The sequence below is a fragment of the Triticum aestivum genome, chromosome 3A (genome assembly GCF_018294505.1).
Source record: "Triticum aestivum cultivar Chinese Spring chromosome 3A, IWGSC CS RefSeq v2.1, whole genome shotgun sequence".
NCBI classification, from domain to species: Eukaryota; Viridiplantae; Streptophyta; class Magnoliopsida; order Poales; family Poaceae; genus Triticum; species Triticum aestivum.
The window spans coordinates 280,057,411-280,129,499 of record NC_057800.1 but is presented as its reverse complement, the minus strand read 5'-3'; positions in this window follow the sequence as shown (position 1 = coordinate 280,129,499).

The window sequence follows — 72,089 nt, the reverse complement described above, 5'->3', positions numbered from 1 at the left end:
GTGAACGTTATTTGTTCCCTTGTTTGGCACCGGCATCGACCCGTGGGAACCCGGTATCTGGAATCACCCCACCATCTCTAGCTTGTTCCGCACATCCGCACACTTGTTCCTTTGCACCGATATCTCAATGAGTTGTAGGATCATTGGAATGTTGCCATGGCACCATTTTCATTGTCGTTTTCGTGGTACCCCTCTCGTTCCTCCATGGTGACTAAAATACTTCATAATATGCTCATGCCAACTTTCCTAAAATTTGCATAAAACTTGCATATATCATCCGCATCATGATAACAACAATTAAATGTTTAAAATTGTTGTTTGCATTAAATTGCTAAAAAACATGTGGGGATTTACAAGAATTGTTGTTTGTTAAGTTCCAGCCTCATTTAAACTTGCCTAAATAGTTAAATTACATATGCTTCACCTCTTGCCATGTTTAACAACATTTAATATTGTTGGGTACATAAAGAAGAACGAACTAAATAATTAAATGTGGTGTTTTGTTAATCTGGTTGCATATTGAGCTCCACTTAATTTGTAGTATTGTTTATTGCACTTTTCCATGTCATGATTATTAAACCGAACATGCACCATACATGATTGTGCATCATGCCATGTTTATGTGATGGTTGTTTACCATGATGTTTGCATCTTTTCGGTTGCGCTTCTCCTTGATAGTTCCGGTAACGTTGCGATTGTGAGGATCCATTCGACTACATTGGTTCGTCTACTTCATGGATTCGGTCTTCTTCCTAGTGGGATGTCAGGCATGATGACTGTCACCCTGGATCTCACTACTATATTTGCTATGCTAGTTGTGTCGATGCTATCGCTATGTCGCGCTACCTACCAGTTGTTTGTCAAGCCTCCAAAATTGCCATGGCAGCCTCTCACCTTTTTCACCTTCCCAACAAACCATTGTTTGGCTACGTTATCGTTTTGCTCAGCCCCTCTTATAGCGTTGCTAGTTGCAGGTGCAGTTATAGTTTGTTCCATGTTGGTACATGGGTGTCATGGGATATCACAATATCTCTTATTTAATTAATGCATCTATATACTTGGTAAAGAGTGGAAGGCTCGACCTTTTGCCTAGTGTTTTGTTCCACTTTTGCCGCCCTAGTTTCCGTCATACCGATGTTATATTCCCTAATTTTGCATCCCTAACACGATGAGGGTTTATGGGCCCCTCTTGACAGTTCGCTTTGAATAAAACTCTTCCAGCAAGGCCCAACATTGGTTTTACCATTTGCTCAACATAATAACTAGACATGATAATAAATTTGACGCATACGGAGTTAGCGCTACCTGAGGTTCGTTAACCTAATACAGGGGGCAGTGCTGATGGTGTTGGTCCCAAACGGGCAGCCTGCGGGGCCACCTCGGGGAAACTTGACGGCTGGTTTTAATCATAGCTTGTCCCATTCGGTGTACCCTGAGAACGAGATCGCGCAACTCCTATCAGGCTAGGTCGATGCATCGGGAGCTCTTGCTAGATTTGTTTTACCATTGTCAAAACGTGTTGTGCACCGGGATTCCGAGTCTGATCGGAGGGTCCCACGATGGAGGATTGTCTCTGCAGATCGTGAGCTTGTCATGGGCTAAGTTGGGACACCCCTGCAGGGTTTAAACTTTCGAGAGCCGTGCCCTGGTTATGTGGCAGATGGGAATTTGTTGATATCCGGTTGTAGAGGACTTGAAGTAAACTCAATTAAAATACACCAACCGCGTGCGTAACTGTGACGGTCTCTTTTCAAGTGAGTTCGAGAAGAGAACACAGTGGGGTTATGTTTGAACATAAGTAGTTCAGGATCACTTACTGATCATTACTAGTTTGCGACCGTTGCATAGTTTCTCATCTTATTCTTGTACTCGTAAGTTAGCCACCATACAATGCTTAGTCGCTTGCTGCAGCCTCACCACTTATCCATTTCCATACCCTTTAAGCTTTGCTAGTCTTGATACCCATGGTAATAGGATTGCTGATGCCCAACATTCTCTGTGGGTACAATTTGTAGGTTTATCAGGGGTGCTATGGATCTGACATATTTGGTCCAGAATTTTGTTTAGGCTGGGCAATTCGTCTCTGTTGCCTTTGGACGGCGGCTTCAGCTGCCCTGGCCGAGAGCTTGTAAATCCGGCGTTTACCGCCGTGCTCTTCGGGCTGTCTTCTTTATTCCGGCGCTTATTCTTGCTGCGTCGTGATTTCCTTTTTCCATCCCTGACTTCGGATGTACTTGGGTCGCTGGTGCTGCATCGGGCTAACCAGCTGTCCTCGCTCACGCAAAAACGGGTCTTGAGGCTTGTTAATGCTGCCATTGTTCTCGGCTTTTCTTGACCGAGGTGTCTGGCAAGCCATTCGTCTCGAACGCTATGCTTGAAGGCTGCTAAGGCTTCGGCGTCTGGACAGTCAACTATTTGGTTCTTTTTAGTGAGGAACCTGTTCCAAAGTTTTCGGGCTGACTCACCGCGCTGTTGAGTTATATGACTTAAATCGTCTGCATCCGGTGGTCGGACATATGTCCCTTGAAAATTTGCCCGAAAGGCGTCTTCGAGCTCTTACCAGCTTTCGATAGAGTTTTCGGGGAGGCTTTTAAGCCAGTGCCGAGCTGGCCCTTTGAGCTTGAGGGGTAAGTACTTGATGGCGTGGAGATCATCTCCTCGAGCCATATGGATATGGAGGATGTAGTCCTCAATCCAGACCCCAGGGTCTGTTGTTCCGTCGTACTCCTCAATGTTTACGGGTTTGAATCCCTCTGGAAATTCATGATCCAGCACCTCGTCGGTGAAACATAGAGGGTGTGTGGCACCCATGTATTTGGGTGTACCGTGGTGTTCGGATGTTTGTTGTGTTGCATTGTATGTTGGAGCACGCCTGCATGGTCCATAGATGGATCTGGTTGCGCCGTCCTTCTGATGCGAGCCCATACGCGGATCGCGTACTGGTTTATATGCGGCGTCGATTGCCGCTTTATGTTGGCTATGAGGTCGTCTATCCGACCGGATGGCCATTTTATTTTTTAATTGTGGAGGATCTAAGGCCTCCTCATCAAATTTAGGTAGCAACTTTTGCTTCGGATAGCTCTTGGTGTGGCGATTACTGTCGTATTTCGCTGCAGTATTGAGTACTTCACTCCATTTGATTTTGAGTGTGTCTTGTGCAACCTTGAGCCTTTGCTTCTGTTTTTTCGGACTCCTCACCGTGGCAACAAGCCTTTGGTGGGCATTATGTTGCTCCTGGCGCCTGTCCGGTGTGATGTCGTCCGGACTGTTATCTTCGACGCGGTTGGGTTGTTCGGCTTGATTTTCCGTGTTGCTGTGGTCGGGCGATGGTTCACCGTGCTCTAACGCTGGGTCTATGTGATCGTTATTTCTGTCGAGGCGGGATTTGGAGCGGTGTTTACGCCGCCGCTTTGACTGCTGCTCGAGGGAACCACCCTTCGCTGTGTCCTTCCGTTCCTCGTCGTTATTTTCTTTGGGTGTGTCCACCATATATATGTCATGTGATGAAGAGGCCGTCCAGTGCCCTATGGGCAGTGGTTCCTCTTCGCCTCCCGCATCGTTGTCCATACCGTCGATGTCTTCAGAGTCAAAGTCGAGCATGTCGGTTAAGTCATGGACATTGGCTACTAAGTGGGTGGTGGGTGGGCGGCGAATTTTTTCGTCATCCGCATCCCAATCCTGCCGGGCGTAGTTCGGCCAGGACTCTCCTGACAAGGAGACAGACCTTAATGAGTCCAGTATGTCGCCAAAAGGCGAGTGCTTAAAAATATCCGCGGAGGTAAACTCCATGATCGACGCCCAATCGGATTCGACAGGAACGGGCGCAGGCGGTTCGGAGTCCGTGGCCGGAGAAGGATCTGGCAGTTTGGCAACACGGCTCTCATGAAGGGTAAGGTCGATATTCGGCTCGATCACCGCTGAGGATACGGCCTCCGTTATGGGGTCTATCCACCCGTCCATGGATGGCGCAACTGGCTCCAAATTGAGGCTCGGAGCGGCTGCCGGTGCTATCTCCTGAATATGGTCCGATGGTAGAGCTAAATCGTACTCATCGTGACCGCGCGACGCACAAGGCAGGGGCTCGAATCCGTCGAAGATCAAGTCTCCGCGGATATGGGCTGTGCAGTTTAAGCTTCCAAACCTGACATGGTGGCCAGGGGCGTAACTTTTGATCTGCTCCAGATGGCCAAGCGAGTTGGCCCGCAGTGCAAAGCCACCGAACACGAAGATCTATGCGGGGAGAAAAGTCTCACCCTGGACTGCATCGCTATCGATGATCGTAGGAGCCATCAAGCCTAACGGCGACGACACATAGGAACTCTCAATGAAAGCACCAATGTCGGTGTCAAAACCGGTGGATCTCGGGTAGGGGGTCCCAAACTGTGCGTCTAAGGCGGATGGTAACAGGAGGCAGGGAACACGATGTTTTACCCAGGTCCGGGCCCTCTTGATGGAGGTAAAACCCTACATCCTGGTTTATTTATTCTTGATGATATGAGTATTACAAGAGTTGATCTACCACGAGATCGGAGAGGCTAAACCCTAGAAGCTAGCCTATGGTATGATTGTATGTTGTCCTACGGACTAAAACCCTTCGGTTTATATAGACACCGGAGGGGGCTAGGGTTACACAAGGTCGGTTACAAAGGAGGAGATATACATATCCGTATTGCCTAGCTTGCCTTCCACGCCAAGTAGAGTCCTATCCAGACACGAGACGAAGTCTTCAATCTTGTATCTTCATAGTCCAATAGTCCGGCCAAAGGATATAGTCCGGCTATCCGGAGACCTCCTAATCCAGGACTCCCTCATCGTGGCTCATAGATTACTATAACAACAGTTGCAGGTACAGGTAATGCGATGATCTGACGTGAGAGTGATGCTTGATTGCTTTTGGAGTTCTTCTTCTTCGATCAAGGGATAGGTTCTAGGTTGGGGGAGCCTAGGCTAGCAGGGTGAATGTCCTTCTTCTTTTTCTTTGATTTCATCTGTAGTCGGATCCTGCTCTTCTGTATGTTGGCTGCTATGTATTGATGAACTGTTGTATTGATGTTGTATGTTGTAGCAAGTGTAAGCCTTTATCTTGTCTTCTCATCTATTCAGTATACACTACTGCAGGAGACTGCTAATGCGACATTACGATCAGAGACCCTTTGATGAAACTTTGTGCGATGCAATAATTGCAAACGGTGGTGTAAAAAACCGGTCAAAAAGGTGCAAAACATTTACGATGATGTATGCATCAAACACGGTTCAGGTTTTAGTTGCGTGTGCGATGAAGGGCATACGGTTAATCCATTAAAACTGTCTGCCATGAGGCAGAACAACAGAAACGGGCAACCATAACAATGTGTGTGCGATGCAGGACACACGGTTATTCCATTCGAACTGTTTGCAATGAGGTAGAACAACAGAAACAGGCAGCCATATCAATGTGTGCGATATACGGCATATGGTTAACTCGAACAAACTGTTTTCGATTAGGGAGCACAACAGAAATGGTTCAACTTAACAAGATGTGTGTGATATGCAGCATACAGTTCACATGGATAAACTATTTGCGATGAGCCAAAAGAACACAAATGAGTCGTGTAAACAAGATGTGTGTGATACATGGCAAACAGCCGACTCGGATGAACTGTTTGCGATGAGAAATTACAACACAGACGGTCAATACAGTTACTTTGTGTGTGATTTTGTGTGTAGAAAAAACTTTGAAAAATGCAAACTAGTTGCTTGCGGTGGCTAGGAGTATCACAGACGATGCGTTTGCGAGTACTCGTGTGCGATGATTATTATGTTACACATACGTTTCCTTATGTGAACATGTGTGTGAATTTGCAATATGGACAGTTAATATGCAAATGCCTTCTAGACATCGGGCACACGCTTAAACTCAATGAACTGTGTACGATACTAATACTTTTCATGAAAATTTATGAACTTGGGTAACAACATCTGAGTAACATATATATAGTGGTTACACTATTCGACAAAAGAAGGATCTTCGTAACACGGTTTTGACAACCATATGGTCCATATCTACATACTTAACATAGTAACAACTATCACATTTTAAGAGGCTAAGGGCCAACAACCATATGGTCCATATCTACATACTTAACATATATAGTAACAGCTAGCACATTTTAAGAGGTTGAGGGCCAACAACCACAACTATCCACTGGAAGTAGCTTGATCACAACGACTCGGCATCTCGACAATGAAAAGGAAGAGCCCTCCTGTGCCTTGGTAGAGCAGGAGTAGAACAGTGTCTCCAATTTTCCAATATGGATGCATTTCCATGAGAAGCGAGAACTTGTTAATTTGAATGGTTCCATTTTTGCGGGAAATGCAGTACCTTGCAATCCCTTTGGCATTATTAGCAGGCACAAGTGTAATTCGACCACGCCCGGAAATCAATCCAGGAATGGCTACAGGGCAATTTCTGTTGACATGTAGAATAAAAAACAATTGTAACATATCGTTGAAGATATATATATAGTTTATGAGCATCAACATTAAAATAAGACTTTTTACCAGCGCTTCGTGCACACAATTGGTCTTGTTCAGTGTGTGCACCATAGGTCTAATTAATCGCATCCAAAATCCAGTGTTCATACGCTGTGCTATCTCTGTCAGATTATCAACAAAGTTTATGACATGCTTCAAGTCCTTCTACTGAAATTTGGTACGCTTAGTAACATACAGATCGTTCACTATGCATCCAACATATCCTTCTTAAAAGGTGGAAATGTATTATTTATTCAGAACATGGTAGAAGAATATATAGTGCGCATAAATTGGTAAACAAAATTTGCTACTGCCTAGGAATGGAGTCAAAATATGATATCACAATTGGTTGCTTAAATAGTGATCAATTGGTTGCTTAAATAGTAATATGAAAGCATGGAGAAAGTTGAAAGGACACTAACCTCGATCAGACTTTGATCAGCTGATGACGTTGGGGAAGTAAACATCCATGCTAATTAGATCAGGTTGTGGTGCATGCACTAGAATTTTATTGCCAGCTTTCAGTTCATAAAACTTAGACATTTTCTCCAAAGGTCCGCATTAAAATAGGAGTGACCATCTTTATCAAGTTTTACGCTAACTGTCATTGTAAACCCATGTTGCGTTGTCAATATGACATCCTAGGAGTCATTAGAAAAGTAAAGCCCAAGATTTCCTTCTACTCCTGTTCTTGCAAAGAAAGGGATGTACTTCTTGAAATGAAAATTAAGATCGTAAGTTAGATATATTGAAATAACCGAGCAAGATGCAAATATGGGAGTAACTGATAGAACATATCCATATATAGATGCAAGCAAAGTATAAAAATATAGAATTAAAAATAGATAATGTAATAAAGATTTGATGCAAATATATAGATAATGTAGCAACAGACGGTATATGTTCACAAATTTAGGGCATGCCGACCGTGGTAGGTTGAGATTGAACATACCGAGCACTCCCTGAAGTCATCCGGAATGGTGAGATAGAACTTCGTTTCCGACTGACCATGACCACAGTTGCCTGATTTGTGCTTGCAATGTGCACACATGAATGAACACCCACGAATCAGCTAGAACAAAAATGATTCCACGGTGATTTCCGCCGGTTGATTAACAGCGACAGACGGACTGCGATAATAGATGAGTGAATATTTCGCTAATTAAGTTGATTACCTTCTCCATGAGAAAAATCCCTGGCCCAATCTAGCAGAAAACCCCAGTTGACCAGAGTCTAGAATGTCAGTGCAGATAGGCGGCGGAAAGCGGTGGAGGCGATATCCTATGCCGTTTGGAGAGCGACCTACGGCCGCCGTCAACAGTCGTCGAGCTTAGGGTGCAGAGTTGCGGAGGAGTCCGCGGCGAGTGAGTGGGGACGAAGTGGGCAAGGGTTTTCTTTTCCTTTTGCATGTGTGAGTGAACACACACGGTTCACAGAGGCGACGAACATGAACCGTGTGCGATAGTAAATCACTAATATCGAATGGGAATCCAAATTTTCATTGTCTTTCATCCATGAGTTTTTTTCTATGATGAACATAAACCCTGCTAATCACCGTGTTCAAATTTGACACTTTTCCGGGTTCATTTACAATATTTAGGGGATTATGTGCATTTTGTAGGCATTAATGCACGTAATTCAAATTCAAACAATTGGTGCATGAAAGGGTGCACAAGAGCGGTCTGGAAAAACCATACTCATGGTATTTAGTAATTTCTCAAGCCTTTTACAAGGAATGGGCAGAGATTTCAATGGAGTCAACCACAAACGCATCATTTACTAGGTTATCAACTATAGAATAATGAAATATGTGCTTGAAAAGATGACGGCTGTCATGGTGCCATGGTATGGCCTCACCGTGCCCTGGTTAAAAGCTGAGAAGGTTTGATTTATGTTGTCATGCACGCCCTTCATAAATCGAACCATCATCGAAGAAGTTTAATGCTTTCGAGTGGAAATCACCAAAATTGAAGGTAAATCCCAATTTCCGTCCTAGTTTGTCTTTCAGATTTTTTCCAACGATCAACATACCGCCTCAAATGAAACGTGTTCAAATTTTACATTTTTCTGAACTCATTTACCATATTTAGGGGATCGTGTGCATTTTCTAGGCATTAATTATGCACATAATTCAAATTCGAACAATCGGTGCATGAAAAGGTGGAACACCCACGATGCGGCTATATCTCCCATGTGTCTAGGCATGACTTAGAGGCATAAACACATGGTGGTTTTGTCACAAGTGGGGTAATCTTCACACAATCCCATGTACTGAATAAGAAAGGGATACAGAGTTGGCTTACAATCACCACTTCACATAAATAACAAATTAAACATACATTATCCAGAGTACAATCAAGATCTGACTACAGAACCAAAATAAAAGAAGACAACCCCAAATGCTAGATCCCCGATCGTCCCAACTGGGCTCCACTACTAATCAACCGGCAAAGACACATAACAACGATCAAGATCTTCATCCAGCTCTCACTTGAGCTCGGTTGTGTCACCTGCACTGGTATCATCGACATCTGCAACTATTTGGAAGTATCTGTGAGTCACGAGGACTCAGCAATCTCACACCCGCGAGATAAAGACTATTTAAGCTTATGGGTAGGATAAGGTAATGAGGTGGAGATGCAGCAAGTGCTAAGCATATATAGTGGCTAACATACGCAAATGAGAGCGAGAAGAGAAGCAATGCAATGGTCGTGAAGCTAGAAGTGATCAAGAAGTGACCCTGAAACTACTTACATCCATACATAACCCAAAGCCGTGTTCACTTCCCGGACTCCGCCGAAAAGAGACCATCACGGCTACACACGTGGTTGATTCATTTTAATTAAGTCAAGTGTCAAGTTCTGTACAACCGGACATTAACAAATTCCCATATGCCACATAACCGCCGGCACACCGGATAGGTCAAGCTACGAGTAAAACCATCCCTTGAGTTGCCCCGAGGTGGACCCGCAGGTTGCCCGGTTCGGACCAACACTTAGAGAAGCACTGGCCGGGGGGTTAAAATAAAGATGACCTTCGGGCTCCGGAAACCCAAGGGAAAAAGGCTTAGGTTGTTAGGCAAATGTAAAACCAAGGTTGGGCCTTGCTGGAGGAGTTTTATTCAAAAGCGAACTGTCAAGGGGTTCCCATAACACCCAACCGCGTAAGGAACACAAAATCAAGGAACATAACACCGGTATGACGGAAACTAGGGCGGCAAGAGTGGAACAAAACACCAGGCATAAGGCCAAGCCTTCCGCCCTTTACCAAGTATATAGATGCATTAATTAAATAAGAGATATTGTGATATCCCAACATATCCATGTTTCAACATGGAACAAACTTCAACTTCACCTGCAACTAGCAACACTATAAGAGGGGCTGAGCAAAAGCAGTAACATAACCAAACAACGGTTTGCTAGGAAGGTGGGTTAGAGGCTTGACATGGTAATATGGGAGGCGTGATATAACAAGTGGTAGGTAGCACGACATAGCGATAGAGCGAACAACTAGCAAGCAAATATATAAGTGATTTCGAGGGTATGGTCATCTTGCCTGAGATCCCGCAAGGAAGAAGAATGATTCCATGAAGAAGACAAACAGACGTAGTCGAACGAATCCTGACAAACGCAACATTACCAGAACTAACAAGAAGATGCACAGACGGAAAGGAGCAAACAACATGGTAAACAACCATCACATAAACATGGCATGATGCACAACCAAGTATGATGCATGTCTTGTTTAATGAGGCATGACATGACAAAGCAAAGTGCAACAAACAAAACTTCAAGTTAAGTGGAGCTCAATATGCAACAAAACACCACATGACTTATTTAGTTCACTCTCGGTTATGTACACAACAATATTAAATGTTATTGAACATGGGAAGAGGTGAAGCATAATAAAACTACCTATCTAGGCAAGTTTAAATGAGGCCGGAACATCAAACAACAATTCTGGTAAATCCCCATATGCATATTTCAAAGTTGGTACTATTCTGCCCTATAAACAATTTTAGAGTTATTAAACATGCAAAGTAATGCCACCATGTTAAACTATGAATTTTTCTACCCCATTTACATATAAACATTATTTAAAATGGAGCTATGGTTATTTAGTTATGAATTAATTAATTTTAGCATGGCATTATGCAAAATAAACATAAACATCATTTTAAACATTTTTAACATGGATGAAAGTTGGATATTATGAAACTACACAAAATGCTAAGCAAGTTACATGTTTACGTCATTTTAAACCGATGCACTATTTGTGAGTTATTAGATGCATGAACAACAGAGGGCAGTCTGTAAATATGTAGTTTTCTGAACAAATAGGAAAAACGCAGCGCGCCCGAAAAAAAACATATGCGGCTGGATCTCCTGGGTGCTGGGCTTCCTCACCAAGGGCCAAGCCCAGGTTGATGGATCTAGCCGGGCCGCGGGGCTTGCGGCTGGGCCTTGGGGGCTGTTGGCCTAGGCGCGGTCCTCTGTTCGAGAAGAAGCAGAGCAGCAACGGCCTGGAGCTTGGGGCGCCGGAGGCGGGGACGGGGCCCTGCCAGCAGGATCCAGCCGGGAACAGGAAAGGGCGACGGAGGCCGACCGGATCTGGTGGTGGAGGCGAGGTTCCGACGGTAGCGCGAAGCAGCAGGGGGTCGGGCGGCCACGAGGATCTGGCCTAGGTCGCTTGCCGGTGGTGGGCGCGCACGATGGAGTTGCTGGTCCGGTGTTGCCCGATGAAGGAGGGCGATGAGGGCGAATGGAGGCACGCATGGGAAGACCTCGGGAGGGCGCCATGGGACTTGGCTGCATGCTCGAGCTCGAGCAGCGAGCTCCTATCACTCGGATGCGGGCATAGAAGATGGAGCTCAGGCTCCTAGGACTGCAGATGGAGAAAAGGAGCGGCGCTAGGCCTCCGATGGCTGCTGCTCCTTGCAGCGGCGCTCGAGACATGCCCTCGGGCACGAGCAGGAGGGAGGAGGCTACACGGGTGGAGGCCAAGAAGAATTTGGAGCGGGGGCGTGAGCTCTGGATCGAGGAGGAGCAGTGGGGAGCGATGGTTGGCTGGTGGCTGAAATCGTGGAGGAGGGGATCCTGAGGGATTGGCTGGATTTGGATCAGGCAAGATGGAGACTGGTTGGTTCGGCGCTGAAAACAAGGAGAGTGGCGGCGGCGTGGGGATGGGCGGATGGGACAAGGACCCTAAATTTTAGGATTAGACTATTATATAGGTAAGGGATTAGGGTAGGGGTTAACCCGGTCCGTCCGATCGTAATCGGGCGGTAGAGAATAAATAGGCTTAGGGAGTCCAAACAAGAAAACGGGGATGTTTTAGGGATGTTTGGGGATGATTCAGATCCATCGGTAACGACACCCCGAGTCGGATTCGGGACATCTTCCGGACACGCGCGAGGGGTTTGGGTCGATGCACTATGCAAGGAGGGGTTAGGCAAACGAGGTCAAGTGTGTGGTTGGACTGAGAAGAGAGAGGAGGAATGCAACCCGAGAAACGTTTCCGGAGACCGGAAACGTCCGATGATAGACCGGCTATAATGCCGCTATAGTTAACCATTGGGGCGTCAAACGGACTCCGAATGCGATGAAACTTGGCAGGCTACCTACTAACAACATAACAACACCGCACACCATCTTTCATCCCATTCCGAGAACATTTTCTAGCCATTTATAAAATAATATTTCGGATGTGCCGCGGGCGCGTGCAAGTGTGTCTGGGCTAAGAACGGACAACGGAGAGAACTGGGGAACCCGGACGGATGCAAGTTTTGAAAACATGCAGATGAAATACAGATGATGGCATGGCAAGATGCAACACGCAAGCGAATGACAAGGTAACTACAGCGGATAACTGGAAGAGACCTAGCGCATCGGTCTCGGGGCGTCACAACACTCCACCACTACGAGAGGATCTCGTCCCAAGATCTAGGATGGCACCAGAGAGAAACGGGAGAGGAAGAGAAGAGGTAAAACTAAGTTGCTCCTTTGACAAATGAGTGAAACCAAAGAACCTTGAGAGGTTAAATTTTTTGAGAAAAGAATACAACGGAGATGAACAAAGTTGAAAACACTCCGTTAGAAAAGAGGAACAAGGAACATTAATTGAACCTTGTAGGTTGAAAGACATAAGAAAAAGGGTTACAATGGACAAGAAGTACATGCAAGCACTTTGGTTAAAACGGGATGTAAAAGGAACGATAAAGATCAATTACAACAACACTCCGGTTGGAAATGGAAGGCATAGAATATGAACTTGGCAAAAATGAAAGCACTTGGATGAGACTCCGGTTAGAAGAGAAATGATAGACACAACACTCCGGTTAGAACATGATAGAGAATGAATACAAATGATATAATTTGGACAGCACTCCGACTGGAAATGGAAGGAATTGAACATGATCTTGACAAAACAAGATGATGGGTCGAAGAGAGCAACATCACAATGCCTCCGGAACAAATGTAAGAATGGAATCAAAAGAATGGAGGAGAAAACAACATCTTCTACCTCAAATGGGCTTGAAAATCATCTTTAGGAGAAGGGTCGAACGGAGTTGTTGGAAAACCAACAACGCAAAGAGTAAGCTTGTTGTGGGCTTACGGAAAACATCTTGAAATCTTGAGGTGAAATTCTGCCACTAACGAAAACAATAGATTGGATTGATATGAACAAGGAGACGAGAAAATCATTTCACGGGAGGATAAATGAAGAATTTAGGTCATTTATGAGCACCATAAATAGCAATAATCCCTAGGGAAAGCTTTAGGTGAAATATAACCCAATATAACTCCAATAAAGAGATTGATGGGTTGCAAAGGATCTCCTGAACAAAGAGAAAATGATGGGTTTAATTATCTCATTCTTAACCACTTGCGAATCATGAAACATGAAAGAAATTATCAAGAATGACATAACACCACCTCAAAAGATAGGGTAGAAAGAATTGCACTTTGGAATGCAAGATTAAGAATGCTTGAACTCCTCAAAATAAGACATGTGTTGAACATCATGTTTATTTTAGAGTATAGCTTGGCGGATCTTAACTCCGAGAGAAATCTGGAATAACAATTGAAGAATGAAAGGATTCCTGATGAACCACCATGTTGAGCCTTCTGGAGAACTCCAGTAACATAAGAATGATCAAACGAAAGGAAAGAGAAGTGGAAAACACGAGGTGAATCCTTGCAATGATTTAGATGAATCTTCGTGGTGATATAATTGAGAGATCTTGGAACTCCCGGAAAAGTATGAAGCACTTGAACTGAGAATTTACTCATCATGAACAAACTCTGGAAGATGAATCCATCACTTGGATGAAGCAAGAATAAGAATTATGTTATGCGTATCCTTCACCAATTTAAATTGATGACCAGCAATGGATTTGGCATACTACTTATTCTCATAGAAAGGATTAAGATAGATATTGCGCAAACTTGGGAAGGTATTCAACGAACCACCGGTAGGATTGAAACAACGAATAAATTAATATGAGAACAAAGGAAGAGGAATCTTAAACAAACCACAGTAAGGATTGAAAACGAATGAAGCAAAGGGAACGAATCATCGGTAAGAATTAGAAAGTGAACGAAGATACTTTAGGGAATTCAGATATGAGAGAACACAGAGATCATGATCTGATTAGAGGATATTTGAATAATGCACTGATAAGATTTGGAGAATATGATCTGAAAGCTGAGAATGAATAAACCTGAAATGATGGCCTTCGGAGAATCAAACTGAAAAGACTCCCGAATTGCTTCAGATGGGTGAAAAGAATATCTCACAATCGAAAATAATTGTGAGGATGGCGCGAAGCTCGAGCCATGAATCTTCAACAGAATGGATAGATTTGTAGGAAACTCTTCTTCGGACTTCAAAAATCTGAGAATGACGATGAGATACGCCACCATGAATTATTGAGGCACTCCGGAATGAAGAATAGAAAGGTTGAACCAATGATGAAAAGAATTTGGAAGCGATCATGGGGAAGTCATATGACTCATTGAATCTATTCTTGTGTCATACTTTAGAAGATTTGAGAATAGCTCCGAAAAAATAGAAGAGTCGGGTAAGATCCTGGGAAAGACATGTGGGTTAGGGCCCACTCAAAAGAAACACCGTCGAACGATTTGAAAGAGGGATTGCGCCGATTGGATTAAATGGCTTGAATGAGATGACATCCTCGAAAGAGATTGAACGAATGCAGAGTGGAAACACGAATCTTCGAGATATCTTCAGCACTCCGGAACAATTGAATAGCAAGAAGTGGATGATTAATAGGTGCACCGACATGAGAAAACATTTGAAACGAGGAAAAGATATGATCGATAAAGCTTGAATTTAATAAACCGGAGGAGAAAAATGAAGAATGATGAACTTGAAGCTCTGTTAGTATCTTCCTGAGAATCACCGGATAAGAACATTGACGGAAAAGGATGGAGAGACTTCCCATCAATAAAAGAGTACTCGATTAAGAAATCTGAGTCCTGGAATAAAAAGGGTGGGAGGGTGGGAAAACATAGGCAGCTTGGGATGGATGAAATAAATAGCGTTGAGAAGACTTTGAGTTGATCTTGCAGATGTTGAAAATGATCAGATCCACTTGAGGAGAAACATGCCGGTTGAAAAGGATTGACATGACAATCTCGATTATCATGAAGGATTAGTATTCACATAGAAATATGAGAACACCGCTTAGGAAAGGTATGGAATCAACACTTGACATTGAAGCAACTCGAATACCACAACTGAAAACAAAACAAAGATTGGCTTTCAAAATAAGCCGAAAACAAACATATGATATATCCCATATCGTATCATGTGTCCGTTGGAAAGATATCCTACGATATACTTGAATTCCCACTTATAAACTCCCGAGACTTTCTGGTTATGCAATCAGGTGTTGGGGATACCAGGGAAGCATAATATCTCACCCAAACTAACAATCCCTACATCCAGCTGTATCCATCCCTCAAAACCTAACCAAGAAAACTTCGGAAATCATGTACCTCAACCTTCGAAAAGCATCCGTTATACGAGCTATGTCAATACTCCCGAACTCCCGCCCCAGTACTGGGTGGCATCGAGGTTATCTCACCAACAACATCATAAAAGAGATTTTCGATGTCGGGGAACTCATGTATTCCAGAACTGCAACGATAAAATTGTGACGACAACACCTTGGAGCTCAACTCCCCGGGACACTGCCACAAGCCCTAAATGTCAGGAGGCATCAAACAACAATTTCGGTAAATCCCCATATGCATATTTCAAAGTTGGTACTGTTTTGCCCAATAAACAGTTTTTGAGTTATTAAACATGCAAAGTAATGCCACCATGTTAAACTATGCATTTTTCTACCCATTTACATATAAAGATTATTTAAAATGGAGCTACGATTATTTAGTTATGAATTAATTCATTTTTGCATGGAATTATGCAAAATAAACACAAACAACATTTTAAACATTTTTAACATGGATGAAAGTTGGATATTATGAAACTACACAAATTTCTAAGGGAGTTACATGTTTAGATCATTTTAAACCGATGCACTATTTGTGAGTTATTAGATGCATGAACAACAGGGGGCAATACGTAAATATGTAGTTTTCTGAATAAATAGGAAAATCGTAGCGCGCACGAAAAAACATATGTGGCTGGATCTGTTGGGTGCTGGGCTTCCTCACCACGGGCCAAGCCCAGGTCGATGGATCCAGCTGGGCCGCGGGGCTTGTGGCTGGGCCTTGGAGGCTGCTGGCCTACGCGCGGTCAACACTAGAGGTCAACGCACGACTGGAACGAGCGGCGAGGCAGAGGGTTGCGGGTGCGGTCCTCTGCTCGAGAAGAAGCAGAGCAGCAGCAGCCTGGAGCTTAGGGCGCCGAAGGCGGGGACGGGGCCCTGCTAGCGGGATCCGGCCGGGAACAGGAAAGGGCGGCGAAGGCCAGCCGGATGTGGTGGTGGAAGTGATGTTTCGACGGGAGCGCGAAGCAGCAGGGGGTCGGGTGGCCACGAGGATCTGGCCTGGGTCTCTTGCCGGCTGCGGGCACGCGCGATGGAGTTGTTGGTCCGGTGCTGCCCCCATGAAGAAAGAGGGCGACGAGGACAAATGGAGGCACGCACGGGAAGACCTCAGGAGGGCGCCATGGGACTTGGCTGCATGCTCGAGCTCGAGCAGCGAGCTCCTCTCACTCGGACGCGGGCGTAGAAGATGGAGCTCGAGCTCCTAGGACTGCGGACGAAGAAAAGGAGTAGCGCTGGGCCTCCGATGGCTGCTGCTGCTTGCGGCGGCGCTCGAGACATGCCCTCGGGCATGAGCAGGAGGGAGGAGGCTGCAGGGGTGGAGGCCGAGAAGAATTTGGATCGGGGGCGCGAGATTTGGATCGAGGAGGAGCTATGGAGAGCGATGGTTGGCTTGTGGCTGAAATCAAGGAGGAGGGGATCCTGAGGGATAGGCTGGATTTGGATCAGGCAAGCTGGAGACTGGTTGGTTCGGCGCTGAAAACAAGGAGAGTGGCGGCGGCGTGGGGATGGGACGGATGGGACAAGGTCCCTAGATTTTAGGGTTAGACTGTTATATAGGTAGGGGATTAGGGTAGAGGTTAACCCGGCCCGTCTGATCATAATCGGGCGGTCGAGAATGTTTTAGGGATGTTTGGGGATGATTCGGATCAATCGGTAACGACACCCAGGTCGGATTCGGGACAGCTTTCGGACGCGCGCGAGAGGTTTGGGTCGATGCACTATGCGAGGAGGGGTTTGGCGAACGAGGTCAAGTGTGTGGTTGCTCTGAGAAGAGAGAGGAGGAATGCAACCCGGCAACCGTTTCCGGAGACCGGAAATGTCCGACGATAGATCGACTATAATGCCGCTATAGTTAACTGTTGGGGCGGCAAACGGACTCCGAATGCGATGAAACTTGGCAGGCGACCTACTAACAACATAACAACACTGCACACGAACTTTCATCCCATTCCGAGAACATTTTCTGTCCACTTATAAAATAATATTTCGGACGTGCCGCGGGCGCGTGCAAGTTTGTCTGGGCTCAGAACGGACAACGGAGAGAACTGGGGAACCCGGACGGATGCAAGTTTTGAAAACATGCAGATGCAATGCATATGATGACATGGCAAGATGCAACACACAAGCAAATGACAAGGCAACAACAGCGAATAACTTGAAGACACCTGGCGCATCGGTCTCGGGGCGTCACAAAAGGTGCACAAGAACGGTCTAGAAAACCATGCTCGTTGTGGGAGTCCTGGATTAGGGGGTCTCCGGACAGCCGGACTATCTCCATTGGCTGGACTGTTAGACTATGAAGATACAAGATTGAAGACTTCGTCTCGTGTCCGGATGGGACTCTACTTGGCGTGGAAGGCAAGCTAGGCAATACATATATGGATATCTCCTCCTTTGTAACCGACCTTGTGTAACCCTAACCCTCTCCGGTGTCTCTATAAACCGACGGGTTTTAGTCCGTAGGACAACAATCACAATATACAATCATACCATAGGCTAGCTTCTAGGGTTTAGCCTCTCTGATCTCATGGTAGATCTACTCTTGTAACACCCATATCATCAATATCAATCAAGCAGGATGTAGGGTTTTACCTCCATCAAGAGGGCCCGAACCTGGGTAAAACTTCGTGTCCCTTGCCTCCTGTTACCATCCGGCCTAGACGCACAGTTCGGGACCCCCTACCCGAGATCCGCCGGTTTTGACACCGACATTGGTGCTTTCATTGAGAGTTCCTCGGTGTCATCACTGTTAGGCTTGATGGCTCCTACTATCATCGATAGCGATGCCGTCCAGGGTTAGACTTTTCTCCTCGGACAAATCTTCGTATTCGGCGGCTTTGCACCGCGGGCTAATTCGCTTGGCCATCTGGAGCAGATTGAAAGCTACGCCCCTGGCCATCAGGTCAGATTTGGAAGTTTGAACTACACGGCCGACATCCGCGGAGACTTGATCTTCGACGGATTTGAGCCACAGCCGGGCGCACCGCACTGTCTCGAGGGGCATGACCTAGCTCTGCTATCGGATGGTACTCCAGAGGCCGTGCCCACACCAGCTCCGACACTTAGCTCGGAGCCAACTGCACCAATCGAGGACGAGTGGCTAGACACCGCCTCAGGGGCTGCAGTCTCGACGGCGATCGAGCCAAACACCGGCATAATCCTCCGCGCAACCCATGACTCCAAGATGCCGGACTCTCTTCCGGACCCCGAACCATCCGCGCCCCTGCCAATCGAATCCGAGTGGGCGCCGATCAGGGAATTCACTGCCGCAGATACCTTTCAGCACTCGCCCTTTGGCGACATTCTGAATTCACTAAGGTCTATCTCTTTGTCTGGAGAGCCATGGCCGGATTGTGGCCAACAGGATTGGGATGCGGACGACGAAGAAATTCGACGCCCACCCACCACCCACTTTGTAGCCACTGTCGATGATTTAACCGACATGCTCGACTTCGACTCCGCAGACATCGACGGTATGGACAATGATGCGGGAGGCGAAGATGATCCACCGCCCATAGGGCGCTGGACGTCCACTTCATCATATGACGTATACATGGTGGACACACCAAAAGACGACGACGAGGAACGAAAGGACGCACCGAAGGCTTGTTCCCTCGAGAAGCAGTCAAAGCGGCAGCGCAAGCGTCGCCCCAAATCCCGCCTCGCCAGAAGTAACGATCACACAGACCCAGCGTTGGAGCAGGGCGAACCACTGCCGGACCATGGCAATACGGAGAATCAAACCGAACAAACCAATTATGTCAAAGATAATAGTCCGGATGACACAACACCGGACAGGCACCCGGAGCAGCAGAATGCCCGTCAAAGGCTTGTTGCCACCGCGAGGAGTCTAAAAAAAGCAGAAGCAAAGGCTCAAGGCTGCACAGGACACACTCCAAATCAGATGGAGTAAAGTACGCAACACAGCAGCGAAGTACGGCGACAATCACCCCACCAAGAGATACCCAAAGCGGAAGTTGCTACCTGAATTCGATGAGGAGGCCTCAGACCCCTCACAACCAAAAATCAAAACGGCCACCTGGCCGGATAGACGACCTCACGGCCAACATCAAGCGGCAAACAACGCCACTCACAAGCCAATACGCGATCCACGTGAGGGCTCGCATCAAAAGGACGGCACAACCAGATCCATCTACGGACCACGCAAGCGCGCCCCAGCTTACAATGTACCACAACAAACATGCGAACAACAGGGCACACCCAGATACAGGGGTGCAGCACACCCCCTATGTTTCATCGATGAGGTGATGGACCATGAATTTCCAGAGGGATTCAAACCCGTAAACATAGAGGCATACGACAGAACAACAGACCCTGGGGTCTGGATCGAGGATTATATCCTCCATATCCATATGGCTCGAGGAGATGACCTCCACGCCATCAAGTACTTACCCCTCAAGCTCAAAGGGCCAGCCCGCCACTGGCTTAAAGGCCTCCCTGAAAACTCCATTGGAAGTTGGGAAGAGCTTGAAGACGCTTTTTGGGCAGATTTTCAAGGAACTTATGTCCGACCTCCGGACGCGGATGATTTGAGCCATATAACTCAACAGCCCGGAGAGTCAGCCCGAAAACTTTGGAACATGTTCCTTACTAAAAAGAACCAAATTGTCGACTGTCCGGACGCCGAAGCCTTGGCAGCGTTTAAACATAGCGTCCGTGATGAATGGCTCGCTAGACACCTCGGCCAAGAAAAGCCGAGAACAATGGCAGCATTAACAAGCCTCATGACCCTCTTTTGCACGGGTGAGGATAGCTGGCTACCAGATGCAGCACCAGCGACCCCAGTACATCCAAAGTTAGAGATGGAAAAGGGAAATCACGGCGCAACAGCAATAACAAACGCCGGAATAATGGAGACAACACGAAGAGCACGGCAGTAAACGCCAGATTCAAAAGCTCTCGGCCAGGTCAGAAGCCACCCTCTAAAGGCGGCAGAGACAAACTGTCCAGCCTGAACAAAATTCTGGACCAAATATGTCAGGTCCATAGCACCCCTGGCAAACCAGCCAATCATACCCACAGAGAATTTTGGGTCTTCAAGCAGTCCGGCAAGCTCAACGCCGTACACAAGGGGGAGGATACACCAAGTGAAGATGAGGATGAGCCTCCCAAGGGAGACGCTGGGGAACAAAAGAAATTTCCACCAGAAGTCAAAACAGTAAACGTGTTACACGTGATCAATGGGAGAAAGAAAATGACACTCCCAGAAAAATACGCCCGAAGGCCTATCACCGCGGAGTCCTACCACTGGTCGTCTCAACCAATCACTTTCGACCATCATGATTATTCAGCGTATCCGGCGTGCAAGATGAGCTGCCCTGGTATTAGATCCAATAATTGATGGATACCGCTTCGCATGAGTCCTGATGGACGGTGGCAGCAGTCTAAATCTGATTTACCAGGATACAATCCGCGAAATGGGGATAGACCCAACAAAAATTCGCCATAGCAATATTACCTTTAAAGGAGTAACGCCAGGCCCAGGGGCTCGTTGCACGGGCTCCCTTCTACTAAAAGTTATATTCGGCCTCCCAGATAACTTCCATAGTGAACATCTAACCTTCCACATCGCTTCGTTCCAAAGTGGCTATCAAGCACTACTCGGACGCGAAGCTTTCGCTCGCTTTAATGCAATACCACACTACGCTTTCCTCACACTCAAGATGCCCGGTCCACGTGGCATCATTACAGTGAACGGAAGCATTAAGCGATCTCTGCGCACCGAAGAGCGTGCGACTGCCCTGGTAGCCGCACACTAAAAATTGCCTCACTAGCTAAAGCATTTAGCAGGTCGTCACGACCTCGGACATGACTAGACGAGTCCGGTGCAGCCATATGCAATTTATACCGGATCAATGATCACACCCCTATTACAAATACAAGGGGCTCAACGTGCATAGACAAGCGGCAATTCTTACTTACCTAGAATTATAAATGATTTCTTTAAAAAACTATCTTTTTGCACGACAACTTTTTTCACCTCAGCTCCTCTCTTTTACAGATGATCATCGTGCTACACCCGTCCAGGATACGGCACAACGGAGACACAGGCGCAGACGTGCAGTAGGGACCCGCTCCAAGGATTCTTTTTAGATTAAGACCCTGCGTCAACCTTTTTTACTGTCTCTTGTTGATACATATCCACCGACTTCTCAGCGACATTGAGAAGGATGCTGACGTCTTGGCATGTGGCCACGTCAGAATAATGCACGTACCTGGACACAAGGGGCTTCTTACAAGCGGCACTATTTCGGCCCGATTTATACCATAAAGACCGAATACCTTAGGGAGTGTTCGGCGTCGCGAGTTCGGCCTTATTTGCATCAGCTCCGAATCATTGTCTTTGGTCAAATGTTGGGTTTGCCCGGCTCCTGTGTTTTGGTGCCTTACGTTCCGCTTTACCGGCTAAGGTAGCACCAGGAGAACTACTGCGATTGTGCCCTGGTTCATCCGGACGAGCGCCTTAGTAGAGAAAGCCGAAAACTGACTGTCATGATATAGCGTGAGACTGGTCAACCACTTGATGACCTATCGGAATGTTAGAATTCCTCCGCCTTAACGAAGGGCCGTTTTCTGGCCAGGAATATACGCACCCCGCGATTGGGAGAGTGCGGAGCCACCAGGGGCTATCTAATAGCCCCACTGTCAAACTCCTATGGCTAAGTGAAAGTGTTCAAGCATTATAGTCCGGTTGCCTCGCTCGCTGTGCTATCACCTCCTTATCAGGATCAACACGTTGGGTTAAGTGTGAACACGCGTTTTTTGCGAGCACCTCCGCATTATATGCGTGGGGGTTGAAGCCGACGGCTGCAATCTTTCAGGTTATACAAATGTATACATAAACGGCCGCACAGGAGGCATCATACTACTTTCAGGCAAAGGTATGAACACAGCCTTATAAAAACTTCATAAAAGCATTATGTTTACAATGAGAATACATATCACTCAAACATAATATTTTTCAAGCACTGGGCCTCTATCAAACGAGAACCCTCGAGAACTTCCTCGAAATAGTGTTCGGCAGCCACACGGCCTATGGCCGAACCCTGCGCCGCAACGGTGGTAGCGTCCATCTCCTCCCAGTATGCTTTAACACAGGCAAGGGCCATCCGCGAGCCATCTATGCACGCCGACCTCTTCATCGCATTAATGTGTGGCACCGCATCAAGGAGCTGCTGCACTAAGCTGAAATAGCTATTCGGCTTAGGCCCTTCCGGCCATAGCTGATCCACAACAGACCTCATGGCGAGTCCGGACAACCTATTCAGTTCGGCCCATTCGGCTAGCTGGTCAGTAAATGAAAGCGGATGCTCTAGAACGTATAATTGCGTCTAGAACAGCTTGTGCACTTCACGATCTGTCTAACCTTGGAAGTACTTGGCCACATCGGCAGCGCTCGCCACCAAATCCATATACGCATCTGCCGAGCTCCACAGCCGATCCAGAGGGGTATACCGTGGATCTCCGAACTTCCTCCGTAACATGAAGGGTTTTCCAGCCGCAATATCCCCGGCTTCCCGCAGCTCCTCCTTCTTCGCTCTCATAGCAGAACGAGTGTCTTTGTCTGCCGCCGCGGCCTTCTCAAGGTCCGTTGCCTTCGCTTGGTTCTCTTTCTCAAGGACCCGGCAATGGTCGGAGTGTCTTTCAATTCTACGGCCATCTTGGCCATCTTCTCATGGCTCTCGCAATGTGCGCCTTTCTCGGCTTTCAACTCTTCGGCCACCTTCAAAGCAGCCGCATTACTACTCCTCGCTTGTTCCTTGGCTCGGGAAAGTTCCGCCCGCAAGGCTTCCACGGTGGCAGCTACATCTGCAGTCACAACATATTAAAGATATTGGCATTATGCTGCTCTTACTATGTGGCATTCACCGGATAATAACACTTACACTGTGCCTCGTCAAGCCTCTTGTTAACAAGCTCGATGTCGGCGTCGGCCGCATCTAGTTGCTGTTTCAATTGGGCAAACTCCCTAGTCCGGCTAGCCACTGGAGCTTCCACCACCTGCACATAGAGGTAGTTTGGTTATTGCCTGGGAATATGATCCTCTGTTTCCCGTCGTTCTTGATGACAACCAGAGTCTCAGGGGCTACTATCTACACAGGGCACACCTAACATGTGCAGTACTATCACATATTACCTCACATACCTCAAAGCCCGTCAATAGACTCATAAAGGCTTCATGTAATCCGCTTTTAGCGGACGAGATTCTCTCCATCACTATACCCATCAACATATGGTGCTCTTCTGAGATGGCCGCTCGCCCCACCATCTCCCTCAGAACGTCCGACCGCACACCAGGCGGTGTCGGACTCTTTCGTATGCTCTCTTCGAGAGCCGGACACTGGGGACTACTGGGGTCTACGGGACTATCTTCCGGCCTCACCGGATCCGGAGAGGCCCTCCGCGACGACACTTCGGGGTCGCCCGCTTCTGGAGCGGAGGAGTCCGGGGGAGGCGTTTCGCTCTCCATCATCTCCGGAAGAAGACCCCCCGAAGACAAACTCATTTGAGAGGGGCTGAGGCCCGCACTGCAAGATATATGCGGTGGTTGTTTTCTCAGAGGAAAAAGACAGCATACTCTTACTATTAAAATATTTTGGATCACTTACGACTCGTTGGAGGGCTGATCCCCTCGCGGACTTTGTGCGGCAAAAGTACCCCCCAAGGCAGGACCCTCTGTAGGAGACTTCTTCTCCCGTTTGGAGGCTTCGGCTTACGGATCCTCGGAAGCAATCCTTTTCCTCCCCTGATCGTCCTTGTTCGTGCAGACGCTCGTTCCCTCGGTCGGAGTGGGTAGCGATGGGGGCCCGTGTTCGCCCGTATTATCCTCCTCGGTATCTTCCTTCAAGGGCTCCGGGCATGGTGCGACCTCGAGCATCTTCTCCAGTACCGGATTTTCCAAACCCTCAGGGAGGGGGGCCAAACACCGAATCATCTTCGCCTTCGTTAGCCAGTCCTGGTCAAAAGGCGAACTCTCAAAAATAACCTCGAATAAAAGACAGTGTGTTTGGCTGAAGGATTTCTTACTTGTTCGGCGGCGCGGTTACTGCTCAGGACCATGTCCTCAGTGATATCCGGACATTCCACTTGAGTTCTGAAGAATGACTTGTACATCTCCTTGTGCGTTAGGCCGAGGAAACTTTGAATGGCACGTGGTCCCTCTGGGTTGAACTCCCACAAACGCAGGGGCCGGCGTTTGCAAGGCTGGACTTGGCGAACCAGCATAACTTGTATTACCGCAACCATATTGAAATCTCCCTCGAAGAGATCTCGGATGCGGCTTTGCAGTATAGGCACGTCCTTGGATGGACCCCAGCTCAGACCCCTGCTAATCCATGACATCAGTTGTGGTGGGGGGCCCGAGCGGAAAGCGGGGGCAGCCGCCCACTTGGTACTTCTGGGAGCCGTGACGTAAAACCACTCCCATTGCCATAATTCGGGCACCTCTAGAAAGGAACCTCTCGGCCATGGAGCTCCTGCCATCTTGCCTATTGATGCACCTCCGCACGCTGCTTGTTGCCCCTCGATCATCTTCGGCTTTACTTCAAAGGTCTTGAGCCACAGGCCAAAGTGAGGGGTAACACAGAGAAAGGCCTCACACACGACAATATATGTCATGATGTGAAGAAAGGAGTCCGAGCCTAGATCGTGGAAATCTAACCGGTAATAGAACATCAAGCCCTTGACGAAAGGATCCAGAGTGAGGCCTAGACCTCGGAGGAAGTGGGAGATGAACACAACATTTTCGTTGGGTTCGGGAGTAGGGACGACCTGCCCTCTAGCAGGCAGCCGATGCGAAACCTCGGCGGTCAGATATCTGGCCTCCCTCAACTTCTTAATGTCCTCTTCCGTAACGGAAGAGGGCGTCCATCGGCCTTGAAGGCTGGATCCGGACATGGTTGAAGGTCCGGAGCACCTAACCTGAGCTTTGGGTGTTAGAACTCGAGGCGGGGGAAGGGTTTGGTTGAGCACGGGAGGGAAAAAGCGAAAACCTTGTCCCCTTATAAAGAGGGTGAATATCAAGCGTCCTCTCCATAGCCGTTTAGGACTTACCTATAATCTAGGAGTCCTAGACGCGGTTGGGTTACCCACGTACCGCATTAATGAGAATCCTGTAATAAGGGGACACGATCTCTGCTTTAACAAGACGTGTCGAAAAACTACCTCGCGTTATGTGTGGGGCTGGTTAAAAGAAATAGTTCGAATGATCACCGGGCCATGACGTAACGTCATGTTGCCAAAACAAGCTAGAGGATTAGATCTGCGAAGACATTATTCTCTCTACCGTGAAATGTGGAACTTATTTTGCAGGGTCGGACACTATCCTCGTATTCAAATTCTTCTGTGATGTATTTGGAGAAGGAACCCGCCTTGCAATGCCGAAGACAACTACGCGCCGGACTCATCGTCATTGAAGCCTGGTTCAGGGGCTACTGTGGGAGTCCTGGATTAGGGGGTCTCCGGACAGCCGGACTATCTCCATTGGCCGGACTATTAGACTATGAAGATACAAGATTGAAGACTTCATCTCGTGTCCGGATGGGACTCTACTTGGCGTGGAAGGCAAGCTAGGCAATACATATATGGATATCTCCTCCTTTGTAACCGACCTTGTGTAACCTAACCCTCTCCGGTGTCTATATAAACTGAAGGGTTTTAGTCCGTAGGACAACAATCACAATATACAATCATACCGTAGGCTAGCTTCTAGGGTTTAGCCTCTCTGATCTCGTGGTAGATCTACTCTTGTAACACCCATATCATCAATATCAATCAAGCAGGACGTAGGGCTTTACCTCCATCAAGAGGGCCCGAACCTGGGTAAAACTTTGTGTCCCTTGCCTCCTGTTACCATCCGGCCTAGACGCATAGTTCGGGACCCCCTACCCGAGATCCGCCGGTTTTGATACCGACACTCGTGCTATACAAAAATGAAACACATGGTTGGAAAACATGACGCCTGATGTGGTGCCATGGTATGGCCTCACCATGCCCCTGTTAAAAATTGGAGTATGTTTTCCTTATGTCATGATGCGCGCCTTTCATAAAATGAACCATCATCCAAGGAAGTTTCATGGTTTCGAGGGGGGAATCACCAAGATTGAAGGGGGATTCAAATTTCCTTTGTCCTTTATCCATGATTTTTTTCTATGATGATCATACAACCTGCAAACCACCGTGTTCAAATTTGGCACTTTTCAGGGTTCATTTGCCATATTTAGGGGATTATGTGCATTTCCTAGGTATTAATGCACATAATTCAAGTGCAAACAATCGATGCATGAAAGGTCCACAAGAACGGCCTAGAAAACCATGCTCGTGCCATTTAGTAAATTCTCATGCCTTTTACAAGGAACGGACAGATATTTTGATGAAATGTGTGGCAATAGTCAACCACGAATGTTTGTTTGTTGGGTTTTCAACTATAGTAAAAATGAAATAAATGCTTAAAACATGATGCTTGGCATGGTGCCATGGTATGACCTCACCATGCCCTGGTAAAATTTTGAGAAGGTTTGGCTTATGTCGTCATGCACGCCCTTCATAAATCAAACCATCACCGAGGAAGTTCCATGCTTTCTAGAGGGAAAACCCCCAAGATTGAAGGGGAATCCTAATTTCCATCCTAGGTTGTCATTCAGTTTTTTTCCAATGATCAACATACCGCCTCAAATGCAACGTGTTCAAATTTGATATTTTCCCGGGTTCATTTACAATATTTGGGGGATTATGTGCATTTTCTAGGCATTAATGGACACAATACAAATTTGAACAATCGGTGCATGAAAAGGCGCACAAGAATGGTTTGGAAAACCATGCTCGTGTTATTTTAGCACATTCTCATGCCTTTTACAAGGAATGGGCAGATATTTCAAGGAAATATGTGGCAATAGTCAACCATAAACACGTCGTTTACTCGGTTAACAACTATACAAAAAATGTAACACATGGTTGAAAAACATGACTCCTGGCTTGGTATGGCCTCACCATGCCCTGGTAAAAATTGTAGAGTGTTTTCCTTATCTCATGATGCGCCCCTTTCATAAATCGAACCATCATCGAGGAAGTTTCATGGTTTCAAGGGGGAAATCACCAAGATTGAAGGGGGGTCCAAATTTCCTTTGTCCTTTGTCCACGAGTTTTTTCTATGATGAACCTACAACCTGCAAATCACAGTGCTCAAATTTGGCACCTTTCTGGGTTCATTTGCCATATTTAGGCGATTATGTGCATTTCCTAGGCATTAATGCACATAATTCAAGTGCAAACAATCGATGCATGAAAGGTACACAAGAACGGCCTAGAAAACCATGCTCGTGCCATTTAGTAAATTCTCATGCCTTTTACAAGGAATGGACAGATATTTCGATGAAATGTGTGGCAATAGTCAGCCACAAATGTCTGTTTGTTGGGTTTTCAAGTATAAAAAATGAAATAAATGCTGAAAAAACATGACGCCTCGCATGGTGCCATGGTATGACCTCACCATGCCTAGGTAAAAATTTGAGAAGGTTTGGCTTATGTTGTCATGCACGCCCTTCATAAATCGAACAACCATCGAGGAAGTTCCATGCTTTCGAAAGGGAAATCCTCAAGATTGAAGGGGAATCCAAATTTTCTTCGTTCTTTTTCCTGGAGTTTTTTTCTACGACGAACATACACCCTGCAAATCACCGCGTTCAAATTTGGCATTTTTTGGGCTCATTTACCATATTTAGGGGATTATGTGCATTTTCTAGGAATTTAGCGCATACAAATCCAATCCAGCTATAGGTGCACAGGTGTGATGTGAGGGACGTGGATTGCCGTTTGATCACGGCGCGTCCAACGTTGCACATGCGCGATCCGCGTGGCTAGGGTTCTGGCCAATCATAACACAACACACAATAGGCTCAGCGCACACTGTTTCCGAAAGCGACGGAGATGAACCGTGTGCGATAATGAACGAGCAAAATTGTACGGGAAGCCAAATTTCTATTGTCGTTTGTGGTTGAGCTATTGAATACCACCGCACTGTATGACTGCCCGGCCCCTCCGTCCCAGAGCTCTCTCCAGGCGTCGTCCATGGCACCGTGGCGCACAGTAACCGGTAAGGAAGCGATGGCATCCCGCCGCGTTCCTCGCGGCCCGCAACCGCGCACATGGTACGGAAGCGATGGCATCTCGCCGCGCCGAGTTCATCACCGCCGGCGGCCAGACAGTTACATGGGCGAACTTTGAGGCTACCATGGCCGAATGTGTGGTGGATCTAGAGGCGGCCAAAGCTGCATAGAAGGAGCGGAAAAGGTAGAAATCAATCAAGAAAAGAGAGTCCCGCCGCCGCAATAAAAAAGAGGCCATACGCCGTGGTGAGGAGAGCTTGGCGGACATCGAAGCACGGTGGGCTGCCGCCTACAAGGCCGGGAAGGGGAATGCCGGTGTTTGGCCAGCATGCCCTGATGGCAGCATGTGAGAAGTAGTTTAAGTTTGTAGTATTAGAGCAAATTACCAGTTGTACTTTAAGTTTGTAGTATTAACGTACAATGTCGGTAAGAGCATCCTTTGAGGGCTTTGAGCTTTGATTAGCACGTGTGCCCGTGTGCCTTTTTTTGCGTTAATCATTAGAAGATCACAAAACACACAGTTTCTATGTCGTAACCGTCTGCGTTTTTTGTGTTAATGACCCATAAGTCAGTTACTTGTGCGACATTTCCTAATAAACCAGGCGTACCATTGACCGAAAAAATCAAGTACATGTGTACATTTTTTTGGAGACGGGATCTGCCAACTTTCTTTTTTCTCGCACACGAGTATTTTACGCGCTTCATCTGCGTTGTGTGTTTCCCCGCACAAGTTTCAAATTTCACAACAAAAATTTCATTAGGCGCGCGATTTCAGAATTTATTCCTCCAACCACACCCCCTTCCCCTCAGTATCCCCCCTCCCTCGCGCCTTCCCCTACCGGCATCTCAAACCGCCGCCGCCGCAACCACCGCTTCGACCACATCTACGTTCTACTCGGATCCAGTCAGGTAACCCACCGATCTCTATCACGTCCCCGACCTGATTGCTTAAATGGCGCTTGCGAAACATCCTCATGCCTCCAAATCCCCCCCGCCAGGAGCTGATGGCGGTCTATGGCGCAATGGCCACTATGTGTGTTGACCCGTAGGAATATCCCTAGAGATGCTGCCCATTTGCTATTTTTGGTGGATGCTAACCTTGTTGTACTTAACATGCTTGTCCATGTACTTACGCAGGGTCATAATGGTTGATGTTGTTGTTTGCCGTCAAGGTTAGTTGCATCCCATGTCTTACAGTATTTCACATCATTTGTGCAATTGCAGTTTAACTTCTACAATTTACTGGGTGCTTGTAGGTACACATGTCAGTGGCACTGATCCACGCTTCGACCCGGAGGAATAGCTCGGCTCTGCCGCCACTGACTTTGGGCGGGCTCTAGCGAAGATGAAGTGCCCCAGCAACTACCTCTCAGGACATACCAAGTATGTACCCACTAGTTCAATCTTACCAATACCAGTTGCAAATAATGGCTATGTTTTGTACTGTCGATGTATTAAGCATGTTGTAGTAAACATGACTAACACGATTGAGCTATTTTCCCTACCTTTTTATAGACAACTGGGCCATTATCTGCTCTGGCAGCACCTTCCCTGTGATGTTTAACTCTGCCAATTGCATTTTTATCAGTATCGGTTTCAATGGCCATTAAGCCTGTTGCAATGAACAGCTGTATCCATTTTTAAAGAGTTGTATTTCAATGTCTACAAACTTACAAAATGTGAATTAGGATGTTGTTAAGCCTATTGTAATTAACAGTTGTATGCAATTTTTAATCCATCCCTTTGCTACCATGCTAGTCTTTCGAAATGAAGATATCACTACAGATGCTACCGTTTTATTACCATTTGCTCCTTATGTAGTCTATATTGGAATCTCTAAAAAAACACTTGTACTTAGGAACATAGGTAGTTGTATTTTACATCATTTGTGCAATCTCAGTTTAGCTTCTAATATTTACTGGTTACTTGTAGGTACATATATGAGGGCTACTGATCCACGCTTCGATCCCTTTTGCGTATGGGGCAATGAGATATTCATGGACAAGCGTCAAGTGAGGAAAATAAGAAAGATTGTTAGGCGAAAGAAAAGGGTGATTGGACTTATGCTCTTTATTTACAATTCATCGAAGACAACGGTGAACTTTAGGATGGTAAGTAATGTGTTGCCTTTTCCCCCTGCCCACAACAAGTTACTCTATTAGACCTCAGTATATGATATTTTTCTATTTTCAATGGTTTCCGAAGCTATTTACTGATGATTACCTTGCAAACTACATGACCGGAGTGGAGGCAACTAAGGTTAAAGTATATAATTCATGCTACCATAATAATGCTCTAGAAGTCTTCCTGAAGGCGGTGAAGGATGGGCGGGTGATCGTCACAAGGGGTTGGACAAAAGTGGTTCGTGCCTATGGCATGCAGGAAGGCACATTATGGGCATTCTGCTTCTTCAACACTGTCGGCAGTCAAAATGATTTACACTTGTCTCTTCTCCTTTACTAGTTTTAAATATTGTGGTTCATCATAGTTAATTGCTGCCTAATACTGTAATTAGTGAACATATTGTAGTGGAAATTTCATTTATGGATGCGTTATTGAACCATTATGCTGAGAATTTGAATTGCACATTTCGTATTTCAAAATTTCCAATTAGAATAATAAATTACAGGAAAAAATAAAAATAGAACAAACGGTCATGGACCTTTGCAAATGATTCTAGCGGTAAAAGCGCTTGCGGTGGATAGCCCAATGCCACACAGTTTTCTACATCAAATCATGTGTGATGTAGTTAATCAAAGCAAATAGTTAACCAAGTGATGACCCACAAGTATAGGGAATCCATCGTAGTCCTTTTGATAAGTAAGAGTGTCGAACTCAACGAGGAGCAGAAGGAAATGATAAGCGGTTTTCAGCAAGGTATTCTCTGCAAGCACTGAAATTATAGGTAACAGATAGTTTTGTGATAAGATAATTGGTAACGATCAACAAGTAATAAAAGTAAATAAAGTGCAGCAAGGTGGCCCAATCCTTTTTGTATCAAAAGACAATCCTGGACAAACTCTTATATAGAGAAAAGTGCTCCCGAGGACACATGGGAATTATCGTGAAGCTAGGTTTCATCATGATCATATGATTCACGTTCGGTACTTTGATAATCTGATATGTGGGTGGACCGGTGCTTGGGTGCTGTCCTTACTTGGACAAGCATCCCACTTATGATTAACCTCTATTGCAAGCATCCGCAACTACAACAAAAGTATTAAGGTAAACCTAACCATAGCATGAAACATGTGGATCCAAATCAGTCCCTGACGAAGCAACGCATAAACTAGGGTTTAAGCTTCTGTCACTCTAGCAACCCATCATCTACTTATTACTTCCCAATGCCTTCCTCTAGTCCCAAATAATGGTGAAGTGTCATGTAGTCAACATTTACATAACACCACTAGAGGAGAGAGAACATACATCTCATCAAAATATCGAACGAATACCAAATTCACATGACTACTAATAGCAAGACTTCTCCCATGTCCTCAGGAACAAACGTAACTACTCACAAAGCATATTCATCTTCATAATCAGAGGAGTATTAATATGCATATAGGATCTGAACATATGATCTTCCACCAAATAAACCAACTAGCATCAACTAAAGGAGTAGTTAACACTACTAGCAACCTACAGGTACCAATCCTGGACTTAGAGACAAGAATTGGATACAAGAGATGAACTAGGGTTTGAGAGGAGAAGGTGCTGGTGAAGATGTTGATGGAGATTGACCCCCTCCCTATGAGAGGATCGTTGGTGATGACGATGGCAATGATTTCCCCCTCCCGAAGGGAAGTTTCCCCAGCAGAACAGCTCCGCCAGAGCCCTAGATTGGTTCCACCAAGGTTTTGCCTCGTGGCGGCGGAGTCTCATCCCGAAAGCTGGCTTATGATTTTTCCTCATCGAAAGACTCCATATAGCAGAAGATGGGCATCGGAGGGCCACCTGGGGGCCCACGAGGCAGGGGGTGCGTCCAGGGGGAGGGCGCGCCCCCCACCCTCATGGGGGCAGGGTGTGGCCCCCTCCGGAACTTCTTGCGCTTAGTATTTTTTAAATATTCTGAAAATGACTTCCATGAAGTTTCAGGACTTTTGGAGCTGTGCAGGATAGGTCTCTAATATTTGCTCCTTTTCGAGCCCAGAATCCCAACTGCTGGCATTCTCCCCCTTTATGTAAACCTTGTAAAATAAGAGAGAATAGGCATAAGTATTGTGACATAATGTGTAATAACAACCCATAATGCAATAAATATCGATATAAAAGCATGATGCAAAATGGATGTATCAACTCCCCAAGCTTAGATCCCGCTTGTCCTCAAGCGAAAGCCAAAATCGAAAAATATGTCCACATGTTTAGAGATAGAGGTGTCGATAAAAACAAAATACGGACATGAGGGCATCATGATCATTCTTAGAACAACAACTTATATAATTCTTGTCATATGATCTCTTATGCTAGAATAACAATTCAATCACAATTTCAAGTATGAATCATAATCTTCATTGAAAACTAACAAACTATAATCTCGGTCATTGGAGCAATTGCAATTTATAATAACATAGGAAAGAGTCAATATAAGAGCTTTTCATCAAGTCCACATACTCAACTATCATATAGTCTTTCACAATTGCTAACACTCACGCAATACTTATGGGTATGGAGTTTTAATCGGACACAGAGAAAGATAGGGGTTATAGTTTTGCCTCCAAACGTTTTACCTCAAGGGTAATGTCAACAATAATAGTTCATGAAAACTCACATCCAATTAGCCATATATACCAGGATCTTTCCAACATGTTGTGCTTGCCAAAAGATAAAATGTAAAAAGGAATGGTGAGGAACACCAAGACTCTTATGTAAGGTAGGAGATAAAAGTAAAAGATAGGCCCTTCGCAGAGGGAAGCAGAGGTTATCATGCACTTTTATGGTTGGATGCAGAAAATCTTAATACGAAAGAACGTCACTTTATATTGCCACTTGTGATATGGGCCTTTATTATGCAGTCCGTCGCTATTATTTCTTCCATATCACACAATCATATAAAGCTTATTTTCTCCCGCACTAATAAGTCATACATATTTAGAGAGCAATTTTTATTGCTTGCACCGATGAAAAATTACTTGGAGGATCTTACTCAATCCATAGGTAGGTATGGTGGACTCTCATGGCAAAACTGGTTTAAGGGTGTTTGGAAGCACAAGTAGTATCTCTACTTGGTGCAAAGAATTTTGCTAGCATGAGGGGGTGTAACATCCCAAATTTTCAATTTGGAATGTTATACATTAGATCATCTATGCATATCATATCTTATTTTGCATTTTTGGTTGATCCTAGAAATTCTACGCAACTCAAGGACCCACGGAGAGAGTTGGGGATTTCGTTATTTTCATATTTGAGTTTTCTCAAATTTTGAGAATAGGATCATTTGATTTTATTTATTTTATCATCAATTATTTATATTACAAAAATATGAGAGAGGGAATAAAATGACTTTCCCAAAATAGAGAAATATTGAGGATTTAATAATAAAATCAAATAAGATTTTATTTCGGAGTTTTTCGGTGTTTTATTTGAATTTAGGAAAAATGTGTGTTTTCCAAAATTGCATTTAGGTCCCAAATAAATGTTCACCTTGTGCGGCTTGATTTTAGAAGCCCGTGAAAATTTATTTCGGAATTTTTGGAGTCTGTTTAGTGTTTCTTTCTATTTTTCTTCTACGCATAATTAAAAAAAACGCGAACCGACCTACGGGCCGTGTCCTATCCGGACTCCGGCCCGACTCGCCCTTTATAAGCCGGCCCACCCCAGGCCGAACCCTAGCCCCGAGCCGCCCCAAGCCCCGCCCGCCGCCGCCGCCACCAGCGCCGCCGCCGCCGCCCGCCACCACCAGCGCCACCGCCGCCGCCCGCCGAGGTTCGTCGCGCCTCGAAATCCGTGTCGTCATTTTTTTAAAAACCGATCGGTTTTCGTCGGTTTTTCTGTCGGTTTTTTTAGTTTCGGTTTTTTTAAATAGATCAGTTTTTCCGGTTTATTTAAATAGCGAGCGTTCGTCCGTTCGTTCGTTCTAACGAACGTTCGTCGTTTTTCTTTTTCTCGGATTAAATCCGCGATTTTTCTGATCGCGATTCCTGATCCGATTTTCGTTTTAGTATAACTTTTCGCTCGTTTATCGGAATCAGGCGATTCAAGCGCCTAGAGTTTCGTCTTGAAACCCTCTATCCGTTTAACCAACTTAAACAAGATTTTGCTACTGTAAAATTTGCCCTAGATCCAGATTTGTAGAACGAAGTTGTTTTCTTTCGTCGTTTGACTTTCGTTGCTTCGTTCGATTTGATTCTTTTTGCCAACCGGAGTTCTTAAGTTGAACCTTCTGGTTAGATTTCTTATTTGAGTTTTACCCGTGCATTAGATGAGTACTTATTGTATGCTTGTTTGTTTGTCTGTGATATAATACCCGGAGTGCGCCGCTTGTTACTTCGAATCGCTAGGTTTTCCGGATCATCAGCAAGGCAAGTAACAACTTGATCATACCTTTTCTACTACCCAGTTTTATTGCATTAGATCAATCCTCACACATTGAATGGTTAGGATCTAATTAAATTGTGGGGTGGGAAGTAGATGAGGTAGTACCTATTACCTGTTTATTATCAAACCTTTGGGAGTTACTTCTACGTTTGCTTATTATGCCATGCTATGCTAGTAGACGTGGATTGGGTGAATGATATCCATGACAGATGTGAGTTTGGTTAATTAATGGTTTATCTAAGGTGGCAACTTAAACACACATCTGTGTGGATTGAGGCACCTGGGTATTCCAGGACTTGCCTGTTTTCTTTTGGACCGCCACCCAGGCTCAAAGGGATCATGAGACTAATCATACTAGAAACTTCTGTGTGCAGCCACAAGCTATTATGGGCTCTAGCATAGTTGACTAATTCATGCGAACTCTTACAGTGGTAGACTAGCAGATGTAGGGGATGTAGGTGGTACGGTCTACCCGATCGTAAGGTGCTAGCGCTTCTGAAAGACTATGTCTCGGTCATCTGTCTTCTCAAACACCATGTAGTGCGAGAAAACAAACGGAGGCGATCGAGTCTTGTGGGGAAAAGTGCGCAAACCTCTGCAGAGTGTAATAAACTAATCATGGTTAGCCGTGTCCCCGGTTATGGACATCTTGAGTATCTAGTACCTGGATTTTCATGTGAATCTCAACATGTTACTCTAAATTAATTTTGTTGGGTTTTGTTTAATGATGCTGCTTAATTGGGATTGAGAATGCTGTCAACCATTCTCAATGTTTAACAACTACCATGATAGTAAAATAAAATTTATTCCTTTGAAGTAGGGAAAAATTGGCTTTACGCAAAAACCGTAACCATAGAGCTTTCGACCAGCCAAATATGCATATAGTATAGCTATTTCATTCCATTGCTCTCTATGTGTTACATTGCCAGCATATTCCATGTGCTGACCCGTTTGCGGGCTGCAACGTTAATGTTGCATACTTTTCAGACGACGATTAAGGAGTTTTAGGTTATGGTTCTATACTCAGTGATGCCGTTGGAGTTCATGGACTCACTTATCTTCCAAGCCTTCCGCTGTTATAGTTATTAGATGGCCTTAAGCCATATTTATTGTAATAAGTTCTCTATGGAGACACTCGATGTAATAAGTGTGTGATTGATACTCTGTTATAAATCCTTCGAGTACTGTGTGGTGTCAGCATTACTGATCCAGGGATGACACCGGAGCACAGAGATCAGACTGTTTGAGGTCTGGTCGCTACAGAGATGGTATCAGAGCACACGCTGACTGTAGGACACGACCACTAAGCTAAAGACCTAGATCACTTTTCACTCTCTTCTCTTTTGACTTCTCATCTTTTCTACTCTTTAGGATGGCGGATGCAAGGAACAAGTTCACGCAACCAGATGAAGATACACCCTTTGGACGTCACTTGAAGGAAGTCACTAGATACCTGAACATAGGAGTACCAAGCTTCACCGGAACCTACAATGCCACTTTACCTGAAGAAGAGCGCTGGATGATTCAAGTTCAAGTTCCAGGAAGGACGTTCATGCCAGTCACTGAGCCCATAGAGTTTTCTTTTGATGCACCAACTTGGAATCTAGGAAAGAGCATGGCAGCTCACATCGCCATGGGACGCATTGGGGAAGTCTACCGCAATGATCTCAAGGATACTATCTACCAGATTTGCGGGCGCCGAGATGAGCACTGGGAGATGATCAGCACCAGGAAGGATAGATCAATCACAGCTTTTATCCAGGAGCTAAACCAGCACATTCGGCGACAGGAGAATAAGATGTGTGCCGACATGATAGATCTGAAGAAGGCTAAGACTAGAATCAAGGAACTGGAGGAAGAACTCAAGGCTACACGTGAAGATTATGAAGAGGAAATTGAAGTATTGGTGGAGAAGAAAGACGACCTGATCAAGAAGATTGGAATATTTATGGGAGGCCCTACGCCAGTAGAGGAAGACGAAGAACCCAAGGAGATTAGCCCAGAAGACTACATCATCATCGATGACACCGACCCGGATCCAGATAGTAGCAATGATGACTATGTTGATGAAGCTGGAGCAGATATCATGGAGTCTGCAACCGAAGAATATTTCTAGTAGACCACCTCATTAGTAGTAGTAGTCCACCATGTAAATATAGTAGTCCGAGCACTTTTGCGATAGATAGATCGATTGTATGCCCTTGTTTGATTGAATGAAGTGAATTGTTTGTTTTTGCCTCATGTGCATATGGGTAGTGTTTTCTCTTTAGACCCCCTCTATTCTTACATCTCATCTTTTCTAAACCCTCAGATGCCTCCGAGACGTGACCCCGGATTTGCCTTTCCACCGGAGCTCACCCAGTTGATCCAGCAGCAGAACACATTGATGCAGTTGCTAGTCCAGAATCAGAATCAGGGGAACAACAACAACAACCCACCACCACCACCACCACCTGTTGACCACTTAGCCCGTTTTCTTAGGCTGAATCCGTCGGTGTTTTCTAGTAGCAATGAGCCGATAGTAGCAGATGATTGGCTCCGCAAGACAGCTAGAGAGTTGACGATAGCAGGATGCACAGATGCGGAGAAGGTGAAGTTTGCCGCACATTAGCTTGAAGGACCCGCAGCATCATGGTGGGAGAATTTCACAGCCACTTTCCCTGTCGACACTGTCACATGGGACCAGTTTCAGCAGGCTTTTCGTACTGCACATGTTTCAGCAGGAGCTATGGCCATGAAGAAGCGTGAGTTTCGCAACTTGCGCCAAGGAGGAAGGACAGTTGGCCAATATGTGGAGGACTTTAGTAAGTTAGCACATTATGCCCCAGATGACGTCTCTACGGATGCAGCTAAGCAGGAGAAGTTTTTGGAAGGACTGAATGATGAGTTGAGCATGCAGTTGATGGTAGACACTTTCAACAACTACCAGGAGTTGGTAGATCGTGATCTTATGATTGAAGGGAAGCAGCAGCAAATTGAAATCGCAAGAGGAAGTATGGACAAGGGAAGTACAATTCAGGAGCTCAGCAGAAGCCACGTTTTACCCCTAGACCGGGAGGACATTTTCAGCATACCCATGGAGGAGGTAGCTCGCACAATCACAATGGCACCAAGAATGGTAATGGCAATGGAGGAAGCAACGGCTAGAATCGCACCAACCCATCAACCCCAGCCAAGAAGGACCTAAGCCAAGTCACTTGCTTTAAGTGTCAGAAGACCGGACATTATGCCAATGAATGTTCTGAAGGCCAAAATGGCAATGGAAGTTCTGGGAAGAAGCCGAACCCTTTCAACAGGGGACAGGTGAACCACGTTAGCATGGAGGAGGTTGAAGCTCAGCCCGATGCAGTAATAGGTAAGTTTTTGGTTAAGTCATTTACTGCACTCGTTCTTTTTGCTACTGGTGCATCGCATTCATACATCTCAAGGTGATTTGTGGATAAGTATAACCTATCAAACCAAGCCCTTAGGTCACCCATGTTAGTAACCTCGCCTGGAGCAGAGTATGTGGCTAGTCTATGGTGTGATCGGTTACCATTAAGGATTGGTAACTATGTTTTTCCCTCAGACCTAATAGTATTGGAATCCCAAGGATTGGATGTGATATTAGGCATGGATTGGTTATCAAAGTATGAAGGGAATATTGAATGTGCTAGTAAGTCAATTTTTCTTACCACCCCAGAAGGGAGAAGGATCAAGTATGTATCCCGGCATGTGCCAAAGAGGACCCAAGTAAATTGCTTAACAGGAGTTGTGCAGGAGGAAGTACCAGTGGTAAGGGATTTTCTTGAAGTATTTCCAGAGGAGTTGCCAGGCATGCCACGGATAGAGATATTGAGTTTTTGATTGAGCTATTGCCAGGCACAGGGCCAATATCAAAGAGACCGTATAGGATGCCAGCAAAGGATTTGGTGGAAATTAAGAAGCAGATTAAGGAGTTACTAGATAAAGGATATATTCGCCCAAGTTCTTCGCCTTGGGGATCGCCCGTACTACTAGTGGAGAAGAAAGATGGATCGTTAAGGATGGTTGTTGATTATCGAGGATTGAATGAAGTAACGATCAAGAACAAATACCCACTACCAATGATCAACGATCTGTTTGATCGATTGCAAGGAGCTAAGGTATTTTCCAAGATCGATCTGCGATCAGGATACCACCAGTTGAAGATTCGAGAACAGGATATTCCTAAGACAGCTTTTACCACTAGGTATGGGCTGTACGAGTATACCGTTATGTCATTTGGTCTGACTAACACACCTGCCTATTTTATGAACGTGATGAACAAAGTGTTTATGGAGTTCTTGGATAAGTTCGTCGTAGTGTTCATTGATGATATCCTGGTTTATTCGAAGAATGAAGAGGAGCATAAGGAGCATTTGCGTTTGGTACTTGGAAAGCTCAGAGAACATCAATTATATGGCAAGTTCAGCAAATGTGAGTTTTGGTTGAAGGAAGTAGGATTCCTCGGACACGTTATATCTGGAGAAGGTATAGCAGTTGACCCCACTAAAGTTGATACCGTGACCAAGTGGGAAGCCCCAACAACAGTTGGAGAGATCCGGAGTTTTCTTGGACTCGCAGGATACTACCGGAGATTTATTGAGAATTTCTCAAAGATTGCGAAGCCTATGACTGAGTTGTTAAAGAAAGATACCAAGTTCATATGGACAGAGGAATGTGAGGCTAGTTTCCAGGAGTTGAAGAAACATTTGGTTACCTCACAAGTGTTGATTTTGCCAGACCAGACCAAGGATTATGAGGTGTATTGCGACGTTTCACGTCGAGGACTTGGAGCAGTGCTTATGCAGGAAGGGAGAGTTGTTTCATATGCCTCAAGACAACTGAAACCTCATGAGTTGAATTATGCCACACATGATTTGGAGTTAGCAGCCGTAGTGCATGCATTGAAAACATGGAGACATTTCCTCATTGGAAACCATTGTGAGGTGTACACGGATCATAAGAGTTTGAAGTACATTTTCACACAGAAGGAGTTAAATCTCAGACAAAGGAGATGGTTGGAGCTCATCAAGGATTATGATATGAGATTGCATTATCACCCCGGAAAGGCTAATGTAGTAGCTAACGCATTAAGCCGTAAGAGCCATGTCAATACGTTAATGACGGGAGAAATACCAAGTGAGTTAGCAGTAAATCTTCATAAACTATGTTTGGAAATAGTTCCGAGAGGCTATGTAGCAGCATTGGAGATTCAGTCGACCTTGATGGATAGAATCAGGGAAGCTCAGAAGACCGACAAAGAGATTGCCGCTATAAAGGAGAAACTTAGCAAAGGAAAAGCTAAGGGATTTCGTGAGGATGAGCACGATACCCTATGGTTTGAAGACCGCGTTTATGTGCCCAATGACCCAGAGATCAGGAAATTGATACTGCAAGAGGCACACGACTCACCGTATTCAATTCACCCAGGAAATACCAAGATGTACTTGGATCTGAAGGATATTTTCTGGTGGACTGGAATGAAGAAGGATATTGCGGAGTATGTAGCAGTTTGTGATGTATGTCAGAGAGTAAAGGCAGAGCATCAGAAGCCAGCAGGATTGTTACAACCATTGCCGATACCCGAATGGAAGTGGGATAAGTTAGGCATGGATTTTATCATGGGATTGCCCAGGACTCGTTCAGGCTATGACTCAATTTGGGTTGTAGTTGATCGATTGACGAAAGTAGCTCATTTCATCCCAGTAAAGACCACTTACACCAGTGCTAAGTTGGCAAAGATATACATGACCAGGATCATATGTTTGCATGGAGTTCCAAGGAGTATCGTATCAGATAGAGGAACCCAGTTTACCTCAAAGTTCTGGAAGCAGTTGCACGAAACTTTGGGTACCAGGCTAGAATTCAGTACAACTTTTCATCCACAGACAGATGGATTGACCGAGAGAGTCAATCAGATTTTGGAGGATATGCTAAGAGCTTGTGCGCTAGATTACAGATCTAGTTGGGATGATAATTTGCCATATGCAGAGTTCTCTTACAACAACAGTTACCAAACCAGTTTGAAGATGGCCCCTTTCGAAGCATTGTACGGAAGGAGGTGCAGGACACCGTTATCATGGGACGAAGTTGGAGACCGCCAGTTGTTTGGACCTGACTTGATTAAAGAGTCTGAACAGAAGGTGAAGTTGATTCGCGATAGGCTCAAGGTAGCCCAGTCCAGGCAGAAGAGTTATGCAGATTCTAAATGCAAGGAGACAGTTTACGAAGTCGGAGATAGAGCTTATCTTCGAGTATCTCCACTTCGGGGAACAAAGCGTTTTGGAGTTAAAGGGAAGTTAGCGCCACGATTTGTAGGACCATATCAAGTTTTGGAGTGTATGGGAGAAGTGGCCTACAAGTTGGAATTGCCCGAAGGATTGTCAGGAGTTCATGATGTGTTCCACGTTTCTCAGTTAAAGAAATGTCACGTGGAGATGACTGACATACCTTTGAGAGACACAGTGCCATTGGAAACTATTCAGTTGGATAACGATTTGACGTACGAGGAGAAACCAATTAAGATTCTTGAGTTTGCTAGTCGAGTCACTCGCAGCAAGGTTATCAAGTTTTGAAAAGTTCAATGGAGCCACCACACGGAGGATGAAGCCACCTGGGAGCGAGAGGAAGATTTGCTCAAGGACCACCCTCACCTATTTTCTAGCCAACCCGAATCTCGAGGGCGAGATTCATCTTAAGGGGGGTAGGTTTGTAACATCCCAAATTTTCAATTTGGAATGTTATACATTAGATCATCTATGCATATCATATTTTATTTTGCATTTTTGGTTGATCCTAGAAATTCTACGCAACTTAAGGACCCACGGAGAGAGTTGGGGATTTCGTTATTTTCATATTTGAGTTTTCTCAAATTTTGAGAATAGGATCATTTGATTTTATTTATTTTATCATCAATTATTTCTATTACAAAAATATGAGAGAGGGAATAAAATGACTTTCCCAAAATAGAGAAATATTGAGGATTTAATAATAAAATCAAATAAGATTTTATTTCGGAGTTTTTCGGTGTTTTATTTGAATTTAGGAAAAATGTGCGTTTTTCAAAATTGCATTTAGGTCCTAAATAAATGTTCTCCTTGTCCGACTTGATTTTAGAACCCCGCAAAAATTTATTTCGGAATTTTTGGAGTCTGTTTATTATTTCTTTTTATTTTTCTTCTACGCGTAATTAAAAAACGTGAACCGACCTACGGGCCGTGTCCTATCCGGACTCCGACCCGACTCGCCCTTTATAAGCCGGCCCACCCCAGGCCGAACCCTAGCCCCGAGCCACCACAAGCCCCGCCCGCCGCCGCCGCCACCAGCGCCGCCGCCGCCGCCCGCCGAGGTTCGCCGCACCTCGAAATCCGTGCCGTCGGGTTTTCATCGGTTTTTCCGTCGTTTTTTTAGTTTCGGTTTTTTTAAATAGATCGGTTTTTCCGGGTTTTTTAAATAGAGAGCGTTCGTCCGTCTGTTCGTTCTAACGAACGTTCATCGTTTTTCTTTTTCTCGGATTAAATCCGCGATTTTTCTGATCTCGATTCCCGATCCGATTTTCGTTTTAGTATAACTTTTCGCTCGTTTATCGGAATCAGGCGATTCAAGCGCCTAGAGTTTCGTCTCGAAACCCTCTATCCGTTTAACCAACTTAAACAAGATTTTGCTACTGTAAAATTTTCCCTAGATCCAGATTTGTAGAACGAAGTTGTTTTCTTTCGCCGTTTGACTTTCGTTGCTTCGTTCGATTTGATTCTTTTTGCCAACTGGAGTTCTTAAGTTGAACCTTCTGGTTAGATTTCTTATTTGAGTTTTACCCGTGCATTAGATGAGTATTTATTGTATGCTTGTTTGTTTGTCTATGATAGAATACCCGGAGTGCACCGCTTGTTACTTCGAATCGCTAGGTTTCCCGGATCATCAGCAAGGCAAGTAACACTTTGATCATACCTTTTCTACTACCCAGTTTTATTGCATTAGATCAATCCTCACACATTGCATGGTTAGGATCTAATTAAATTGTGGGATGGGAAGTAGATGAGGTAGTACCTATTACCTGTTTATTATCAAACCTTTGGGAGTTACTTCTACGTTTGCTTATTATGCCATGCTATGCTAGTAGACGTGGATTGGGTGAGTGATATCCATGACAGATGTGAGTTTGGTTAATTAATGGTTTATCTAAGGTGGCAACTTAAACACACATCTGGGTGGATTGAGGCACCTGGGTATTCCAGGACTTGCCTGTTTTCTTTTGGACCACCACCCAGGCTCAAAGGGATCATGAGACTATTCATACTAGAAACTTCCGTGTGCAGCCACAAGCTATTATGGGCTCTAGCATAGTTTACTAAGTCGTGCGAACTCTTACAGTGGTAGACTAGCAGATGTGGGGGATGTAGGTGGTACGATCTACCCGATCGTGAGGTGCTAGCACTTCTGAAAGACTATGTCTCGGTCATCTGTCTTCTCAAACACCATGTAGTGCGAGAAAACAAACGGAGGCGATCGAGTCTTGTGGGGAAAAGTGCGCAAACTTCTGTAGAGTGTAATAAACTAATCATGGTTAGCCGTGTCCCCGGTTATGGACATCTTGAGTATCTAGTACCTGGATTTTCATGTGAATCTGAACCTGTTATTCTAAATTAATTTTGTTTGGTTTTGTTTAATGATGATGCTTAATTGGGATTGAGAATGCTGTCAACCATTCTCAATGTTTAACAACTACCATGATAGTAAAATAAAATTTATTCCTTTGAAGTAGGGAAAAATTGGCTTTACACAAAAACCATAACCATAGAGCTTTCCACCGGCCAAATATGCATATAGTATAGCTATTTCATTCCATTGCTCTCTATGTGTTACATTGCCAGCATATTCCATGTGCTGACCCGTTTTCGGGCTGCAACATTAATGTTGCAGACTTTTCAAATGGCGATTAAGGAGTTTTAGGTCATGGTTCTATATTGAGTGATGCCGTTGGAGTTGATGGACTCACTTATCTTCCAAGCCTTCCGATGTTATAGTTATTAGATGGCCTTAAGCCATATTTATTGTAACAAGTTCTCTATGGAGACACTCGATGTAATAAGTGTGTGATTGCTACTCTGTTATAAATCCTTCGAGTACTATGTGGTGTCAGCATTACTGATCCAGGGATGACACCGGAGCACAGAGATCAGACTGTTTGAGGTCTGGTCGCTACAGGGGGAAAGGCAAGCTCAATCATGTTGGATGATCCATGACAATATAATTTATCTCAGATGTAAGAAAACATAACCCATTACGCTGTCTTCCTTGTCCAACGTCGACTCTTTAGCATGTCATATTTTTAATGAGTGCTCACAATCATAAAAGATGTCCAAGATACTATATTTATATGTGAAGACCTCTCTTTATTTATTACTTCCTATTAATTGCAACGATGACCAAAACTATGTTTGTTAACTCTCAACAACTTTTATTCATCATACTTTTTATATGTGAGCTCATTACTCTCCATAAGATCCATATGATTTCTTTTATTTCCTTTTTATTCTTTATCTTTTCTTTTATTCCCTCAAGATCATAGCAAGATAATCAAGCCCTGGACTCAACACTAATCTTTATTATATATAGCTCACGGTCTCGATTACATAGAAGGGTCATAAAGCAAAACTCACAACTAGATCATACTAAAACATTATTCTACTAGATCAAGATATTATCAAAAGGATCGAACTAGGAAAAACGGTAAAGATAGAAGTGATGGTGATACGGTACCGGGGCACTCCCCCAAGCTTGGCAGCTGCCAAGGGGAGTGCCCATACCCATGTGATTAAATCTCTTTCTTTGTTGGTGAAGAGGGTGTTGGTTTTGTTGATGGCATAGGCTTCTTCCTTAATTTGCGCTTGAGGACAGAATTTTGATCCCATAGGTCATCGATCTCCTGCTCAAGGTTTAATATCTTCTTGTATAATTCCTGTTTGTTTTTGTGCAAGAGGTAAAAAGGGATAAACTCGATCTTAGGTTTCTTTGCTCTATCAAGGAGGCTCGACTTTTTGAACTCCAAATGCATGTCCCCAGGTTGGGGTAATGGGACTTCATCTTCATTTGAGCTCATCTCCTCCCTTCCCTTGGGTTCATAGTCCTCTTCTTCTTCCGTAGTCCAGCCACAATGCTCCACGTCCCCATAGACCTTAGGATCTACAAGATAATCAGCCACATAGCTTTCTGCTTACGAATCCTGGGATGACATATTGCTCTAATCTGTAGCAGGGACAGCTCAAAACAAAGACAGAGGATATTTGTGTGATACAGTGGTCAAAACCTTCGGAAGGTTATATAATGAAATTTTACCAACCAAAATACGTAACGTGTAAGAAAACGGAGTCCGGAGAGCACATGAGGTGCCCACGAGGTAGGGGCATGCCCAGGGGGGTAAGGCACGCCCTCCACCCTTGTGGAGCCCTCGTGTCCTTCCTGGACTGCTTCTTATTTTTCTATTTTTCTAAATATTCCAAAACGGAGGAAAATTGCCATTAGAACTGTTTTGGAGTCGGTTTACTTACCGTACCCCATACCTATTCCTTTTCGAAGTCTGAAACATTCCGGAAAGTGTCCCTTATGTATTCCTCCAGGGTTACGGTTTCAGTAACATTGGTTTCAACATTTATAGGATTCCCTGAGATATAATGTTTAATTCTTTGACTGTTCACCACCTTCGGATTTGTGCCTTCAAAGTTGTTGATTTTTATGGCACCGGAACGATAGACCTCCTCGATAACGTAAGGACCTTCCCATCTAGAGAGAAGTTTTCCTGCAAAAAAATCTTAAACGAGAGTTGTATAGCAATACATAATCACCTACATTAAACTCATGCTTTTGTATTCTTTTGTCATGCCATCTTTTAACTTTTTCTTTAAATAATTTGGCATTCTCATAGGCTTGGGTTGTCCATTCATCAAGTGAGCTAATGTCAAATAATCTCTTCTCATCGGCAAGTTTGAAATCATAATTGAGCTCTTTAATATCCCAATAAGCCTTATGTTCTAGTTCGACAGGTAAGTGACATGCTTTTCCATAAACCATTTTATACGGAGACATACCCATAGGATTTTTATATGCAGTTCTATAGGACCATAATGCATCATCATGTTTCTTGGACCAATTCTTTCTAGATCTATTAACAGTCTTTTGCAAAATTAATTTGAGTTCTCTATTGCTCAATTCTACTTGACCACTAGACTGTGGGTGATAAGGGGATGCAATTCTATGATTAACATCATATTTGGCAAGCATTTTACGGAAAGCACCATGAATAAAATGTGAACCACCATCAGTCATTAAGTATCTAGGGACTCCAAACCTCGGAAAAATAACTTCTTTAAGCATCTTAATAGAAGTGTTATGATCAGCACTACTAGTTGGAATAGCTTTTACCCAATTAGTAACGTAATCAATAGCAACTAAAATATGTGTATATCCATTGGAGGCAGGAAAAGGTCCTATATAATCAAATCCCCAAACATCAAATGGTTCAATAACAAGTGAATAATTCATAGGCATTTCTTGACGTCTACTAATATTACCAATTCTTTGACATTCATCACAAGATACAACAAACTTACGAGCATCCTTGAAGAGAGTAGGCCAATAAAACCCAGATTGTAATACCTTATGTGCAGTTCTATCTCCAACGTGGTGTCCTCCATAAGCTTTGGAGTGACACTTGCATAGGATCTGTTCCTGTTCATGCTCAGGTACACAACATCTAATAACACCATCTACTCCTTTATAAAGATGCGGGTCATCCCAAAATTAATGTCTCAAATCATAGAAAAACTTATTCTTTTGCTGGTATGTGAAAAACTAGGTGGTATAAATTTAGCAACAATATAATTAGCATAATCAGCATACCATGGAGTAGTATGAGAAGCATTTATGACATTTAATTGTTCATCAGGAAAGCTATCATCAATAGGTAGTGGGTCATCAAGAACATTCTCTAGCCTAGACAAGTTGTATGCAACGGGGTTCTCAGCTCCCTTTCTATCGATAATATGCAAATCAAATTCTTGTAGTAAGAGAACCCATCTAATGAGTCTAGGTTTAGCATCTATCTTTTCCATAGGATATTTAATAGCAGCATGATCTGTGTGAATAGTTACTTTAGAATCAACAATATAAGGTCTGAACTTATCACAAGCAAATACAACTGCTAAGAATTCTTTTTCAATAGTAGCATAATTTCTCTGAGCATCGTCTACAGTTTTACTAGCATATTGAATAACATTTAATTTCTTATCAACTCTTTGCCCTAGAGCAGCACCTACAACATAATCACTAGCATCACACATAATTTCAAAGGGTAAATTCCAATCAGGTGGCTGAACAATAGGTGCAGAGATCAATGCTTTCTTAAGTATTTCAAATGCTTCTATGCAATCATCATCAAAAACATATGGTATATCTTTTTGTAATAAATTAGTCAGAGGCCGAGAAATTTTTGAGAAGTCCTTAACGAACCTCCTATAAAAACCAGCGTGACCAAGGAAACTTCTTATACCTTTGATGTCCTTGGGACATGACATCTTTTCAATAGCATCAACCTTAGCTTTATCAACTTCAATACCTCGTTCAGAAACTTTATGCCCCAAGACAATACCTTCATTAACCATAAAGTGGCATTTCTCCCAATTCAAGACTAGGTTAGTTTCTTCACATCTGTGCAAAACTCGATCAAGGTTGCTTAAGCAATCATGAAAAGAGGATCCATAGACAGATTAATCGTCCATGAAAACCTCACAAATCTTTTCACAAAATTCAGAGAATATAGCCATCATGCATCTTTGGAAGGTAGCAGGTGCATTACATAAACCAAAAGGCATACGTCTATAAGCAAAAGTACCAAACGGACAAGTAAAAGTGGTCTTAGATTGATCATCAACTGACACAGGTATTTGAGAGAAACCAGACTAACCATCTAGAAAGCAAAAAATGTGTATGTTTGGATAATCTTTCTACCATTTGATCAATAAAAGGTAAGGGGTAATGATCTTTTTTAGTAGCCATATTTAATTTGCAGAAATCAATTACCATCCTATAACCTATAATATTTTTTTGCGGAATCAATTCATCTTTATCATTAGGAACGACAGTAATACCTCCCTTTTTAGGGACACAATGGACAAGACTTACCCACTAACTATCAGCAACGGGATAGTAACAACATCCTTTTCACAATCTATCCTAGCATTAACTGTGTTCAAGAAGGGTCTACCAAATATAATGGGACAAAAGCTATCTTGTGGGGAACCAAGAACAAGAAAATCAATAGGATATTTAGTTTTCCCACACAAGACTGGCACCCATATCACATAAGCCATGTGTCACAGCCCCAGATCAGCCCTTGTTTGACTTTGCTTGCTCATCATGCCATCATGTTTAAATTCCAAAGAAACTTGAAATGGGGATGTTGAAACCTTAGCACCAAATGAATTCAACTAGGTTCAAACTTAAAAAATATTTTCAATGACCCCAAAATGCCCTTTGAAAATGTTCATGATTTATGATAAATGTGAAAACCTCTGCCATAAATGATGAGCATATTTCTTGGCCATTTATGGATTTTTGAATTAATCCATATTGTATTTGAGTTGAGCAAATAAAAACCATAACTAATTTTATAGCTCCCAATATTTTGAAAGTAATTGTGGATCGCTGGTATATATTGCAGAGAGCTCCCACAAATAATTTCGGAATTTATATAAATGGTTTAGTTTTCAAACTAAATCAAAACAGAGAAAAATAAATAGAAAAACGGAAATAAAGGAGAGAGAGAAAGTACCTGGTCTCACCTGTGCAGTCCACTACTGTGCGGCCCACTGGCCCAGCGCCAGTCGTCGTCCTCCTGGCGCCAGTGGACAGGGCGCGTGCCCGACGCGCGCTCGCTCCCCGCGCGCCACGCCACCTACCTGCGTGGCCGCCCGAGGCCAGCACGACGCTGCGAAACACCTCGCCGCTGTCGTCTGGATCGCGCCCACCCGCTTGTCTCTTCCCCCCTGCCCCCTCCATCGCCATTCCCCACCTCACAGAACGCGCCCGCCGCTGCCGATTAGCACCACCGCGGCCTTCGCCTCCCCCTCGTCCCCTTGAGCAGTCCAGAAGATCTGCCTCATCGCCCTAGTCCTCTCCGCCGAGCCACACGGTGCCGGATGCCTCGAAGCACCGTCCCCGACCCCTTCATCCTCCTCGAGTCACCGGAGATCCGCCTCGCCGCCCCGCTCACTCCGACAGCTCCCCGGCCCCGCCGTCTGCACCGAACGACTCGCCGTGAGCCACTGAACCTCTCCCCTCTGCCTTTTTCTTTGCGCACGCCCCGTAGCCGCTGCCGCGCGAGCACCTGAAGCCGCCGTCCGCCATGGCCGGCGAGCTCCGTGCCCCCGAGCACCTCCGCTCCTACTAGTTGCTCCGGCGTGCTCCTGCTGCCCTTTAGGTGCTGCCTAGCACCTCTGTTCGCTCGCCTCGAGCTGCAGCACCCCGCCCGCGCATAGCCATGCTCCGGCCGCCACTGCTGCCTTTGCCGTCGCCGCCATAGTGCGCCCCGGCACCGACCACGACCACCACCCGACGCGCCTCGTTGCTCCGCAGCCGCAGAGCCCAAAGGCGCCTTGAACGGTGCCCTGTAGGTGAAATCCGAGGTGCCCTGCCGCGTCTGGCCTCGCCGGCGTCGAGTCACCGGCGGGTTTGACCACTGGGTTGACCTCCCGTGACGTGTGGGCCCAGGCGCCTGTTTAATTAGTGTTAAGATTAGTTAGTGTTAATTAACTTAGCTAATTAGATGAGCCACTGACGTGCGGGCACCGCCCTGCTAGTTAACCTAGGATTAGGACTAACTAAAATTAGTTAGTCTAATGACACTGACATGCGGGACCCACTAGTCAGCTTTGACCTGGACCGTCCCCGTTGACTGCTGACGTCACCCCGACAAAATGCTGACGCAGTTAATTATTTTCTCGATTTATTCTTATCCAGGAAAATTCAGAAAATAATGCTAACTTCAAAAATTCATAGAATTTAATCCATAACTCCAAATCAAACAAATTATATATGAAAAATGATCAAAAAAATTCAATCTTTCCATCTGTAATGGTTTCGTGCATGTTAGAGTAACTTAACCTTGCTGTTTAGGTCAAACATGTTAATGCACTTATATGAACCCATAACTTGAGTTTGGGATTGAATCTTTGGTTCAAAATGACCCAAACCCATTTGGTTGTAGTTGCATTAGGCCAACACACTCATATTGCCATGTCACATTCATGCATCATATTGTTGCATTGCATTGATTGTGTCCTTGCCGGTAACCGTCCCCTCTCAGTCGACGATGTTTCCGATGACGTGATCGATGACACCAATGAAGAACTATATTATCGTCAGAAGTGCCAGGCAAGCAAAACCCCCTTGTTCATTTCGATACAATCCCACTCTCTCGCTCCTGCTCTCTTTTACTGCATTAGGACAACAATGATTCAACTGTTACATGCTGCGGTAGTTGAACCACTTTCCTCTGCATGACCTGTCATTGCCACAGTAAATAGATGAAACCCACTAGCATGAGTAGGAGTTGTTTGAGCCCCGATGTGCCTACTCATTCATGCTTGTTTGTCATGCCTGCTACTGCTTAGAGTTGAGTCAGGTCTGATTCATCGGGGATGAATTGGAATGGCGATGAACATGTCCTACTATGTGTGAGCTAAGTGTGTGAACACGATTTGGTAAAGGTAGCGGTGAGAGGCCATGTAGGAGTACATGGTGGGTTGTCTCATTGAAACCGTCCTCAGGAACTGAGTTCGTGTTTGGGATCCATGAACAACTACTACCACTCATTGGGATCCTTAATTGACCCTCTAAACTTATTAACTGCCCTAGTCCTCTGTCCAGGAGTTGCAACTAGTTTCTGGTGTTTATAGGATATGTGTTGGCGGCCGTGCGTAGCACTGACCCTAGGGGTGGGCTATGATGCGGTAGATACACCATGGCACGGTGTACCGGGCGCCCGTTTGGTGTCTCAGGAACCCTGCACACATCATTTGGGGTTGTGAGCGAAACTCCGGCCAGATCTCCTCGCGGATGGAACCTGAATAGGCGATAAACCTGGACTAGAGACTTCTGTGGTTAGTCAGGTCGTGGTCGACTCCCTCTCCAGGCTTCCGCTTGAAGGTTGCCGAGATACACGACGTGTACATGGTGGTAAGTGGCGAGAGCGTGTGTGAAGAAGTACACCCCAGCAGGGTTATAAATGATCTATTCGAATAGCCATGTCCGCGGTAAAGGACTTCTGGGTTGCCTATAACAGTTCATAGACAAGTGAAAGTGGATACTCTAAAATGCGCAAGATAAGCGTGAGTGCTATGGATGGCGTTCTCGTAGGGAGACGGGAGCGGATCCATAGTGGTGTACTGATATGGTGAATATGTGGACTCGTGTGCACCACCTCAAAAGAGTTGCTTGCAGTCGTAGTTCAGGTTAGCCACTGAGTTAAAGCTGGCTTGCTGCAGTTAAACTCCACCACCCCCCTTTATTGATACAGATGCATATGTAGATAGTTTTGATGTAAGTCTTGCTGGGTACATTTGTACTCACGTTTGCCTATTTTATGTTTTGTAGAGAGACGTCAGTCTCGCTAGTAGTTCCGTGTGGACTTCGACGTTTAGCTTGATACCTCACCTACGATCTTGTGCCTCGACAGGGTCTTGTAGATAGTCAGGCTTCTCAACCTTCTTCATTTGTAGTTGACTGTACTCAGACAAGTTAAGCTTCCGCATGTGCTTGTTGCTTGTATGCTCTGTATGTTGGGTCATGAGACCCATGTTTGTAGTATCTAGCTCCTCGGAGCCTAATGAATAAATACTTTGAGTCGTAGAGTTTTGTTGTGATGCCATGTTGTATTTACACATATCGAGCATATTGTGTGTATGATTGAAATGCTTGGTATGTGTGGGATCCAACAACCTAGTTGTTTATCCTTGGTAGCTTCTCTTATGGGGAAATGTAGTCTTGTGCTTCCATGAGCCATAGTAGTCCGCTACAGCCCGGTTCACCGGAGTCCTGCTAGCCCAGCACTACTGCTCCGGAACACTTGACTGGCCGGCATGTGATTCACTTCGTTCCTATGTCTGTCCCTTCGGGGAAATGTCACGCGGTGACATCCGGAGTCCTGCCTAGCCTGCTACAGCCCGGTTCACCAGAGTCCTGTTAGCCCAGTGCTACAGCCCGGATTCGCACGCTGGTGACCGACATGCTCGATGTTGATTCATGTATGCATGTCCCCGTATGTTAGTGCCACTTTGGGTTCACGACTATTCATGTCGGCATGGGTTCTTTGTCCTATGAATGCTAGCGACACTATCATATACGTGAGCCAAAAGGTGCAAACGGTCCTGGGCCATGGTAAGGCGACACCCGTCGGAATACTGTGCGTGAGGCCGCAAAGTGATATGAGGTGTTACCGGCTAGATCGATGTGACTTGGAATCGGGGTCCTGACAGCTTTGGTATCAGAGCCTGACTGCCTGTAGGATTACCAAGCCAAACCGGTCAAAGTTGTGTCTCGAAATGCTTTAGTTATGTAAGGGAATTGATTGTGGAAGGGATCGTAAGGCTCTTTTTACTCCTTTACCCTATGCCCTTCTGATCTGAGTCATCCTCTTATCTTCTATGGGGATTAAGAACTAGGCCTTCTCATCTATCTATCAGGATGACGAGTTACTAAGATAGAGACTTATAGGATTGATGGATTCAAGCCCCAGTTCAGTTCCTACTACCTCCGTGTGATGACAGTTGATCTTAGAACCTTGATATTGTGTTATTGAGTGGTTATGCCACCATTTTGCAGGATGTCTCAAATCTTTTTGAGCATTTACAACCGTTATGCTGTTCGAGCCATCCCAGGTTACTAAATAGTCTGATGCATTTGCATGTCCTTTCTTTCCGTTCCCGATGTCCTTTTGGTCAGAATAAGCACACTAACCAGTGCGTTGAGGTACTCTATTGACTCGGTATATATCTTGGGGCTATTATTATGACCCTAGGTGTTTTAGGGAGTCACCTAGTAATCTAGCCATGTTTTGTGTTCCCGGTGTGATGATTCTAGCCGCCATTCTCGAAAGCATCTTGTGATGCCATTTAGTTAGTAGGTATTCTATTCCTGGGTTTTGAACCCGAGTTACACTCCACTCACCTCCTATTGATAGTGTTTGCTAGTTCCTTTAGGATATTAGTAACCTTTGAGATAGTCCTCGAGGTCCATGGTATTTATTTCTTCCAACTACCATGAACTATTTATGGGAGAAGTTCCTCGTTGAACCGAAAGATCACAACTAGAGTACTCCTAAGGAGTTCTCCATTCATAATTGTGATTCTGCCAGTTCTACCTTTCTACATGGGTTATCTGGAAGAAACCTGTTGAACTTGGTTCGACATATTAATCTATGCATCCACAACTCAGAAAGATATATGTCCCCTCGAGTTGTTCCTCTTCATTTGTATTTCGACCATCATCTATCAATTGATAGTCAGGAGTAATTGTGCATCCATGTTTATCAATGCTTATTATTCTTGTGGTCCGTCAAGCCATTCTATTCTAAAATGACTAGGAGAAACAAGCTCCTGTACCTCATCCATTTCTAGGATTGGGTCAAAGCAGTTGTATTCCACAGATCAAGTGCAATCAAGCATTTGATTCTATTCTACCCTGAAGTATTACCCACTTTATGTCAAGAATATTGTGGGAATTGCACCATCTCTTATGAATTCTTGATGCAGTGATACTTCGCACCATCATCATTCATTTCTCGGTCCTCGTGTTGTTGTAACCAGAATGTTGACAAGTGATTGTGATGTGTGAAATAATACTCCTAGAAACTAGTTGCTTGGTAGTAAATGGACAATATTATCATTCTTAGCGTGTTGGTTATTGAATCATCATCTCTAAGATAGATTGTGCTACCTAGTCCTTATTTCTAGAGCACTCTTCGATCAAGGAGTCAGGATTGTGCCAAATCCTTGCTTATTTGATCATATCGTCTTGCCTGAGAAGCAAGATTGTTCTCGAGCTTAGTAACATGTCGGTGGTTTGTGATTTTCTGATTATCTTCTCGAAAGTATCACCAGGTTGTCCCCTGACTATTATGTTGATCTCGTGATCAAGTTGGTTTCTTGTAAATCACCCCTTCTCCAAGAATCCGTGTTGGATACCCTGAATTGGTTGGTTAAGCTAAACAATGACTTGGAGAGTTGGAAGATGAAAGCTTGTCCGACTTAGTTCATCTCTAAGGGATATCCATTGTGTGTGTGTGTGTGTTGAAGAAATATGATATCTTCGTTGATTGATCCTCGTGATCAGTTGTCGGTGCTATTATCTTATCCAATCCTTGATTTGAGTATGGGCTATCGTCAAATCAAGCCAGAACCAATGATGTTCGTAATGTTGTCTTACTCGTGGTTGATCCCTTGAGCATACACCATTACATCTTTTGGTCTGACCAATGCTATCGCCGTGTTCACATGATGGTGGAAGTCCAGTGATATGGAAATTCCGATGAGTTGCTATTGAGTCCATCAGCAGCATCTTGTCTCCTCCTTGATTCATGTTGAACATCAAGTTAGTGTTGGAAACTTTTGTAAGCATTATCTTCATGTCCCCTTTATGAAATATACGTTTGGATGAAAGAAGTGACTTCCTCTAATTCACGTGCATTCGATGTAAGTTACCGCCGTGGATTCGAGAAAGCTTGTTTTGCTTCCTCTGGAATCATCCCAAGTCAGTCATGCATGTGCGAAGTATACTATGGCTTGAGAGATTAGCTACCTCCATCCCATCGGTATTTCCTAGCACACCAAGCCACTGATTGATTTGTTCAAGGAAAAGAAGTTCTTAAGTGCTAATCCTTAAGGACACAAAGGTACATGTGCAGGACTTCACTCTCTGCAATGGTGGTTCCCAATCGAAACTCGGTAGTGTTTTATCGTAAGACTTCTACGTGGTCATGCTTTTCTTGGACAGCGTGTTCACATGTGTGTAGCAGAACCAACTCATATTTTAGAGCTTACTACCGTAGTTCATTTCCTGAGAATCTCGCAATGTCATCTCATCGGTTTGTGTTGCAAAAATTTCTTTTCCAGGCATGCTGTCTGAAATATTCCGTTATCAACCAAATCTGATTCCACACCTTTCCTAAGCGGTGTTCTCATATTTCTATGTGGATAATAATCATTCTTGTTTATCGAGATTTCCATGTCAATTCTTTTCCAACCGATTCACTTCTCATCAAGATGATCCTATCATTTTCCCCATTCGCAAGATCACCTCTCAGTTTTCCCAACATTGTTCGTTTCATCCGTCCCCAAGTTGCCTTTGTTTTCCCGCCCTTCCACCCTTTTTCTTCAAGGACTCAGAGATATCAAATCAAATATCCATTTTATTGATGTGAAGTCTCTTCATTCTTTTCAATCAATGTTCTTAGTCAGTGATTTCTCGTGAAGTTGCTCAGGAAGCTTCAAGTTAATCATTCTTTCATTCTCATTTCTTTCCTTCGATGGATTAAATTCAAGCTTCGATGTTGATCATATCTCTTCCTCAAGTTTCACATGTTTTCCCATGTCGGAATTTCTTATCCAAGTCTCTCTTATTTATTCACCTCGCTCTATTCATATCCAGAGTGTTCAAGATATCTCTGAAGATTTGTGTTCCCACTCTACATCTATTCAATCTATTCCAAGGTTGTTACCTCATTCAAGCCATTTAATTCAACCGGTGCAATCTCTCTTTTAAAATTGTTCAACAGTGTTTTCTTTTGAGTGGGCCCTAACCCACTGGTCTTTTCCAAGGATCTTACCTGACTCTTCTAATTTATCCAAAGCGATTCCCAAATTTCTTTTCAAAAGTGTGATGTAAGAATGGATTCCATCAGCCATATGCCTTCTCCAAGATGTCTTCCAAATTCTTTCCATCGTTGGTTCAACCTTTCTATTCTTCATTTTGGAGTGCCTCAACAATTCATGGTGGTATTTCTCATCATCATTCTCACATTTTGAAGACCGAAGAAGAGTTCCTCTTAAATCCTTACCCGTTCTTCTGAAGATGTGTAGTTCAAGGTTTATGCCATCCTCTCATAATTGTTTTCGACTGTGAGAACTCTTTTCACCCATCCGACACATTTCAGGAGTGTCTTTCCATTCTCGATCATTCGAAGCCATCATTTATGAATATTACTCATTCTCAGCTTTCAGCTCTCGTTCTCCTTATCTTTCCTGTGCATCGTTCAAGTATTCTCTAACAGCGGATCACCTCTTCATTCTCTTGTATCTAAATTCACTCTAGTATCTTCGTTTGTTTTTCTTAGTTCTTCCCGGTGAATTATGCCTTTGCTACATTCATTTTCAATTCTTATGGTGGTTCACTCAAGATTCCTCTTGTCTTGTTATCATATCAATTCATTTTTTCTCTCATAATCCTACTGGTCGTCCGTGAGTTGCGCTATATCTATCTCCAATCCTTTTCAAGAAGAATAAGTACTATGCAAATCCATTGCTTCTCATCAATTTAAATTGATGAAGGATACACATAACGTAATTCTTATTCTTGTTTCATCCAAGTGTTTAATCCCTTCTTTTGGAGTTAATTCATGATATCTATTTGTCGGTGCTAAGTTGTTCATCTTTTTTTTCCGGAGTTCCAATATCTCTGAGTTAACTCGCGTCAAGCTCCATCTAAATCATTGCAAGGATTCACCTTCTGTTTTCAACCTCTCTTTCTTTCTATCATCCTTTTATTACCGGAGTTCTCATGAAGGCTCAACATGGTGGTTCGTCAAGGATTCCTTTCATCTTCAATTTTTCTTCAAGATTTCTCTTGAAGTTAAAATCCGCCAAGCTATACTCAAAAATAAACATGGTGCTCAACACATGTTTTGTTTTGAGGAGTTCAAGCATTCTTCATCTTGCATTCATAAGTGCAATTCTTTTACATTATCTTTTGAGGTGGTGTTATGTCATTTTTGACAATTTCCTTCATGTTTCATGATTCAAAAGTTGTTAGGAATGAGATATTTGAACCCATCATTTTCTTCCTTGGTGTTGTCTTGGGTTATATTTCACCTAAAGCCTTCCATAAGGACTGTTGCTATTTGTGGTGCTCATCAATGATCCAAGTTTCTCCTTCTCTTCTTAGTGAAAGAGTTCTCATCGCCATGTTGCTCTCAAGCAATCAATGGTTTTCCGTTAGTGGCCGTTTGTCACCTCATAATTTTGAGATGTTTCCATAAGCCCACTACAAGCTTATTCTTTTTGTTTTTGGTTTTCCAACGACTCCGCTCAATCCTTCTTTTAAGGTTGCTCTCTCAAATTGATTTGAGGTAGAACATGTTGTTTTCTTCTCTGTTCTTTTGATTCCATTCTTACATTTGTTCTGGAGGCATTGTGATGATACTCTCTTTGACTCATCATCTCATTTTGTAAACATCATGTTCTTTTCCATGCTTATCTGTTTAGCAGGAGTGTTGTGTCCTCTCCTTAACTTCTCTTCATCTTATCAAGTCTTGCCTCTCTTTTCAATCGGAGTGCTGCCCGAATTCTTCCTTTCTCATCTTGTCTTAACCGAAGTGCTTTCAAAATCTGTCTTGTCCCCCTAACCTCTTGGTTCTCATCATGTTCCTTGTTCCTCCTATCCAACAGACTGTTTGCAATCTTGTTCATCTCCGTTCTTTTCTTTCTTTGAGGTTTCCAAACTCTCAAGGTTCATTGGTTCCACTCGTTTGTCAATGAAGCAACTTCGTTTTACCTCTTCCTCTTCCGTTTCTCCCTGGTGCCATCCTTAGATCTCAGGTCGAAATCTCTTGTAAGTGGAGGAGAGTTGTGACGCCCCAAGACCGGTGCTTCAGATGCCTTCCATGTTTTTCGAGTTTCGTCGTGTGATTTGTTTTGGTCGTTGCATTCGTCATTGCATCATTTGCATTGCATCATGTCATCTTGCAACCCGTTTTAAAACTCAACTAAAAAATTACATAGATCTTTCGACCTATTTAAATCAAGGGAATTCACATGGTGTTTTATCTTTATAACATATACTCCCAATGGTATTAGGGAGCTATATCAAAATATTAACTTGGAATCATCTATGACACATTTCCAGCGTTCTTCATTTCTCTTATATCCAACTCAACTCCTTTTTCTTCCTTTGAGGCCTTTAGTAAAATTGAGTTGCAATTTTACTTTATCCTTGGATGTTCCAAATCTGCTCATAAATCACATCTAATGTGTGGGATCATCTCCTAAAATCTCAGCCCATTTAGAATCCATTCGAATGGGTTTCAAAATTCGAATTAAATTCAACATGTGCGAATTTATTTTCTCTAAAAATCCTCTTGCCATTTTATTTAAATTCCTCATATTTTTACGAGTCCGCGGAAATTATATCTGCATGCCCAAATTCTTTTCCAACCCTTTCCTTCTCTCATTTTATTTCTTTGCTATTTACTGTTTTGGTAAATTAAAGAGAAGTGGGAGATTAGAGAGAGAGGGAAGAGGGTCAGCCCAACCTCCCCATAGCCGAGCTGGCCACTAGGATAAGCGAGGCCAACCTATCTAATCCCCTAAGGCCCAGCCGCACTCCTCAATCCTTAACCCTAGCCCACACTCCCTACACTCGATCCCGATCCCCATCTCACCCTCTCATATTCCCGTGCCCGCCGCCGCACCCGATTCCCTCGACCCTCTCCCTCTCGTCCCGATCGGGATCATCCCCGGTCCCCTCTGCCTGCTTTGAGCTTCGCTGCCCTCGACCAGGCTCGGCCTCGATGGCCCCTTCGCCAGATACCTTCCTCCGCCTCTGCTGCGGCGATCCTCCGACCGCCTTGCCGCCATGTCGCCGCTCCATTCTTCGTCACCCTCCTCCTCGTCAACTGCCAGGAGTGCTGCCGCCTCTCTTTGTCGCCACCAACAGGAGCTTCAAGTCTTCCCGAGCTCCGTCCCGCTGTTCATCTCTTCCACTAGCGGATACAAGTCCCACGCTGGCCTCGCCGTTCGAATCTGCACCAAGGTCCATCGGCCTTCAACCTCGACGCCCGACCCGGCCATCTTCGCTGCTGCCTCGAGCAGCCCCTTCACGGCCAACACTCACGAGATCTGCACCCCTTGCTGCCCGGTTGGCCTTGTACCCCTCTTGTCGCTGCTGAGACGCGGCACCCAGGAACACCAAGGACACCAAGACCCTTCCATGGATGCGCAAGTACCCCCTGTCGCGTCTACGGAATCGCCAAGAAGGCGTATCGCGACGACCGGTTTTTTCGAAGACCGCCAAGAACGTCTTGTGCTGACATGATTTGGTTCGCCAAGTACCACCGCACCGAGTTTTTACTTTGCTACATTTTGGATTGAAGACCGAGACGAGACCGCCAAGATGCATGCTGGTTTCGCTAAGACCCTGTGTTAGGCCCTGTGAACCACTACAGAACCCGAGACCAGGATTTTTGCCAAGTCCCACGATGGCCTCCGGACGCCAAGACTGTCAAGATCGACTACATGAGCGTCCAGTACCTCGACGAAGGTGAGGTTTCGAAGACCCCAAGTACCACGACAATTGACACATAGTACCACTACTTTTGCCGTGTACATCTACCGTTGCCTGAGACCCATGTAGCACAAATGCCAAGTTCCACTACTGTCGCCCCGGAGACATCGGATGGGTCAAGTCCCTCTCCGAGATGTGTACAACTACTTCCACGACCATCGCCAAGTACCACAACTTTCCACGACGACCCATGTACATCTATGTCCCATCAAACCCGAACCGTCCCGAATGCACGCTTCGAAGTTATAATCGTCGTGATGACCGTCCGTGAACGAAAGCATATGTTGTATGAGATGCATGTTTAGATGTTATATCCGCCTGTGAACGTTAGTTGTTCCCTCGTTTGGCACCGCCGTCGACCCATGGGAACCCGATATCCGGAATCACCCCACCATCTCTAGCTTGTTACGCACATCGGAATGTTGCCGTGGCACCATTTTCGTTATCGTTTTCATGGCACCCCTCTCATTCCGCCATGGTGACCAAATAATTCATAACATGCTCATGCCAACTTTCCTAAAATTTGCATAAAACTTGCATATGTCATCCACATCATGATAACAACATTTAAATGTTTAAAATTGTTGTTTGCATTTGATTGCTAAATAACATGTGGGGATTTATCGAAATTGTTGTTTGTTAATTTCCGGCCTCAGTTAAACTTGCCTAAATAGTTAGATTTCATATGCTTCACCTCTTGCCATGTTTAACAACATTTAATATTGTTGGGTACATAAACAAGATTGAACTAAATAATTAAATGTGGCATTTTGTCAATATGCGACTCGTTGCATATGGAGCTCCACTTAATTTGTAGTATTGTTTGTTGCACTTTGCCATGCCATGATCATTAAACTGGACATGCACCATACATGATTGTGCATCATGCCATGTTTATGTGATGTTTGTTTACTATGATGTTTGCTTCTTTCCGGTTGCGCTTCTCCTTGATAGTTCCGGTAACGTTGAGATTGTGAGGATCCGTTCGACTATGTTGGTTCGTCTACTTCATGAATTCGGTCTTCTTCCTAGCAGGATCTCAGGCAAGGTGGCCGTCACCCTGGATCTCACTACTATCTTTGCTATGCTAGTTGTCTCGATGCTATCGCTATGTCGCGCAGCCTACCACTTGTTTGTCAAGCCTCCCAATTTGCCATGATAGCCTCTAACCTTTTTCGCCTTCCCAGCAAACAACTGTTCAGTTATGTTACCGATTTGCTTAGCCCCTCTTATAGCGTTGCTAGTTGCAGGTGTAGTTGTAGTTTGTTCCATGTGGAACATGGGTGTCATGGGATATCACAATATCTCTTATATTTAATTAATGCATCTATATACTTGGTGAAGGGTGGAAGGGTCGGCCTTTTGTTCCACTCTTGCCACCCTAGTTTCTGTCATACCGGTGTTATGTTCCTTGATTTTGCGTCCCTAACATGATGAGGGTTTATGAGCCCCTCTTGACAGTTCCCTTTGAATAAAACTCGTCCAGCAAGGCACAACATTGGTTTTACCATTTGCTCAAAATAATAACTAAACATGATAATAAATTTGACGCGTAGGGAGTTAGTGCTACCCGAGGTATGTTATTCAAGCTAATACAGGGGGCCAGTGCAGATGGTGTTGGTCCCCAACGGGCAGCTTGCGGGGCCACCTCGGGGAAACTTGAGGGCTGGTTTTACTAGTAGCTTTTCCCATCCGCTGTACCCTGAGAGAGAGATCGCGCAACTCCTATCATGCTAGGTCGGTGCATTAGGAGGTCTTGCTTGATTTGTTTTACCATTCTCGAAATATCTTGTGCATCGGGATTCCAAGTCTGATCAGAGGGTCCCGCGATGGTGGATTGTCTCCGCAGATCGTGAGATTATCATGGGCTAAGTTGGGACACCCCTGCAGGGTTTAATCTTTCGAGAGCCGTGCCTGTGGTTATGTGGCATATGGGAATTTGTTGATATCCGGTTGTAGAGGACTTCAAGTAAACTCCATTAAAATACACCAACCGCGTGCGTAACCTTGACGGTCTCTTTTCGGGTGAGTTCGAGAAGAGAACATGGTGGGGTTATGTTTGAACGTAGGTAGTTTAGGATCACTTATTGACAATTACTAGTTTGCGACCATTGAGTAGTTTCTCATCTTATTCTTGTACTCGTAAGTTAGCTACCATACAATGCTTAGTCGCTTGCTGAAGCCTCACCACTTATCCATTTCCCTACCTTTTAAGCTTTACTAGTCTTGATACCCATGGTAATGGGATTCCTGAGTCCTCGTGGCTCACAGATTACTACAACAACAGTTGCAGGTATAGGTAATGCAATGATCTGACGTGAGAGCAATGCGTGATTGCTTTTGGAGTTCTTCTTCTTCGATCAAGGGATAGGTTTCGGGTCGGGGGAGACTGGGCTAGCAGGGTGGATGTCCTTCTTCTTTTTGTTTGATTTCATCCGTAGTCGGATCCTGCTCTTCTGTATGTTGGCTGCTATGTATTGATGAACTGTTGTATTGATGTTGAATCTTGTGGATAGTGTAAGCCTTTATCTTGTGTTCTCATCTATTCAGTACATGGTATGTTGTAATGATATCCACCTTGCTATGCGCTCAAAATGCGGTTGTGCCCCAATCATGAGTTCATCACGTGATTGGGATAGAATCGCATCTTGGGCGCTACACTCCACTTGGCCCCTTGCACCATCTTCTAGCCCCACCTTATTTTGCCACATGTACAATCTAGCAGACTTCATGGTTGAACTTAAGCATAATGCACAAACCTCAAAACACAAGTACTTCTCCTTTATTGTAGAATCTTCAGTATCATAACTGCCCAAACTTTTTTTCTAGTTGAATTGCCATTATTTGTTTTTACTTTATGCATTAGAATGCACAATTCCATGAATCATGAAATACATTAAGGGCTTCTTTGATTCAAAGGATTTTCAAAGGAATTCTGGATGATTCTAATCCTTAGAATTTTTCCTATCTTGGTTGTTTGATTCGTGGGATTGTAAACCATAGGAATTTTTCCATAGGATTCATTTGCACTAGATTTCATAGGAAACATCCCATCCACTCAAACCTCTTTGAAAGTATCCTGCATGTTTTCTATGCACAAACAAACACTCGTACAATCCTGTAGGATTCATGACGACATTTCACTCTAATCCCATGCTTTTCCTATTCCCGCGTTTTGGAAATCCTACGAATCAAATAGACCCTAGATTTTTTTATAGAAGCTAATTGATTTTGAATGAGATGAACTATAAGAATTAAACGAGCATCTACATCAGGCATATATGACTCAAAGCTTACATGCTATAGTGTAGTATTTATTCATAATTTGGTTGCCAAATCTGATGCGTGCAATGCATGTGTACCTTACTAGTCTAAATGGTGTTTGTGTGTGTGTTGTGCGTGTTAAGCACATTGTACGTAGTATCATACATGGTTTAGATTCCAAACATCTAGCTAGATCATACATGTACTATGATTTGAATTCAACACAAAATGGATACATATATTTGAATTTGAGATCGTATGTACATGTAGTTCGTATTTATATAGGAATTTACTTCTCCTATATTCATGTCATGTGTTGTGAAGATAGTATTTAGATGGTTATATAACTAACCCGAGTACAATCCCATTAAAACAGGGAAAATGTACGCAAATTTAGTCCATATGCTAGACAACACACAAAGTTTTGTTATTGTTGAGGGAAGTGCAAATTGTTTTGGTACTCGCACGCACACGCGGGTACACGGGGGGACACATTTTTGTACGAAGATCCACCCCATGTGATAATTTGACGTGTGTAAAGTCCTTCACTTCATTGATGGTCAATTAATACAGCGCATGCAAATTGAGTGGACGTGAGGGAGGAAGAAAGACATTACTACTCCACTGCGTGCATGCGAGTAGTTAAATCATGGGTTTCTACTTCCATTGGTCTCCTTCGTTTTTTGTGCCAATTTTTGACCATATTTTTGAGTAATATAATATTTATGCATGTCATAAAAAGTGGCACAAAAAAGGGAGCCAATAAACCAGGACGCAGGCAGCATGATCAATTTTTGCCAGGGCTACTGTTGGCGACCTTTGTATTTAAATATGGAAGGACTGGAGTAGTACTATCTTTATCTTAGCCTCGTAGGGCTCTCCCAGCACCTAGGCTTGCCTCCCTGCCTCACCCACCGGATCCCGCCATGGATAATCCCTTAGATCCCAGGATCCAGCGGGCTGCCCTCTCGCTGCGGCCCGCAGCAATGCCGCCTTTGAGCGAAACCCACATGTGTTTTAGAGGGGATCCATTGCTCTGGAATCACAGATCGGTGGTGCCAGAGGACGTGCCAGGGCTGCGTTTCAGGTGGTGGGCAGCAAGGGCAAATCGTATCGAGGAAGCGTCGCATCGATTGGGAGAGATGCTAAGGGATGACTATATCTGGCAGCGTCGCATTGATTTTGAGCTAGGGCTAATGGCAGAGATCATATTCACGGAGTCGACTACGAAGGAAAGAACATGCATGCCTGCGCAATGGCATGAGCAGCCAGTGCAACTATTCAAATGGGTGATAGGAGAAGCCAAATCCCGGGAGCAGTTGCGGCGGTGCCGCTGGGCATGCATCGTAGGCGAGGTGAGTTGCCCTCCTTCCCCGCCAGCGTTGCAGTGACCTAGTCGGTTGCTGCTGCAGTGAACTTGCAACGCCATGTCGGTTTGCAACCTTGACAATCACTAAATCTATATGTATTGTACTCCTGTGAAAATACTTGGTCATTTGGAAAAATATGGTAATTGATTTATCACTTGTTTTAGAATGCTCGGTCGTGACAATCATCAGAAGCCACAATCAGAAGTCTCCATTGCGTAATAGTTTACGGTCGGTCGCACCAACAGACGATCGGTCGGACCCGCGTCTCACCAAAGGAACACACATCGGCTTGGTCTGACATGTACGACTAGTTACATCACTGACTTGTGCGACCGCATTTGAGCAGTGTAGTACTCCCTCTATCTCAGTTTACAAGTCTTGCACGTTTACCTAGGTTGTTAATTTGACCAACTTAATAAGAGGCATACATTACGAAAAATATATCATTACAAACTTCAAATATTCTATTTTTAATGATATATTTTTTATGTTAAACAATTTATTTTATATAAGTTACATTGATGACCTAGATACACGTGCAAGCCTTCTAAACTCAGATGGAGGGCGTACTTGAAATTTATGTTCCACTAAACTCATCGGGAGCCGTTTCGGGCCCCGAAACGAAAACCATCAATTAATCTTTACCTTGTTCCCATCACATTCCAAAGTACCAGTGCTACAATTAAGTGCAAGCCTGCTCACACCTACTAGTATGTACCTGACCTGAACGTGTTCCCAGTATGCAGGTTTTAGTACTAGTGCTAGTACTTAGGTTATAAAAAGGTAACTACCTAACCAAAAATTACTCTACCTTCCTCCTCATAATTCCATCTTCCTCCGTCCTTGCCATGGCCGGTGTGCAGAGCTCTAGGCCGAGAACTACTCGTAACAAGGGAGCGGCAACCAAGACTGCGGAAAAAAAGAGAGGGCTCCTGCCTTGCAGAGACCTCGAAAGATCTCTCACGGGCAAACGATGGCTCCCAGGAGCTCCCTAGCCGCGAAGGCGAACATGCCGACATGCCAGATCAGCTCAATAAGCACCTGAATAAGTAGAAGGAGTTCATCCACATCTTGGTGGAGCTGCTGAAGGAAAGCCTCGATGACATGCCCGCTGAGCTCAATGAGCAGGGGGAGTTGACCGCTGGCTTGGTGATGCTGCTGAAGAAGAGCATTGCCTCGGAGAAGAAGGCGACCGGCGAAATCCTGCAACTTCAGGAGGACAGGCGAAGCTCTAACACGAGCTCGACCTACTGAAGGAGGAGAATGCTAGCTAGAAGAAGCTGCATGAGAATAGTAGTTCCTCGATGAGGATGCTGCAGGCCCTCATCATGGAACAGAAGGAGGAGTTGGCGAAGCTCCACATCGAGCACCCGGCTACTGTCAAGGTACATGATGCGGTCGTGGAACAAATGATGATGGCTCGCATCGAGAAATCCCGCTTCATGGACATAATGAAGAAGATGGCGGAGGAGACGCGCAAGGAGATGGAGGTCGTGGAGGCGATGAAGAATCAGTTACAACTCCGCGGCTAGCAACCCATGATGTAGTAGAGAGCAGCGCCCCAGACTTGTGTGTGCGTCTTCCTTCTTTTGCTGGGGTGATAATCTTCCTTCTTCTTTTTCTCATGTGTTTCTTCTTTTGCTTCGGGTGTTTCGCCGCACGTGTCACGTTCTCTACTAGGCATGAATAGAACAATGCTAACAATGTGATGAATAGCAAATTAGATCATTTTTATCGCCATATAGCACTGGGCTGCCGTGTTTTGTGCTCCTCCATCGTACTCAAGTGGAAAACTTGAGTATATCGCATGATTCTTTGCTCCTCCTCAGGTCGTCGACACATTTATACGAGCAGTCAACTCACAACTCCCCGCCTTCTAGCAGTAATGAGCCGTCAAATCACAAAGGCCCTCGCCTCTCTTGAAATGGACCACGCTAGACTGCCCCACCCTCAAGCTTCTAAAAAATGTATACTTTTGTACAGTAGTAGTATCGATGGCTTGCGCCATGGAGCAAAACTAACAAGATGAAATTAAATAAAAAAGGTGGTACATATAGAGAGCGCTCGTCGCCAAATTATGCATATAGTACTATTAAAAAAGCTAGTACGTGCTTAAATGGGGTGCTAAATTCCATTAAAAAATTAGCATACCTATTAAATTCTTGAGTTCTTATTATTTATGCCACTAGTAGTGTATCATTACTCAGTTTTTCCATTAGAAGTTACAACTATCCGTGAGATGCCTGCTCAAAATGCAATTAGATATCTCAAAAAGGCCATCGTTAAGTTAGATGATTGCTCAAAAATGCCATTAGACATTGTTATTTTCACGTCAAACCCGTTGACCATGTTATATGACAAAAATAAGCCGATTCTCACAATGATAAGTGTGGCCCCGCTTGTCAGGAGTAACCAAGCGAATAATTTTACAGGAAAATAAGAACGTTGTTGGGATCAAGTAGGCCCCACACTTTATTTTACTGTAGTGAAATAGAGGGAGAGCTGGCATGTTGGTCCATTGGTTTTTATGTCATTATAACATGGAAAAAGAGATTTGAGTCACAATAATGGTGTCCGGCACAACACACCCCTCAAATAAAACTAAGGACCCTAAAATTCTTTGACAAAACTAAGTATCGTGAAATTCTTTGATAACTAAACTGCTAGCTATATGATGTTGGCCATATATATTGTACGTACATAATGTGAATAAATGAGTGGTAGTACTATACCAACTAAAAGATGAACTGTAAGAAATACTAGTATGTACGTACTAAAGAGTTAAATTAACGAGAAGACTGCTGGGGGCTCAGCACAACACACCCCTCAAATAAAACTAAGCACACCTAAAATTAAACTAAGCAACTGAACCGGTAGACACTGCATTAGAACCACCATGGGCAACGACACTTCCACCTTACTCGGACTCCTCGTCCACGTCCACGTCCTCGACTTCGTCCTTGTCCCTCTTCCTCTTGGCTAATACTTCTTTGCTTGAACCGCACACTTGGCTCTTGCTCTTCATCAAACCCTTGTAGATATTGAAACAAAGGTAGCCATCCATTGCAGCATAGTGGATGTGGTCTATATCTAGTACATTCCACTGCCATGCACGATGAAACTTGGGCGGAGGTTTCTGCAGTTTACCGTATGAAGCATGAACCATGGCTCCTACCAGGGTCAACATTCAAGGCTGATCACGGGAGGGCACGAGTCCTTTCTTCTGGAGGTCGAAGGGGTTGCCTATAACGAGGCCTATCCGACCCAAGATTGTTCTGCCATTCATAAAGTCTAAAGTAATGAATTTGACTAGGCCACCCTTGGGGTAGTTCTTAAATTCCTCGCACTCAACATCGGCATGGCATATGTGGTAGACCAAGCATAAGTCATGCACACAAACCTGAATCATGGCGGGCTACATATTCTCTTCCTCCATTAGATTCTTCTCTTTGTCCAGGGTTGTGGTGTACTCAACATCTAGCCCAGCGATCCACTCATCATTTGAGTTTTCGAACATGCGTCTGAAGCGAGCAAGGCATCCTTTCACCGTCGCGAAAGAACGGGTGTAGATGCCGTCGAACTCATCGCCGGTGATGGTTCTAACCTTGTACTCACGGCTGATCATGGAGATTTGGGATGCCATGGATTTGGGAGGAGGGTTAGGATTAGTGGAACTGCCGTAATGTGAAAGGACGAGATGACTAGGAGCGAACTGCCGTAATGTTAGAGGACGTCCGATGACAAGTAGGAGAAAACTGCGAACGATTTTTTGATTGTAAAAATGCCGAGTGGAGCATGCAAACGGCAGGGTAGCGGCTTGCCTGGTCGATAAATGGATTCATGCGTAGTACTATGGGGGCCTAATTAGCTATCATGTCTACTCGACGCCCAAGTAAATGGCTTTCATGTCATGTCAAGCGTCGGGATAATTACAGGTGATATGAAGCTTTCCATTCTCCCATGATACGTGCTTCCGAGAGCCCTTGGATATGAGATTGAATGGTTGCATGGCGTGATTCTAGACCTATGGGTGAATATCCTATCCTGGAGGGTTATTCTGCAAATTTTCAGCAACTTAGCATGCGACCGTTCGATCTCAGATCCAAGGGCGGCCAGCAACCCATATCATGGTCGTGCCTACCATGACCGTCGCCTCGCTCACACGGTCGCGCCCTTGGAGATGTAACATGGTGCGTTAGGTATCTGATGTTGGCATGTTATAGATAGTCATCACTTAGTCACTCATACAACAAGGTTAGCTATAAGGTTGGCTATAAGAGTATTTTTTACTTCTCTCTATCTCTTTTTTCGTAGTATTTATTGCATTTGCCAAGGAGTGACCCCTTCCAATGAAATGGTGCTTAGATGAGGTGCTAAGGGCATTAAATGGCTTAGTAACTCAAGTCCCCAATTCATAGGTGCTTAGTTTTTTGTTGCTAAGTTTGCTTCATTTAATTAGCTATAGACTCAAAATTGTCTTTTCACCTAGGTGCACGTGCTTAGCACCATTTCTTCGTGGGGTCACCAAACTAGTCTCTCACTTCTTAATTAACTTGCCACATTAGACTTTATGTCTATGTGGCTGGCTTAGCACCTGTACAAGCAAGTACAATAGTGGGTTATAAACCCACTTACATTGCATTTTTGCATATGTGGAGGAAAGAGGCAAGGAAAAAGTGGAGGAGTGGGCTCTCATGCAAGACCCAGCCTCTAAATGGTGGACCATTGGGAGAGGCACCTATATACCATGGAGGTGGTCAGGAATCGGGAGACTCATGCCGGTCATAGCGCCACAGTTAAAATGATAATGGCAAGCTAAATTACGGGGGCCCACCTGTCCAGCAGTAAATCGCTGTCAAATCACACATCCTACGTTTGTAGCAGCCTACTCCCTCATCTTCTCGCGTCTCTGTCGAACCGACTAGGCGGAACTGCCTTGCCTACCGCGCGGGAAAAGCCCCCCCTCGACTTTTAAATAGTATAGTATACAAATTTTGTATCCATGGATTGTGCCATTGAGCAAACCCTCAAGAAAACGGAGGTACACATGTACGGAGTATACAGCACGCCCGTTCACATTCGCGTCGCACCCCAGAAGGTCGGTCTGTCTAGCACGCCACTCTCCGAATGGAACGCGCGTCATATTGCGTTTGGACACACATGTGGGACCGCAATTGAGAACCGACCATAGGCACACTCCTCGGGCCCACAAGTAGGGTGAGTTAGTAGAAGATAAAGACGAGCGATAGTACTAGAGAAGTGTTGTACAGACGATGGTGCCTGGACGATCCCTACATGACACGGAAGATCAGTTCGTCCATGCATGTGACCAGACTCCATCAGACACACCTGGATTGGCTATCGTCTACATATCGTGCAGGCTGTGCTGTACAGGGCTGTAGTTCTGATGAGAAATCTAAAAAAAGGTTTCTTGTCATCTCGCAATATTAGGTGTCATGTGCTTCGGATCACTACGAGGGTTAAACAACGACAAATGAGTTCCTCCAAGGCGCTGGTCATTGGGGGTACATGCATGAAGACTACTTGGCTGCCATCTAGGTCAAGCCGGCTATGTTAATTAGGACATCTATCAATGGACCCCTCTTCTACGAGTTTATCTTCAATTTGAGCTTTGATTCTCATCTAGTTTGTCTGTCGGGATTCATGTTGTCTCCTTTGGGCAATAAGGTTATGGTTTCTTGTCATGTGGCATTTTTACGTGTTATATGTTATAATCCGGTGCTTCAGATCAAAATGACAACCACTGCGCCTCCGGGGCACGTGCATGAAGACTTCTCGACAGACATTGACGAGGTCAAGCCGGTTCTGGTAGACAAAAGAAAACTAGTACTCCACTATATAGGCAGGAGCCTCCGCGCTTGCTTGCTAGTGTTGCTCTCTTCACACTGTCTCGTCCTCTCTAGATCTAAACATGACAGCGGTGCCCATACTCTCTCTCTCTCTCTCTCTCTCTCTCTCTCTCTCTCTCTACTGACCGCTGGTCACAGATCCAGCTGGATCCTCTCCACCGGGGAAGGTGAGAACGTGCAATGTTCACGCGGTCGTCCTCAGTGATAGGTCTTACCCACTACTGGCGCGTCCTGATCAGTGTGCCTTGTCGTTCTCTCCCAAGCACCGCTGGCTAGGGAGGGCCCCTGGCCCCTTCTTTGTCGCTGTTGTAGTGTGGGTAGATCAGGCCTCCCGCCGCCCACCTAGCGACATCCCGGCGACCCTCAGGTATAACTTCCTTCAAAACTGGCCTTGCTCTACTTCTCGAGCTCCCGACGTCCCTGCATTTGTATCTTTTACTATTTCTCAGGCCCCCTCATAGATAGGATCGATCGGTTGTTCGAAAGCCACCAATTTTTTACTGTTAAGAGGTAAAACTAGTTCATGCACTCGAATCTTGTACTACTTTTTTCAAACATGGAAGAAAGGGGGTGGAGGTCGAGGAGACTTGGGTCGATTTCCAGTATGAGGCGTACCATATGAGGCGTCGCAGGGCCCATCTCGCCCTCGCAGCATGGCATACTATGATTATATCGCAATATTTTCTTCTATTTATTAGTGTATGTTTCATCAACTAGTGCCACTATAATGTAATCATGCTTTTTTCATTATATGTGCAAACAGGGTTATTCAACTGCATTTTGGTGGAACTGCACAAATGTACGGATGGAACCGACATATATGTAGAGTGTGAGGTGTGCCAAGTAAAAATTACCGACACCAACCATGCTCCATGCACACATTGGCATCCACCACCAATAGTGGGATGCGTGGCGCTCTCTGTGGACAGATCTTCCTCGGTAGCAAATCCTCTAACCAAATACTAGTAGCTTATATAGGCAGTTTTCTAGGGAGTACTCTTTTATAAAAGAAGCACCAATCTATTTTTCTTTATTTGTACACAGTGTCACAACTTTGACCCAAAGGTCTAGAGCTATTTTAGGGTGATTGGCGTAGTACTCAGAGACTGATTGTAAGCATGATTTTCATTAGCTGTCACACTCATTGTAAGCATGAGGAGATGGAAGATTAGGTTAGTGCGAAGCTTACCTTAAACCCTACCACCGTTGTTGTAACGAGATGAGCATCGAGGGAACCATGGAGAACAGCGGGGAAGCGACGTCGCACCATCCGACCTCTTCTTGCGGGGGAGAACGAATACTCCTCTGGCTTCGGCTGGCTCTGCACCCTCACGAACGGCACACCGTACTCTATCGATTCGTTACCCTCTGGGTGCTCGATCTTCGACATGTATGCCCACCACCTCCTCCTGACTTTTGCCTCGGATGAATCTGTTTGCTCCATTACCCAGAGGAGATACTCGATGAACTCAAAGGACTACGACGTGACTGCCGCCGAGGAGTACATCGCCGCCCTCATCACTGTCGTCTCATTGTTTCACATACATTGCCACATGGCCCTCACCGTCCTTGAAATCTCCCGCGCATTGTCAAACCAAGTAAAGATCTCCTTCAACCTGGCTAACTTTGCCTGGTCGCGCATCGGCGCCTGATTCGCTGCTGCATCCTCTCCATAGACGTCCATCTGAGTGGTCCAGTGCTAGCTTTGGAAGATGGAGGATAGACGGTGGTCTTGCAATAGAGAAGAGGGAGGGACGAGATGGTG